The sequence below is a fragment of the Ostrea edulis genome, chromosome 4 (genome assembly GCF_947568905.1).
Source record: "Ostrea edulis chromosome 4, xbOstEdul1.1, whole genome shotgun sequence".
NCBI classification, from domain to species: Eukaryota; Metazoa; Mollusca; class Bivalvia; order Ostreida; family Ostreidae; genus Ostrea; species Ostrea edulis.
The window spans coordinates 33,343,807-33,412,148 of record NC_079167.1 but is presented as its reverse complement, the minus strand read 5'-3'; the positions used below and the strand labels follow the sequence as shown (position 1 = coordinate 33,412,148).

Sequence of the window (68,342 nt, the reverse complement as noted above, 5' to 3'; positions counted from 1 at the left end):
ATAAGATATTTTGTATATTAAACAAGATATCTTATAATATATATGAGCTATCTTATAAACTTTTTTATAAGATATCTTATAAAAGTTATATAAGATATCTTCTAAAATTTATGAGATATATATTATAAAGATTCATTTATGAGATATCTTATCAAATATATAAGATATCTTATAAATTTTATGGGATATCTTATAAAACGTATAAGATATCTTTTATGATTTATAATAAGATATCTTATAAAGAAAAAATATATAATATCTCATATGTTTTATAAGATATCTTATAAAGGATACAAGATATCTCATAAACTTTAGATGATATCTTGTAACTTTTATAAGATATCTTATAAAATTTATGAGATATCTTTAAAGAGGAATAAATGTAAAAACGGCATGTCATACCGGTAGGGAACCGGATACGCTTGGTTTGTTGCGGCGAGATGTCACAATGAGATTGAGTTTCGTTTATAAAATGGAGACAGTTTCAGAAAATGGCGGGTTGTGTTACTTACCTTTGTTTTTATCTCAGTGTGATTGTTGGATTCTCGATGTTTAAATCTACCCAAAAACTCCAAACATTTTTCGATGGTACACGTCTTATTGAGTGTAAAAAGGGGAAAATTAAAAAAAAAATGTAAAATTAGAAGGAAACTCTAGGTCGAATGCCCGAGATTTGAGTCAGAGTGTGAGAAAGCAAAACAGAAGAGTGATGTAGTTATTAGCTCTTGCATTTTAATAGCAGCGAGATATCTGACAGGGGCATTTCTCATCTGAAGCCTCTCGATCGACGAGGAACGAACTGCCATCAATTCTAATGTACGAAATCGACATGCAGGAGTCTGGTTACTACGTGCCATTTCCGTCCAAAGAGGACACCAACATGAACCTCAGATTCAAGAGAACTTCAACTAAGCGTAGAGTCGACAACAACACGCATCCATCATTCTCATTTAATAATATTCATTGAAGATCTCTCTCGTTGTGATATACTTAGAAACGTGGTAATTTCTGATTCATAAGCAGTGCTCGAAATAACTCCCCTGATTATTTTGGGTCTAACTTTTCTTAACATCAATGGTGAGAGAAAATGGAGAAGCGGGGTTTCATTTGGCCTGTTCACCTGCTTAATTAGATATCTACCGTGAGTACAATTTCCGCTGGTGATTAGCCGACATGCTGATTACATCATCGCTACTCCGTCAAAAGGTATCGAAACAGGCACCACATGTAAGGATAGAGGGGTCCATAATGAATTGACCCCACGCGCACTGTACGATCTCGCATGTGTCTATCAGGATATCGTTCTTTATCAAGCGTCAATTAGTGCACAGTTTCCACGACCTACAACATGCAGTGTACTTTTAACAAGTTTTTAAAAAATATTTTCATATACCGAGTGTATTTCTATTTATACAAACTGCAAGATTTCCGCTTGTGATAGGTCCTTATCTGGAAAAGTTATCACTAGCCGAGAGAAACACACAAGATGAAGGGAATCTTTATATTTCAAATTTCTTTTTGCTTCGAGTTAGCAAATACATTGTACTTTTTTATGCAGCCTTGACACAGCATAAATGTTTTCTGCGGTTGATAAACGGTTTTAAATATGAAGACTTTGATGATTTTATGTTTTAAAAATTTCAGCAGCTACTATTCTACAGTGTGTGCTGTCAACTGATAGCAAGGGGAAATTGTATGATAATCGACATTTTGATATACACAAATACCCAAATACTTTGCTAGAGGTCTATGTGACAATGCTGTTGATACTGAATTTATTAACGGATAGTGAGTTTTCATAACAGCAGTATAAAAACTTACTATCCGTTAATAAATTCAATATTAACCGCAGTATGAAAACTCACTATTCGTTGATAAATTCAATATTAACAGTATTATGAAAACTTACTATCCGTTAATAAATTCAATATTAACCGCAGTATGAAAACTTACTATCCGTTGATAAATTCAATATTAACCGCAGTATCAAAACATACTATCCGTTAATAAATTCAATATTAACCGCAGTATGAATTTATTAACAGATAGTAAGTTTTCATACTGCTGTTAATATTGAATTTATTAACGGATAGTAAGATTTCAAAGCTTCCCATGCTTAGAATCTAAAGAAGTTCGAAACTTTTCCAAAGATCCAGGAAACAATGAGACAGTCAGTAAAGTCAGAAAAAATCAAGAAACCACTTTATAGGTTCCATAACCAATGAGAATTAGAAACCACTTTATAGGCTCCATAACCAATGAGAATTAGAAACCACTTTATAGGCTCCATAACAAGTGCGAGTTAGAAACCATTTTATAGGCTCCATAACCAGTGCGAATTAGAAACCACTTTATAGGCTCCATAACCAGTGCGAATTAGAAACCACTATATAGGCTCCATAACGAGTGCGAGTTAGAAACCACTTTATAGGCTCCATAACCAGTGCGAGTTGGAAACCACTTTATAGGCTCCATAACCAGTGCGAATTAGAAACCACTTTATAGGCTCCATAACCAGTGCGAGTTAAAATCCACTTTTCTCAAACTTGAGTTTTTTAATTATTCAAATCTTCAACAACAAAAATAAAAAAATCAGGGAACGAGAGTTTGAGAGAGAGAAACATGTTTCTCCCATTAAACACTTGCAGAACCCATGTGTGTGTGAACTGATGTCAACTCTATTGAAATATACCTTTAATATATTTACAGTAATATGCAAGACACAAGAGTTTTCGATCTCGGATTTGTCAAAATGAAATATACAAGGGAAAAGTTCGAAGATTGAAAAATTAGAAACAACCCATCTGATTCGTCCTAGATATTTCTTAACATGTTAGTGAATACTGCACCACAGTGATGAAACAAAATTGATAATGGAAGAAATTATAATCATCATTCGCACTTAGATTGGTAAAAGATTTGGTCGTCTTGTATGTCAAGTCTCTTTTAATAAATTGTCACTCTCAGATCATAATCTGGCGCTCGGAAAATCGTATAAATGACTGTGATTCTCATTGTCGATAACTACACGGGTTCTTTTTAATGACTGCCACTTCTATCGCGATTTGTTTTAAGGTTTCGGTCAATCATATTTCTGAATTAGACACTCGGATATAGAGTTATGAAATAGTTTGTTTGTCCGTGGAAAGGCCAAAGTTATGGAATAGTTTGTTTGTCAGTGGAAAGGCCAAGGTTATGGAATAGTTTGTTTGTCAGTGGAAAGGCCAAGGTTATGGAATAGTTTGTTTGTCAGTGGAAAGACCAAGGTTCTGGAATAGTTTTTTTGTCAGTGGAAAGGCCAAGGTTATGGAATAGTTTGTTTGTCAGTGGAAAGGCCAGGGTTATGGAATAGTTTGTTTGTCAGTGGAAAGGCCAGGGTTATGAAATAGTTTATTTGTCAGTGGAAAGGTCAAGGTTGTGGAATAGTTTGTTTGTCAGTGGAAAGGCCAGGGTTGTGGAATAGTTTGTTTGTCAGTGGAAAGGCCAGGGTTATGGAATAGTTTATTTGTCAGTGGAAAGGCCAAGGTTGTGGAATGGTTTATTTGTCAGTGGAAAGACCAAGGTTGTGGAATAGTTTATTTGTCAGTGGAAAGGCCAGGGTTGTGGAATAGTTTGTTTGTCAGTGGAAAGGCCAGGGTTGTGGAATAGTTTGTTTGTCAGTGGAAAGATCAAGGTTATGGAATAGTTTGTTTGTCAGTGGAAAGGCCAAGGTTGTGGAATGGTTTACTTGTCAGTGGAAAGACCAAGGTTGTGGAATAGTTTATTTGTCAGTGGAAAGGCCAGGGTTGTGGAATAGTTTGTTTGTCAGTGGAAAGGCCAGGGTTGTGGAATAGTTTGTTTGTCAGTGGAAAGATCAAGGTTGTGGAATAGTTTGTTTGTCAGTGGAAAGGCCAAGGTTGTGGAATAGTTTGTTTGTCAGTGGAAAGGCCAAGGTTATGAAATAGTTTGTTTGTCAGTGGAAAGGTCAAGGTTGTGGAATAGTTTCTTTGTCAGTGGAAAGGCCAAGGTTGTGGAATAGTTTGTTTGTCAGTGGAAAGGCCAAGGTAATGAAATAGTTTGTTTGTCAGTGGAAAGGTCAAGGTTGTGGAATAGTTTGTTTGTCAGTGGAAAGGCCAAGGTTGTGGAATAGTTTGTTTGTCAGTGAAAAGGCCAGGGTTATGAAATAGTTTGTTTGTCAGTGGAAAGGCCAAGGTTGTGGAATAGTTTCGTGGAAAGGCCAAGTGGAATTCTGTCACTTTATAAGTACTGTACATGTGTCATTTCCTTCAAATACTCGAGAAAATGTTCAGGGGATTTGGAAAGTTATTCAAATTTATAGTCTAGTTATATGTCTGTATGCTACATATGTTTGTTTGTGTAGTACGTGTAGTTCTTCTACTACTCAGCTATAAATATTTCAAATATCTTTAATCACGATCAACTAAGGGAGTAAACGCGTTTTAAAACTATTTAAACCCATTAATTTGTATAAATAGTAGCTCAAAACTATTCAGAGATACAAACATCAGCAGTCCAATCTGATCGTTAAGCTTGAAGAAGAATTTTTCGCTAGGGAAATTCATTTCTCGACAATTTATGGTGGCTTTTGATTATAACAGGCAGGATATTGTTCGCTGGTCGTACCGTATAGTTTATGGGTATCAGATACATGTCAAGTCCATACAAAACAATCGTAATGTAGATAAAATGGTTTCCCAATAGTCATTTTCTCATTTTGGAGTTTCTGAGGCATTTTCAGCAGTAAAATAGCTTTCTTTCTTGTTACCTAAATAAGCTCCTCTGATCGTTCTTTGGAGATATCTGTCTCTTTCTTATTATTTCCCCAACATTTATTGTATACTGATCATTGTCAGGGACTATAAAACGACCATCTGATGTAATTTTGCTCTATTGATTTGCTCTTTATCTATCAGATATAAACGGGAAGTTCGCCAATGAACGGCTTCACCTTGCCCGGGGCCACGTTTTCCGATAGGTGGACGTGATAGAAGACCGTCACCCGATCTAGTCAGCTGATCAATTGAATTTCTCTGGAAAACGTTTTGGTCACTATTCAATTAAATCTCTGATATTATATCATGAATCTATATTTCGAAAATTTAAAATGTATATAATGTTAGAAAAACATGGGTAATTACTACATTTCAGTTTTGATTAAGTTGATGTGGAATTCGTGTTCTAGAAGGTGCAGGATAACCACATCAACGAGAGCCAACCACCAGTGAGAAGAAACACAAATAAAGTTCTCCTTATCAATCTGTAGCTGCTCATAATGCAATTACAATTCAGCAGCTTAACGAGATATAAAATAAAACACCCGAGAAAACCAACACAAAGGGGAGATAATATATGTATCTTGAATTTGTTTTATTTCGATTGTCGTAAAATCAGAGTTTGCCTTAAGCCATGTATTTCCTTTTTATTCTCCTTAACATACTTATCTTTGCTTAAACATTGATTTCATGTCCAACCAATGCAATTTGAGCTAAGAAATTATTACACCTAGTGGTAAAATAGGACACCCGTTTCTTTAACAAGATTCCTGGGAAGCAGCGATTTTCGGTAAAGATTAGGGAATTATATGACAAGTTTGAATAATGGAGCTGTTCTGTTTTTGAGTGATCGCTATTGATCTGGATCATATGAGGAGTATAATTCTCTTGTAAATCAGTAGATCGGGTATTAAAAGATAAGCACCATTTCGGTAACGGACTTTTATGAGATTTTTATTAGGTTATTTTGACATCCGTCCTAGACATTCACAATATGAGATAAATGTGACGTCGGCGATTGCTGAATTAAGTCCTTGTTTCCAAAATATATCTTTTATTTTTCATAATATTGGAAAAATGGTAGCTAATTTCCTCCAAGTTACCAGACAAAGAGGACCTCTGATTCTGAAAGGCTAACAAAGAGATTGAATTCCATGTATCCAATGCTTGTTCAGCAGCATCCATGCATATCATGAGGTTTGATATATGTTGAATTAAAAGCTTCGATCTGTCTCCCGTGCTCTCTAATGTCAGCCTTGTGTAGAATACGATCTTCGATATGAATTTCGTATTTTTAATTTTCATAACACCACGGCCATTTTGGCATTGACGTCATTCACTTTAAGTCTACATTGACGTCACGGATGGTCAGTTTACGTTGACGTCATTACTGTAAAAGAAATCCTCTGACGTGCATGTACCTCTCGGTGATCTTTATCTACACAGCTTGCTTACAAGTGCTTCATAGTGAGTGATAGGATAGTGACCCATTGCTCACTCTCAGTTGAAAGGTCTGTCAGCAGGGAAACTGTCGCCTCGTCCCATCTATATTTCTTTGCTGTCGTCTGCAACACCTATAAACTACCTCCGTCACCAAAAGAGTTCCATTAACGTGTACGTTACTCGCAATCGTAGGTGTTACGACTACGACAGAGTTTATGACGTGTATGTTTACGATTTGTTAGTGAAACAGCCGGCGTAGCTTTGTTAGATTCGAGTAGGCACGTGCCTACACATAATTTTAATTGGATATTTTTACGTTAAATACGCACACAATCAATGTTTATATTTTTCTAGTGTTTAAATGATTATGAAAATAGAAAAGAAATGTATTGAAATATTCATTTCGCTGGATATTTCATCTTTCTCTGTATTATTAAAGAGGTCATCCAGATGATCATAGTAAAATAAACTAAAGAGTAACATTCAAACCTTCCATTGATAAGTTTACAAACATAGATGTTTTCAAAGATACATAATCAATCTACATTACCACCGATGTTCATCCCGAAATTTCTCATACTTCCCGAAATATGCAGAAATCAATTCAGATAAATGCACGTTATAATTTACTTGAAATTTACCTGGGCCACAGAAAAGAATGTTTGTGAATTGTAACAGTTGAATTTCTTACAATTTATAAACTGAGTTCCAAGTGACTAAAACTTGTAAATCGTCTTCACTTTCACTTATCACGGCATCTCCACGGGTTCCTTTACTTACCCAAAAAGGATGAAAAGACCCAAAACGATTTAGAGGCGCAGATATTAATTTTGATTAATGATGATTTACTATAAGACATAAATTATACTAATAACAAATATTTATATTAATACACATCTTTTGTTATTTCTATTAACACAGGAGATCGACGTTTTATAATAAAGTCAATTAGGGTAATTAGTGGCACTGGTCAAAATGGCTGTGATAAGTAAACATGCGGACGGTTTTACAATTTTCTGTCAATTGCTTCAGTTTATGAATAGGGGTAAGAAGTTCAATTTAAACATGATATCCAATGTTGCACATTGTATGTAATTGTTTGTTACAATTCACAAGCATTCTGTTTAATGGTACAGTGCCAGGGCCCAAGGTCAAGTAAAAAATAACAAACATTTTTCCTAATTCATTTCTGCATATCTTGGGAAGTATGTGAAATTTCGGGATGAACTTTGGTACATGTGGTAATTAGATTGAGTATGCGTGAATATATTAGAATACAAAGTATAATTTTATATCATATGGTTTATTAAATTTTCATCGGCAAACTTGGGTATCCTATATTCCTTTGCTTTCTAATACAGTTGTAAATTCGAACCTAAGCGATATAATTGCCTGTGGTCTCGATGGCACGGTTTGGAATTCCTTCAAGGTAAGCACATATAAACAATGTATATGAACATTAGAACAGATTTTTTGAAATGTCAAAAAATACGGTTCAAAATAAACAAAGGATAAGAACATGATGAAAGTGACAATCTATCATTTCATCATATTTTTTTTTTTACTGATTCATTGAAATTTCAATATTAAAGAATAACAGTCACTCAGAAATAAATCTGTGGGGGCAGTCCGAGGATACAGACACCAAATGCAATAATTCATTCGGCAACCCTCTGGGTCTCAACCGGTGTCTATGATCTAAAAATGACAATTTTGAATAAAAGAATCAGTCGAGACATGCCAGTTTAATTGAAAATATTAATAAAAGCGGGGGCGCTTGTGGGCGTGGATCCCAAAGTAGAGATGTAAGTTATATTTGCAGGAATTGTGCTACACGATTCCGTAGTTTCGAGTCATCTTGGATAAGCCTTTATGACGAATGGCCATTTAATTTTAGTCCAAATATGCTCCGATTTGTACTACTCAAATACCTCCTCCATCACTAAACAGTTTAAACTTTGAAATATGTCAATATTGCACAATAGATTATGTATACCTATTATAATGAACTTGATCCTCAATTTAACATAAGCCCGTCTTTTTTTTTTTTTTTTTTTAATCTCGACACCCACCCTACCCCATCTCCCAGCTGGAGCCCCGCCCCTTCCATCATGTACACCTTTTCGGTGCTTCGTGCCTCAGTAAAAACTTACTGTTTTATTAAATTACCTACACATCAGAACAATGCTAGCAACGCAAAGAGGAAGTCACCGTGTTGCGTACGTCAATTTAGCTGTGATTCACCATTCTCCCGCAGTCGCATCATTACTCTCGCGATTTTCGCTCCATTTCTCTTATTAAGGCGATGGGTGTTACAAGGTCGGCTTACCCTACATGGACATGAATAAATGTTGTGACTGAGAGCTATGAAAGTCAACAGCATTCTTCTCTCGAAAATATTTATTCAAACGATGATGGTGTCCGACACTGGAAATTAATGATGAGCGACCTTTTTGTGCTTTTTATTATGAAAAATGAAATTAAAGTACTTCTTTTAATTTGCCATTCACTAACATGATATAAGTATGAATATGCATGTCTTTTATTCATTTTGTTTTTTGATGTGATCAGTAGTTGACAGGCTAGAACCTTGTTATATATATTTACTATATGTATATCTAGAGCCCTGCCCCTTTTTTCTGCCCAAATTCAGTTATTTGTTGTTATCTATTGATTTTATTATGTATAAAGTATAACTAGAATAACCCATAAAGGTAACCTAAAAAGTTTCACAACCTTGGAGCTTCCGGGCTTCGCCCCTTGAGCCCCCACCCTGACCCTGGACCCACTGGGGTATTGAGGCGACCCTAGTCTATTGGGTCCCCCTTTTAACAAATCCTGGGTCCTCCACTGACTAGTATATTCTGCTTGGACAATGAAAGACAGTTTATGAAAATGGGTCAGTAAATCATGCGTTGTGTTGCGTTCCAAAATCAAATTACCCAGGAGAGATATCTGGGAGATCTTCAACATGCATCATCAGTTTTACTTGCTAAATTGGGTATTTTAATTGGAGAGGTTACTTGCTCTGTTAAAAGATAATAAATATATCTCAAGATATGTTGGGAAATACCAAATATTTACATTTAATTAAGCTGCTAATGAAGTTATTTCGGTCTGAGTGACGAGTATATACTGGTAGATGGCCTAACATTGACATGTAAATATCAATGGCAATAGCTGACAATAGATTGTACAGATTAATACATATTGCAGGCTCCAAGCTGCATAACGTAAATAGATAAAGGAACTCAAACAAATTAAAAAACATCCCTACTGATTCACAAACTGGGACTAGAGGATATCATGTTCATTAATTTCCATTCAAACATTTTTTTTAAAACTTCATTGTCACTTTTCACTTTAAAAGATAATTTAGTCAACTCAATTTAGCCAATCTTCTGTAAATACAGAATTTAATTATCGCAATACTTTGAATTATCTTTTGTAAATTGTTTGTAGCATAAGCAATACTTGTCTTGTAAGACTCATCAGTTTTATCATCACGTTTTCGCACTGAGGATGGAATGTTGACAAAACCTAACGAGCATACGCTAATTTGTATATCGATTTCCAAATAAAAAGACGAAGAAGTTTTCAGAAGTTCATATTTCTGGTTTTATGGGAAGAAATTAAGTAAACATGTTTGTGCAGCATAAGAGATAATTGTTCCAGCTAACAAATGTTTTAAAATGTGCATTCCGCTTAAGTAATTGACTGTTAGTCACTTGAAAAACTTGCTTATGTAAAAACCAAGATGAAAAGAAAATGGGCAGTGTGCATTATGTTTTCATTTGCGATAAGAGTTTGTGAACGTCGTCGTTACAGATCGCTGTCGTCTTCCCTTGGGATTTGTTCAAGATACAGACTACCTAAATCATCCATTAAAAACTCTCTCTCCGATACCCATCGTGTGAATCAAACATGCACACGATTAACTTTTCCCGGAATACAATTGCTGTTTTAATTAGCAAAAACTTTCAATAATGTTACTTTGATTTTTTTTTTGATTACTTTTGCGTGAACCTTGAACAGTAACTGGATACTGAGCAAACAAATTGACCTTCATGAGAGAAAGAGAGGAGGGGAGAGAGAGGGGGGGGGTGGGGAATGGCAAAAACCAAATGGTTTCTGTCTCGATGAATGTGCAGTAAACTGAAATAATCTTGTCTTGAAAACTATACGGAGAGAGAGAGAGAGAGAGAGAGAGAGAGAGAGAGAGAGGACAATATTATTTCAAAATTATTTCCTATAATATAGCGCATTGTATTTTCTGCGACCGAGGGCATCATTTCAGAGTCTGTCCTCAACATCGAGAGAGAATTCTAAAGTTCAGACCACTGAAATGTTGATATTCAATGTTTCTATCAGTGACAGGGATTTGTTTTCTGCTTGATTTGGGAACCTCGTTATCAATGGTAGATAAGAAAATAAATTATTTATACTAACACCTCGTCTCCATCAATCATGTTGAACATCAATAAGCGATCTTTTAATGTAGCTAAATATATACTCGTGATAGTAGTTTTTGAAATGACCTAGAAATCTTTTATCACCTCTTCTGCAAAATGGCTCTACTCACATTTTTTGTAATTTTTGTAGTGAATATTTAAAGGGTTGGCAATGAAAACAAAATCTTCGTAATGATTTGCAGTATACAAAATCATTTAAAAACTTGATACGTGACTATTTTATAGAGGAATCTGCTATGAATGTGAACACTAATAGAAGTATTCATATTCATCTCTGATCAATATGAAACGTGTGATTTATTGTGACCTTGATGTAGGAAGAGGGCTAAATAGGCTATGTCTACTGTCCGATCCCATTCACTTATTTGTGATCGTCTTTCAATTGAACTCATGCCATCAATGTCATTCCATGTCACTGTTTTGTCCCGTCTATCATATTTCTGAAATCACATTAACCAAAGTTAGGGTGATAAGTTTTAAAATCACTTTGACCAAAGTCACCATGAGAGTTTTAAAATCACACGAACCGAATCCAGGTGATAATTTTAAAATCTCATTATCCAAAGTCAGTGTGATAATTTTGAAAATCACATAAATATGATTATAATAATTTTAAGATCACATTCACCGTTAACCAAAATAAGTATGATAGTTTGAAAATCACATTAGCCAAAGTTAGGGTGATGATTTTAGAATCATATTAATCAAAGTCGGTATAATGATTTTTAAAACGACAGGAACCAAAGTTTTAAAAGTCGGGATGATAGTTCTAAAATCACATTAACCAAAGTCAGGATGGTGAATTTAAAATCACGTTAACAAAGGTCTAAAATCACATTAACTAAAGACAGGGTGATAACATTAAAATTACGTCAACTAAAGTAAGGATGACAACTTTAAAGTCACCTTAACCAAAGTTAGGGTGACTGTTTTAAAATCACATCAACTAAAATTAGGGTGACAACTTTAAAATCACATTAACTAAAGTTAGGATGACAACTTTAATATCACATTAACTAAAGTTAGGATGACAAATTTAAAATCACATTAACTGAAGTTAGGATGGCAGCTTTAAAGTCACGTTAACCAAAGTTAGGGCGACAACTTTAAAATCACTTTAACTAAAGTAAAGGATGACACATTTAAAATCACATTAACTGAAGTTAGGATGACAGCTTTAAAGTCACGTTAACCAAAGTTAGGATGACAACTTTAAAATCACATTAACTAAAGTTAGGATGACAACTTTAATATCACGTTAACTAAAGTTAGGATGACAACTTTAATATCACATTAACTGAAGTTAGGATGACAACTTTAAAATCACATTAACTGAAGTTAGGATGACAGCTTTAAAGTCACGTTAACTAAAGTTAGGATGACAACTTTAAAATCACATTAACTGAAGTTAGGATGACAACTTTAAAATCACATTAACTAAAGTTAGGATGACAACTTTAAAATCACATTAACTAAAGTTAGGATGACAACTTTAAAATCACATTAACTAAAGTTAGGATGACAACTTTAATATCACATTAACTGAAGTTAGGATGACAACTTTAAAATCACATTAATTAAAGTTAGGAAGACAACTTTAAAATCACATAAACTGAAGTTAGGATGACAGCTTTAAAGTCACGTTAACTAAAGTTAGGGTGACAACTTTAAAATAACATCAACTAAAGTTAGGATGACAACTTTAAAATCATCTTAACCAAAGATAGGGTGACTGTTTTAAAATCACATTAACTAAAGTTAGGATGACAACTTTAATTAAATTTAGGGTGACAACTTTAAAATCACATCAACTAAAATTATGGTGACAACTTTAAATTCACATTAACCAATTACAAGGTGATAGTTATAAAAAATTTACAAACCAAAATTAGAATGAGTACGTGAATTTCAAAATAAAAAAAATACTGACATTGTTCACTGACCGAGCAACAACCAGAAGCAAGGGACATGATATACGAGAGAAACATCGCCAGAGCACACCCAATACGCCGGTTTCGAACATTTCTTTCGATAGTATTAAGTATTTCCCACATTTACATATTTAAAGAGAAGCCGCTTTTAATACATTTCATCGTCTTCCTCGTTGGCTGTATATCCACTCTGTCCCACTTAGGCATTCAAAGTTCCACTAAATGCACCTCCTATACAGAAGAGTTCGTATCTCGAAACTGGCGTATTGGAATGGTAGTTTTGAATTAATACTAGTATTCCTTTTCCGTGAACTAAACTGGAAACATGTCTAAAAGTTAGTCAATATTTTACCAATGGATACGTTTTCTGTGCTCTGAAATACCCACGAAAATTGAGTCCCACGCAAAATAACTCCACAGGTTTTGGCCATAGTTATTGCTTGCAATTCACATTCGCCCTTTGCGTTAAATATTCAAATGTTTCCGCCGGGAATCTTTCATGGACAACTTTTACTACCGAATAGAAAACATTGATTGGCCTTATTATCAAATTACTGGATGAAAATAGAAAGCCTCCATTTGTCTTTCGGTGTAGATTTTTTTCTTTCTAATTTGATTCCTGCAATAGTACATAATTCAAAGCCGATAATACTATCCTAACATTACCGTATTCTGTAATACTATCCTAATATTACCGTATTATGTCTGCTACTGCAGATAATACTATCCTAACATTACCGTATCCTGTCAAATAATACTATTCTAACATTATCGTATTCTGTCTGCTACTGCAGATAATGTCAACATGTTTTTGTTTTGTTTTTGTCAAAGAAAGGTGAATATTATAAAATGTAAACAAAACAAAACCGAAATCCGGAAAATACGAACCGAACCGAATGTGTTTTACCGCGGTTAACCGACTTTTCGGTTAACCGTGACAGCCCTAGATACTACTATCCTAACATTACCGTATTCTGCAATCCTATCCTAATACATGTAGTACCGTATTCTGCCCGCTACAGAAAATAATACTATCCTAATATTACCGTATTCTGCCTGATACTATTATCCTAATATTACCGTATTCTGCCCGCTACAGAAAATAATACTATCCTAATATTACCGTATTCTGCCTGATACTACTATCCTAATATTACCGTATTCTGCCCGCTACTGCAGATAATACTATCCTAACATTACCCTATTTCTGTCCGCTACTGCAACTCTTTACCAACTAAGAGACTAACTGTATTCATTTTGAATATAGAATTTACAGAAGGAAATTGGAGAGAGAGGGGGGCAGTAAAACTTGTAAAGTGAGGACAAATTTCAACCAATGGACAGATGTTGTGAGGACAGAATTGCACTATGAGGAGGAAAAAAATGTCCTCACAATTACGTCCTCATAAATGTGACCTACAGCATGTGAAAGATGTAGATACAAAATGTTAGCTTAGTGAGGACAAGTGGTGTGAGGACATGTCCTTACTAATATTCTCTCTCAAAAACCTATTTTCCATATTTCGAAAGATAGTATTAGAGAAACTTTTAGGTATTCCTATAGCTATACCTAACATAGTACTTTTTTGTCTTTAGAATAATATATGTGTGTAATCTCTTCTACACAATATGAGGACGTCCTCACTTAGTAGGTTTGGTCGGCTAGAGAGGGGGGATGATAAAACGTGTATAATGTGGACAATTTTTAATCAATGGACAGAAGTTGTGAGGACAGAAAGTACACTATGAGGACAAAATTCTGTCCTCACAATTACGTCCTCGTATAGGTGATCCACAGCATGTAAAAGATGAAGATACAAAAATATTAGATTAACGCAGTATTAAGTCTTCCCCGGAAGACATGTGTCGCCTGCTAGTTCATTCTATATGTAATATATCACGTATAATGTTGAAAAAGTAAATTATTCAAATGGTTTTTGTCAGTTTAATACTCCTTTTAAAGGTTTTGAGAATTACTAAACATTCTTTAACGATAACTTAATTGAAATTGAAAGATGAGACATTATTATGCAATGGAATTTGTGGGAGAATCTGTTTGAAATTAAGACATTTATTAAATGTAGACTGAATGAAAACATATGTTTGAAAATATGTATCAACCTGTTACTGTGCTCTTCAAGACAATGGTAATAACCATAAGTAATTATCTGTTGGGTTTACTGCTTAGTCTTGTTGTCTTTTTATATATCCAATTTACTGTTTCTCAAGAAAAATCATAATTAGTGCTGTTCTGAAATCACATATACTGTCCTTCAGTATGGGAATTACAAATACTGTCCTTTTGTACATAAAAATACTGTCCTTCAGTTAATCATAAAATAAAATCTTCAGCAAAAAATTTTTTGGCTGTAAAAAATTCTAAGTCCCGGCAAACAGGAAGTTGATAAGCGACATATTCGAAAATGTCTTACACAATACAGTTGGCCACACTGATGCTCTGTGCCAAATATCAGGGAGTTGCCCCATGTGGTTCTTGAGAAAACTGTGACAGAAATTTTTTGTGACGACGACGACGCCAGACGACGACGCAGGACGACGCAAGACGACGGATAGTGATCCCTGTATGTCGCCACTGCGTGTAACGCAGGCGACACAATGAGGACAAGTGGTGTGGGGACATGTCCTCACTAACATTCTCTCTCAAAACCATTATTTCACAATTCGAAAGAGAGTATTAGATAAACTTTTATAAGTGTCCCTATAGCTATACCTAACACAGTACATTTTTGTCTTTACAATAACATATCCATGTTTTCTCTAGACATTGTTAGGACGTCCACATTAGACAGGTTTCATCGGAGAGAGAGAGAGAGAGAGAGAGGAGTGTCATCTATGTTTTGGTCATTGCTTCATCATCGTGTTCTGAGTGACTGTATCCTGGTGAATCATGGAAATAATCTGAGTCATGTTATTACACGTAGAGCTAAACATAATTCCTTTTCTTCGTGTATGTCATAACTAAACGAGATTATATATGAAATTTGACCCGCTTTCTGCAACAGAAGCTCGTCAATGGGGTTGGTCTTTTGGTGCTCCAAAACGCTTACGTGGTCCTAACAGACAGCTGATTTATTAAGAGACCCGGTGAATCTGATAAAATGGCGTGCCATCGCCTCTACGGGAATTACAGGGAATTTCATGAACAAATTCAATGGGAATAGACCAAAGTACATCAGATATTGACGATGTGGGCGTCAACGATAAACAGGAAACTAAATTTTCTAAATTTTGGTATCAAAAAGAATTAAATATCCTATGATTATTAATGTCATCTGAGACAAACAGACAGACACGGTGCAATGTTTGTTCGGAATTAGGAATATCTTGACTCTTAGTTTAAACAATATTTTATTCATGAATAAGTTGATAATAATGTTTATAAACAATGTCTTATAATAGATTGAGAAAGAAGCCAAAAGGCTTGACTCTTTGTTTTATCAATTAAGATTTCGTAAAAATAATAATAATAATAAATAAATAAATAAATAAAAATTCAATTTATAAACACATCTTTAATTTAAGAAACACTGGATCGTTTATCAAAAAAAGAAAATAACCAATAGCACGTGAACAACCAACTCGTTTCCTGCAGGGTAGTCACCATTTCCCAGCAACTCTGGTCAACTAGCAGGATTCAATGGAATAAGTTTAAAATGACTACATTTAAAGAAATAATAATCCAGATAACATTACAGTGTATAACTATGTTTAATTCAATGACGAGGATGGACTGTTTTCTGGGTTATTGATTGTATATCGAAATGTGTCCGCCTAATGTAAGGGGGACCGAGCTTTCGAAGTCTGCTTCCGCTCAACAAAGGCCGGGTCCTGATATTCAGCCATCATTTTTGTATTACACGTTTTTCCGATTCTATATATTTTCTAATTCTAGAGGGGCGTATTCTATCTCATGTTTGCTAGTTTACGTCCATCATTGTGTATAAAAGATGTGACGTCACGATGGAGTTAAGGTACTTCCTGGACTTTTACAGTGCGGACACTAGAATTTCAATGGAATAAAATATCAAAATATGTAAAAGTATTTTGATATCTCTATGTTGTATACGTCAATACCATGTTCGTAAATCATAGCGAGAGCCGATCTAAGTTATGGGGGTTTTATTAGCCAGGTAGTCTGGATTATCACAATTCCAACATACTCAACGTCGGAATGATCAAGACACAGGCAAACGTCGTAATAATCAAGACACAGGCAAACGTCGGAATGATCATGACACAGGCAAACGTCGGAATGATCATGATTAAGAAGCAGGGAGACTCGCACACCATCTAGCCAAATATGTTTGCACTATAGGCCACATCATCTAGCCTTAGGTACATGTAGCAGGGTACTGTTTTGCACTATAGACCCGGTCAACTTTCTTAAAAAATGGAAATACATGTATAAAAATGTGTACAATAATTCTAGGATACAAGTCGAACCGAGTGCTTAATGAAAAAGTTGATATGTAACATGTATGTCATCTTCACAAGTTAAGGGTTATTGATTCGTTACCTCGCACTAACCATTCAAAACATGGGCTCGAGACAAAGCATATGATTGGTTAGCAGCCTGTAGCATGGAACCAATCAAACAACGGCTTTTATAATCGGTCGAAAACGAAACTAAACACACATGGCACGGCATTGGCAACATAGTGTAGAATTTGGTATTGTCGATCGATTTTCGGAAATTTACTTCTTTTTTTGAAAAAAAAAAAATTAGACGAAGTTTTAGAATACGAGCCGCATAAAAACGATGGATTGCCCAAATGTGTTTGTCGATTGTGTTTCAACAAATTCAAAAAATTATTTAAAATTGAAAGAGATTAATGAATAGCTACAATATTTGAGGAACGAAAATATGAATTATTGATTACATATAAAATCAACACGCAATGTTCATGATGTTGAGAAAAGTATCCCATGCACGAAGACCATTGTTTACTTTCTGTCTTTGCTCTTATCAAACTTTAAAAAAGGAATCTCATTGGATGATTTACACTTAGCTTATTGCGTCATCCTCAGTCCCAAACCCATGTTTGAATGGTGACTGATGTCAAGGGTTAGTGCGAGGTATCGAATCAATAACCCTTGACTTGTGAAGATGCATGTAGGTGCCTGACCTGGGGTAATGGTAATGTGTAATGGTAATGCATTGTAATCATTTCATTTTTTTTTAAAGTAATGGGGTGTATGTGTAATGCACCAATTTTTGAATTACAAGTAATTGTAATGTAATGCATTACTTCCTTTAAAATGCCAGTAATGACCATTACTTTTCAATTACATTTGACTTACAAATAAAAAAAATTTCAATGACACTGATTAAAAAATTTTAAAACATGATACATTAAAAATGCATTCTTTAAAATAAAGACGTATTTATTTTTTTCAATGTGTTCATTCAATGGTCATTTATGAATAATTCAAGTGATTCTGTAATGGAAATTCTTATTCTTATTTATAATCTAATTTAAAAGTTAACTTAAATAAGTTGTGTACATAAATTTTTCTTTGCATTTTTTTTTCATTGTAATGTGTAATGTAATTCATTACTTTAGCAAAGTAATTGTAATTTAATTAATTAATTATATGTATGAAAGTAATTGTAATTGTAATTGTAATGGTGAAAATTCCAATGTAATTGTAATTTAATGCATTACATTTCAAAGTAATTGACCCCAGGTCTGGTAGGTGCCATCATTATTCCTAGCATATAGATGGGTGCAAATACGAAATCTTAAGACATGTGGTCAGTTGCTGAAGAAATTTAGGTGAAAACGTGTATGGTTCAGGAAAAGATCTGTAGCCGAGAGAAGGTGGATGGCCCCATCTGAAAGGTAGATTTTTAAGAAGACATTATTCTTTATGGTACAGTTTCTGATCCCCTTGTACGATACTCTGGTGGTGTCGATTTAGACCAAATGAGAGAGAATCAAAGTGAGAACGGGGCGCTTGCTCAGAGCATGTTTTGTGCACCAGTACCAGAAGGTATATATTACATGTAATTTATTGTCATAATCTATTAACAACACCTATATGAAATACATGTACAAGTATTAACATAAAAGAGAAATATTTTTCATTAATCTGTCATATTTTGACTTCAAAAATTATGTATTCCCCCCACCCACATGTTTCAGAACCAAAACAAAACTGTCCCCCGCCACCTAAATACAGATTACAACAATTTTACATAGGTGGCGGAGTGTTATGAATCGTTGTACTGATAATCGTTTGTTTTACTTCGGAGTCTGTTGACTTCATTTAAAGTTGTTTATTAGTACCGCTTGGATTCTTTTCTGAAAACGTTTTGGGTATTTTTAATGACTGTGTATTAATGTGTTTCCAACCTTTCTGTCACCCATATATTTATTATTAATTAATTTAAAGGAAAAAGAAGCAAATGTTAAAACATGTAAATACGCTGATTCCCTTACAAATTGATATGATTCATTCCCAGGGGTCCCTGATCAATAGAAACCGTACAAATGATCACACGTTAAACATGCCATCAAAATTAATGGCTTAGTCTGAGAAAAAGTCATTTGTGTATGGAAAAAAAATTGTGGGATGGCAATTATATAACATTTTATCTTGAATTATGTATCAATTTATCGCCGTTTGTTTGGTGTATCAAGCGATATAAACTAGCCAGACCTGTTTCATCTTTTGTCATTATTTGATAAGTCACACAGAGACCCATCAATACGGTGACAATGTTACATAAAAAGAATCTATACGCAGAATATTCATACTTATTTACAGCAGTGTGGGATGGGAGCATGTTAACTCTCACTCGGACGTTTGTACATCTTAATTAGCTCCGGCGCTTTTGAACATAACCGCACAGGATGATATAACTGTGTAGATAATGGTTCAATACTTATTCTGTTGATGCAAATAAATTATATATTTACTACTTGAACCTATCCAGTTGAAATTTTTTATGTCGATTCCAGTTTTGAAAGGATTTGGGAAGCACTGCTTTTGTGACGGAAGAATTCTCTCATCAAAAAGATCTAAATTTACATGATTGTACATGTTTTGTTTTATCCAACCAGGCTGAAGTTTCAATTTTGTGATTCATGACACGAGTAGTAGAGACTTTGAACTCATTCAAATGTTGTAAATTAATTAATTTTGTTGATATGTTTTTTTGTAAAAAAAAGAACGCCGATTCTTAAAAGCATAAATATTGATTTACACAAAATTTTGTGGTAAAATTCAGCATTTTGGCCAAAACTTTGATCTATAACCCCCACTTTCTTTAGTTCCATCTTAAAATCCGTGATTTATGTGCAATTAAAAAAATTAGCAATACTTCTATTATGTTCTTCCAAACTCTCCAATTCCGCATGATGAATTTTTCTATACACCCCCGAAATCACGTGAGAGCGGGGGGGGGGGGGGGGGTGGGGGGGAGGATGAGCGACATAGAGACCGATAACCAGGAAACAACAGAGCAACGGACAACGACTACGATATTGAACAGCGGCAATGTATACATTTGTGGGAAATTATGCAAGAACCAACAGGGTCTCAAGATCCATCTGGTGAAAATGGGATGCAGAACAAATCAGTGATTGGGAACAGTTTGATATATATGTTGATGCAACTCTGAATATGACCTTGGCAGGCAGTGTTGATAGAAAGATAGAAGCATTGACATCAATTGTGTACAATATGGGTCTTGAACGGTTTGGCGTTGAACAAAGGGAAAAGTCAGGAAAAGAAGGAAAGAAGAACAGAATGAAATAATGAAGCTGAGACAAGACCTATGACAGCTTCGGAAGAGTTACAAGAGGAAAACAGAGGATTAGAAACCAGCACAATCAGAGTTATGAGATAACGTCAGGGAAAGTCTGAAGGTGGCAAGAGGAGCAGAGAGAAACGGGCGTGGGAGGAAAGAGTGGGAGCAAGAGCAAGATTTTCATCAGATCCGCTCCAGTTTACAGAGTACGACCAGATCCGCTCCAGTTTACATCAAGGTTGTTAGGAAGTAAAGGGTCACGAGAGCTGAAAGCTAGTTTGTTTAGACCAATGCTGGAATATGATATACCAATGACAACGGTAGAGGGGATGGAAACAACGACAAGTGGATGCCTGAGGAGATGGCTTGGTGTACCACGAAATTCTAATAGTGTAGGTCCATATAGCTCTGGTTCGAAGCTACAACTACCTCTTGAATTTATCTCAGAGAAATTCAATGTGACAAAAGTATGATAACATCTTATGTCATGGGACAGCAAGGATGATAAAGTTCGGACAGCAAGAGTAGAAATCAAGACAGGGAGGAAGTGGTCAGCAAAGAAAACTATAGATGAGGCAGAGTCTCGCTTGAGGCGGTGACATCGTTGGAATGGTAGCTATCGGGGATTGATGTCACACCAATAGCGAAATGGAGAACTGATTCAAGAGAAACGGAAACTGGTACAGAACTAGGTGCGAACTATGGGGGAAGACAATAGGGGTGAAAGCAGTGGGGATGAAGAAACAGGGCAGCTGGATGAACTGAGAAGGTACACGGCAGGTGAAGTTAGGATAGAACGATATTTGGGAAATGGAACCATATAGACTTCAATTTAAACTAAAATCAGTGTACGATGTTTTACCAAATCAAACTAACCTTGCAACTTTGGGTATGGCAGATGACCCAAAGTGTGTTCTTTTTAGTAAACCAGCCTATTTAGATCATATACTATCTGCATATCCAGAGGTGTTGAAAGATGGAAGGTACACACGTAGACACGATAGAGTACTAGCTGTGTTGGCTGATACAATGGAGAGAAATGTAAAAAAAAACAAAAAAACAAACAAACAAAAAAAACAAAAAAACAAAAAAAACAGAAAAACGAAAAAGAACAGAGAAGGCTTGGAATTTGTTAACTTCGTAAAGGACGATGAGAAAGGACAAAAAACTGGTGAGAGTAGTGGTCTGTTTGGAATAGCTTGAATAAAAATTGGCAGATGCGGGTAGACCAGAAAATTACTGTCATAAGAATTTTAACTAATTAGCAAAAATTTAAGTGAAAATCATTTTTGTGTACGCAGTTTTGATTCTCACAAGAACGGGGACTTGTACATTGTGTGTTTTTCAGAGGAGGCTGATACAGATTCAGAAAACATATCAGTAATCGAGATTTTGGATTACACTGTGAAATTCACAGCATCGACACGCGGAGAAATGGAGAGTAGTATATATTATTATGATGATATGATAACTCTTATTATCTATTTTCATGTAAACCTCATTACAGTATTGTTAAATCTTCAAAAAATCCTTTTTATACCTTTATATCATACCTTTATATTTGGGAGAGGGCCTACATAGGCTCTGCCTGTTGCCCAATCCTGTTGAGTTTCTCAATAAAATATGTTTAAATTATGATGCAGTCGAGATACGACACTTAGACAATACCCAGACTCCCCGCCATCATTACACCTAAAGCTGTTCAAATCTCAATATCATAGAAAATTTCTGGAAGGGAACATAAGCCAACTAATTAACAAACAAACTATTGTTTATTTCGATGAGAAGTAAAAGTGCGTGTGAATGCGCAAAACATATTCCTACCGTGTCACTCGGAGCTCCAGATCGAGGAGTGCCGAATGTTACCGCATAAGATGTCTCGATCAATCATATTATATATTATATTTCGAATTCACTCAAATAAGTCTCCGACTCTGATTTTTAAGTTTTACTTTCTTTTTTCTTTCTTTTTTTTAGTTCTACATAATCTTTATGTTCTACTTTTCTTAACAAAGGCTTTTAAAATGAAATTAAAAGCAGGAAAAGAATCGAGTTTCCCTGTTCATAAAAACCAGTACCTATCTGCTTTTTCTAATCTATAAAATAACGCCAGAATATAATTAATAAAGATGATATATAGACATTCTACATTGAAGACATATTTGTATGATTATGAGAATTTATGTCACCATGGCGGATATGAGTTATGGTGTATCTTTTAGCAATGAGGATGAATTATATTATATATACATCATATATAATTCCATATTCAGGTTTCAATAAGGGAGATTTATATATGTTACAATTAGGGTGATTTGTACACGCTTTATAATGATAATCTATGTGGCATGTGATGATCGTAAATCATCGTTCAATGGATAGCATACCTGTAACACGCTGTAAACAATGACCAGCTAGCAACATATTATTTTGTATATGGCAGTAAATTTAGCTGTTTTTAAATTTCCTGTAGAGTGTCTAGAAACAACGGAAATATAGTAAAAGTCAACGACACGTAGAATCCCCCACCCCACCCCACCCCTCATTTTCTTGGCAAAGATCATTTTTGTTATTTTGCTATGCATATAAAGATATATTAAGTGAATGGCCCCCTATTTTTGCTCACCTGAGCTGAAAGTTCAAGTGAGCTTTTCTGATTCTGATCACCCATCTGTCTGTCTGTAAACTTTTCACATTTTCTATTTCTCCTTCAGAACCACTGGGCCAATTTAAACCAAATTTGGCAAACATCATCCTTGGGTTAGGGGGATTTCGGTTTGTTCAAATGAAGGGCAACGCACTTTTCCAAGGGGAGATAATGGCGAAAATTTTAAAATCTCCAGAACCAGCTGGCCAATTCCAACCAAACTTTGCACAAAAGGTCCTAGGTGAATGGAATTCAAGTTTGTTCAAATGAAGTGTAAAATAATTATGTAATCACATAACATTTTCAAATTAGCATGTAACAAATATCTCAGAGAAATTCATACGAGCCCCTCGTGTTTACATTCTTAATACCAATATGATATATGCTGGCATATTTCTGGCTTTTACCATAGGAGTCGAAAGTTTTATCAATTAGATAAAAAGAAAAACATGTAATTTAATTGATATATTTCAGACTCTTATGTTCTTACATACACGTTATCTTAGACTACAGATATGTCAACATCCAAAGTAGTAATCCCGACATATAACTGAACTTTGTCAGCATGCGACACCATTATGTTCATTTAGATATGAGACGCATGTTGACAAAAGTTATTTGTCGGTCCCCATACAAAAGTTACTTGCATGTTGACATAAACAAGTTGCCTGTTCCCATGAATTAGTCGCAAGTCGACATAAGCTGCATCTTGTATTATGGATGTTACATACGGTGGCATATTTCTGCTCCTGTATGTAAGTTATTTTTCTATAATTCATGTATACATGCAAGATAAATATGTCGATATGCAAGAAAAATGTAATCAGATAAGAATTTTTAAAATATTCCAAAATTATCAAGTTGCATGTCAACATAAATAAGTTGCATCTAGCATATTGGAAGTCAGTTTTGCGATATTTGATAATTTTTTAAAATTTTTATCTGCTTATATTTGTCTTGCATGTTGACATATTTATGTTGCATGTTGACATAATCTATAGAAAATTAACTTGCAAATAGAAGGCAGAAATATGCCACCATATTGTGTTACATGTAAGCGATATTCAATAATTTTTAAGATTTTTGTTGTTTTGAACATATTTTATTTACCTCTGGTGTGTCCAGGGCTCCATGTTTGCCCAACTATCTATTTTGCATTGCTTATAGGAGTTATGAGATTGATCACTGTTCGTTATCTTCGCCTTTCATTGATCAAATCAAAAGGACTGGGAACGAGTTCTAACAATTTACTAGTCTCGCTCCTAAAAGTATTACAATATATCATATGCATGCGAAATAACAACTAACAGGTAAAATGTACAATAATTAAATGAATCTACTCGTTTCATCTATAAATTTGCGAACAGCTGAAAAAAAAATTATATTAGTCTGCAAACGCAAATTAACATCATGTTAATTTTTGTTCATTCTTATCCGATTATCATGGTGGCATATTTCTGCCGAGTACAAAACAAATTATCCTAGGGGGTAAAGGTTTGGTTTCAGGGTGGAGCCATTGTGATTGTTGTGTCTATCATTTGAAGGACTTATTTAAGTTTACTGACACAGTATAAAAACTAAATGCATATTTAGGAAAAGCAGAAAAGGGATGTACAAAAAATGATTAAGATGGGTCCAAATTAAGGACATCGTGTTAACGTTACATATATTATGTAATGCCTTTCATCAGTGTATGCACTTTTGATGGCATTGAAGTTTTAAGAATGCATCTTGTCTTATACTGTTGCTGAAATCATGATTTAGCTCAGATATTCAGAACACGAATTTTTTAAATAGATTTTTTTAGCCCTTTGGACTAGTGATATTTTTAACTAGTACTCAGGTGACCAATAAGGCCTCTTGTTTGGGTTTTTTTTTATGTATGTTTGTTGGTTTTTTGTTGTTGTTGTTTTTTGTTGTTGTTGAGTGGGGGTTTTTTTGGTGGTTTTTTGTTGTTGTTGTTGTTGTTGTTGACATGATTATCTTGCATATTGACATAATCACCATATTTTTGTCTACATTCGCCAAACTTTAAGAAACATCGTATAGAATTTGCAGTTTCGTGTTTTGCTATACCTGATCAAGATATAGGGCTCACGGCGGGTGTGACCGGTCGACAGGGGATGCTTACTCCTCCTAGACACCTGATCCCACCTCTGGTGTGTCCAGGGGTCCGTGTTTGCACAACTCTCTGTTTTGTATTGCTTATAGGAGTTATGAGATTGATCACTGTTCGTTATCTTCGCCTTTCATCCTACAGAATTTGCAGACATATATTTGGCTACATCCTATACTTTGCATCTCGTGTTTGGCTATATCCTATAGAATTTGCAGGCACATGTTTGCCTATTGAATCTAACACCACATGTTTGGCTTACATCCTATAGAATTTTCAGGTTCGTGTTTGCCTACATCTTATAGAATTTGATGAGATGGTACAGGGGAGGGAAAGTCTTTTAAGCGCTAGTATGTGGTCTTTGAAATCATTCATCTTTAGACTACATTTTTGTAAACGGAATTAAAACTATACAGTAAGATTTTTTGTAACATCTGTGTTGTATTAAACATGCCAATATATTCTGGACAACAATGTCCTTGACCTTCATTATCACATTGACAACACCTGCTATATACGAGGTCCAGTCAACCAAATATTGGTCAGTGGCTAGGATGCCACTATCAAAGTAATCACGCCCAAGCCATGGACGTCATCAAACTTTAACTAAAAATTTGATATGATGCAATTCCCTTGAAGAGGTTTGTTAAGTTCCTTACAGAAAATCGACGGGCAGATTTGGTTGTTTATATTAAGACAAGATAGTATGTCAACAAAAGCAAGATGCATTCTATCCCTCATGCTAATGAAAGATTAAATGCATATGATGAAGATTGCACGTCATACCACAAAGACTGTAGATCCTATTTTATGTTAATGTGGATGTGTTGTATGAGTAGTATTTACATTTTCATCTGTTTTCTCTGCGATAACCGTTTAAAGCTCCAAATGTGTCAGTTTCCCCACAGACTACATCAGCATGTAAATTTCTCACTAGCATGCAATTCAGCGCCTTGCCGTGACGTCAATGGGTGGGGGACTATGGAAATTAACATGGAATATAATGTGTATTTCAATTTCTATTAGGGATATGATATTTGATATGTCGATTTTACATTTTCAGTCTTATTTCATATATAAATATCTGTCTAGTTCGTTGGATATGTAAGGTGATTACCTACAATGGAAAACGTGATAATTCATCCACAGTGCGCACGGAACAAAGGTTTTCTACAGGTTTTGGTCGGGCATTATCCCTATATTGTCAAAGGTACGTTGGACATGGCGCACATTCCGTGCTCATTGGGAATGCCTTGCTTCCATGGCCTTGATTTCGTAGTAGAGGAAGAGTTCTGAAAAGAATATTTATAACGCGTTAAGTAGAATATTCACAACGTTATAACGCGTTAAGTAGAATATTCACAACGTTATAACGCGTTAAGTAGAATATTCACAACGTTATAACGCGTTAAGTAGAATATTCACAACGTTATAACGCGTTAAGTAGAATATTCACAACGTTATAATGCGTTAAGTAGAGAAAGATTTATGAACAGGAATATTTATAACGACTTCTGAAACGCGTTCAGTAATTTTTCCACATTTTACAATGTAATGACCTTTCCATGGCTCCAACGCGATGAAAGGTGAAGATAATGAACAGTCATCAATCTCATAACTTCTATAAGGAATACAAAATAGAGAGATGGGAAACACGGACCCCTGGACATACCAGAGGTGGGATCAGGTGCCTAGGAGGAGTAAGCATCCACTGTCGACCGGTCAAACCCGCCGTGATCCCTATTTCTTGACCCAACACGATGCTATACGACCTTACCGTGTGCAGAATGAGATTTTTTCGCCGAATCATAAACTGAGTCGGGGATAATGTGAATTGAAGAAATGACTTAGTGTACCTGCATAATGTTTTAGTTTCAGCAGTTCAGTAGAAATAAACTTATTAACTGGTTCGAGGACAACAGCTATTTTGTTTGATTCGATGACGGATCTGTTGCCCGGGGAAGCATATAGTCGCCGACATACCTGTCCGTCCGTCCGTCCGTCCGAGCTCATATCATCAGAAATCGATATAATTGATCAGAAATGTTCCTTTTGGACCAAGGTCATTTTGGAAAGGTCAAGGTCACTCAATATATGCTTTATATAAGTAAAAATTTCTTTATTTCAACAGTTTTTAAAAAGGTGTTGATCATATATCACACAAATAAGTAAAAGGCATATGGCTTTCTGGCAAAGATCACTCAATGTAATTTTGCAAGAGTCAAGGTCTCGCAGAATATATATATGGGGGAAAAACTTCATTTCAACAGGGTTTTTTTTTTATCATTGTGCGAGTCATTCGTAAATGAAGCAGTTCATTGGGTAGATGCATTACGGGGAGCATCCATCAGTTTTACTGATATCCTTGTTTCCAGATGTACACGGTTTGTTGACTTTGAACTTTTAACAGGACAGTGTGATTGCGTATATTTATCAACGTATCCACTAGTTAAAAGGAAACGTACCCAATATCCTATTTGATAATTATATTTTTGTGTTTCTGCTCTGCGTTTCATCTAATAAATTCTGTATTTCATCATCAAATAAATCGGTGGACCTCGTCATTATGTAAACAAAGCAGCAGATGGAGAATCACGTAATTTACATAGCCAATAGAAATAGGGCAGACTGTTGCCCGGTCAACAGTTCGTAAACTGTTGTCCGGTTAATACACCACGAGTGTGAGTTGGTTTAGCAATTAAAATGTTGGTTCTAAATCGTATTAGTTTCATATAGGAAAAAATTAAAGTGTATAACAAAACTTTTATCATTTTCAAAATATACGCTTCAAAGCTCGTCAAATCGTTTACATGTGAATTTGGAATCGCTGTAATAGCTCATTATTAAGGAGGATAGGCTTAATGGATACATTCTAATACGATATTATGTTACATTAATAATGGTCTAATACCCGTAACATTGCGTGAATTGGAGTACAAAAATGTCCAGGTTTTAGTGTAACATCAAATATGCTATATTTCTCTTTTAAAAAGCTTGATATACATTTTCTGTGGGATAATGTAATTCTAAACCGTTTGGAGCTGTTTTAATATGGAAACCTTGAAAAGTGTTTCCATGTAAACAATTGACACTGGAATAATGTCAGAAATTCAGTCACAAAATTTATTGGATAAGTTTTCTTACTATGAGATGCATGAAATATGACTGATTACACTTCGATATATTTTCTTTAAATCATTGATTGATTACATGATGAATGAGACACAATAAAACCCTATTAGCGAAACAGCTTACTTTTTTTCATTATTATAATTTTAATTATAAAAACCAATCCGATTGAATTCCTGTGTATTGTTTCTTTTACATAATTTGATGCCCTCCTTTCAATCAATACAAGAGTTTTTAATCTCGTCTCTTTGTTTTCGAATTCTATTCATACCCCAGTTGATATTGGAGAAATTAAAAAATTACAATATCGTGCGTGTATTTTGTTTCACACTTCCTCGTGATGGTTTGAATGCTACATCCTGGTTCCTTCCTTCAACAGTGAACGGCAGCACCACCAGACTGAAGCCATCATCTCTATATGTAGTCGGGGGGATTAGACGATTGAAATCCAGTGCAGGGTTGTACACTATATGGGTGTAAGTATCGTGAACAGCTACAAGAGATAGTAACGCCTCTCCTTAAGTAAGTTGTTACTTTTTTGGCACGTCAATCTAAGAAGTCAATGGTTGGCCCGAGGCAGCGAAGTGTGTCACCAAGTTAGGCGTTATATGCATCTTGTATATTAAACAGGGTTGTGTAAAACGTCGCTTTCGTCAGTTGACAGGGAATATATCGATGTGAAAGTGAATGTGTATTCGAGGATTAGATGTTATCAACCAGATCTAGCTCAGGTACTTTTCTTTCCCTCCTCTTCCCCTATCTCTCTCTCTCTCTCTCTCTCTCTCTCTCTCATCGTAAATATTTTTCTTTTGCAATTGAGATCAAAGTAATAGTTACTAGTGCTTCATCAGAGCATCTTGATTCTTGTGACTAGGACAACATAATCGTTTAAAGTAACCTTTGAAATATTTAAACGAAACGTTCAACAACCTTCAAATGTATGTCAAGGATCCCACCTCTGTTAGATGACAAGATTGATGCGTTGTGAGAAATGGTAATTATTTACGCTAACCCAATATAAAAAATACGAATGTGTATCAAAATAATGTTTCGTATTCTCAAGCAAATTGTAATGCAATATATATAATAGACAGGAGTCTTGCTTTGAAACTGCTGTGTTAATCACTTACAATGGGGAAACCCGCTGGACCGATATCGGGATAATCTGATGATACGTCGGGGGCTTACCATCCGCTACCGGATCACTGGTTTTTGTGCTCCCAGAGAAACCAGATTACGATATATCGCAGGAGGTCACGTCATTCTGATCTGATACTGGGCCGGGTCAGTCCCCCAGCTAAATCAGCAGCGGCGTGCCATCAGTCTATATGGTTTTCTTTCAACATATATGATGTATTATTGTTCTCTAAGACCACTTACCTCTGACATTCTAGATAAAAAATATTTTTAATTGATTGTCTTTTCACGTTTTGGGCCACATTTTTTATGGGTGTTGAGATTTAAGCTTATGTCGGTGATTAGTGGCTGTTTACACCTTCCCTTAGTGCAAGCTCATAAACTCTTTGGTATAAGCACTATCACCCGTTTAATGTTAAATACGATATTTTGACAGACGATTTTGAGTTGTTATGGTGAGGAATTGACACCTGGTAACATACAACGCATCACGAAACGTGCACTCGTCCAACAGAGTGGTGTAAATATCAGACCTGGTAGCTTTCTCACCCAGTCATCCATGTTGCATATGATTGTAATTGGGGGTATATGCTGAAATTGGACGCTTCTCGGTAAAGCTCCAGTTTACTGTGCGATTCTTTCACAATTTTTAGGGGTTTTTGCAAAGACATGTGATACAATCCTGCTTTCAACAAAAATATCTACTATCTTTGCCAAGAAAATTCAAAGTCTTGATAAATGGGAGAAATGCACATTCCCGGATTGCAGTTTTCAGACTAATATTTAAAACGTATCTCACCATGAAGTAAACTTTTGCCTTCACTGGGGGAAATTGATGGGTTCTAAGAAGGAAGCGGGTGATCAGTTTCAAGTGCTCCCCAGAATAAGAGGTGTAGGAGTAATTGCTTACGTCACGTATTTAAAGTACGCGTCACTTGACAACACTTAAACAACCTAATTCAGTCAGATGTCTGTGAAGTGTCGTTTAACTCTTCCCTTCTACAAATTCCAGCACTTCATTGCCTGCAGATTACTCGTATAACAGGCAGTGTTTGAAGTACTGTACCTTATATCCTATTCTGTTGTCGACATTGTCATGTTGTTTCCAAAATTTGTTAAGTGTTATATAAATTGAATGAACCAGCACAGAATCGAAATATAGTAAAACACGCTTATAACGAATATGCTCATAACGAATCCATGCTTATTGCGAGATGATATTTAGTCTCTTATAAGATGAAAATAATGAAACTTTGATTGGATTAAACGAAGTTTGGCTATAAGGAATTGTTTTCCGCTCCTTTGGTTGTTTTCCGACCTTTAGAGGTTCGCTGTAACCATGTTTGACTGTAGTGGCATTAAGATATACCGGTATACGAACACATTATTCGAGACTTTAACAGAATAGGTGGTTTGTGTATGTTTATTGGCGGTCGGTGTGTGTTCAGTAGTGGTTGATATATGTTTTGTGGTGGTTAGTGAATGTGGTGGTTGTGTATGTTTATTGGCGGTTGGTGTATGTTTAGTAGTGGTTGATATATGTGTTGTGGTGGTTGATATGTTTTGCAGTGACTAATCGGTTAGGTACCGATGTGGTTACAATGCTTTAACGCAACATTTTAATCCAGTTGCATCAAGCATTTCCATGCATGGCGTTCAGCACAGTTGCATCAAGCATTTCAGTGCATAGCGCTCAGCACAGCGAATAATTCTGGGTGTTAGTTGACTGCTCAGATTGACACGGGGAAAAAAACTTTGTGAAGTGGATTACCCAGTTTCGTTTCTGTGCCCAAATTCAGATTTTATGGTTCATTATCAATTGTGTTAAATAGATAAGATTTGCATTTGTTGATATTGAACAGGCTATTGACAAACAAGTGGGCGTTACAGGGGGTTTAACAGTTTCGTTTAAAGTCAGCATTTCACAAATTCTATGGTCGTTATAACGATCTAGTTTGCCAATACAACCTATCATTGGTTCAAATGCTGTCTGACGTGTTTCATACCGATTGTTAGGTCGTTCTTGGCACACTAATTTTGACTACGGATAACTCCGTTTACCTGATCAAGATATATGACTCACGGCGGGTGTTACCCGTCAACAGGTGATGCTTACTCCTCCTAGACACCTGATCTCACCTCTGGTGTGTCCAGGGGTCCGTGTTTGCCAACTCTCTATTTTGTATTTCTTATAGGAATTATGAGATTGATCACTGTTCGTTATATTCACTTTTCATCCTATCCTGTAACATCACAAGAATGTTGAAGTCAACTGTGGCATCTCTGAACGTTAAAATGGATTAATCGCATTGGCACGCTGTTTTTGGCTATATTTAGCTCTAAAACTTCATAGTTATTTCGGATTTCAAACATTTCGGTTGAGCACCACTGAAAAGACATTATTTGTCGAAATGCGCATCTGGTGCATCAAAATTGGTACCGTATAATAAGTTTTACATGATAAACGTAGAAAACTGGTTTAAGATATAAGCAATATCTGCCTTGTGTTCGGGGCAGATACATATAATGAAGTAGTTGATAATTATAATATTGCATAAATGTCTGCGAATTATCTCGTGATCCAATGCATTCATCACCTCGTAAGCATGTGGTCCTTAGATATCGGTATAAAATACACCCATTGGTTTTATATTTATCACTTAAATACCAAGACACATCAATTCAAATGGCATAATTCTTCAAGGAACAATGACCCGGATTTTGAATCTTTGAATAAAAGGATATGTAAATCAAATTAGATTTTGACCAGATGATCTTGTATATTTACTAAATACACAATTTTCCTCGTTTTTCTGTCGTTTAGACACACTTCGATTTAGAGATGCACGACAGAAGAAGCAGTAACGCCTTCCAGTAATATCCGCAATACTTTCTCTAAATCACGTGGTGCAGTTCACCGGATCTGACGCTCAAAATAACACGGTATACGGTAAATTACAACCTGTAGCCCCGCTATTATCGGAAACATTGCAGATTTACGGTGGATTGACACGCAATGTGGAGGATTACTTCTTCATTCACAAAAGTTCTGTCTCGGAACAACAGCAGGGATATAGATAACATGCTAATATTTTTTTATGATAAATTATTTTGATTTAAGATAAATAAAACACACCCTCAAGTTTAGTTCCGTATCATGCGAGTATATCCTTGAACTTCAGCCCAGTATTATATGTGTAATCCAGTTCAATGTTATAAATTTTATCCAGCTCAATGTTATAAATCTAATCCAGTCCAATGTTATACATGTAATCCAGCCCAATGTTATGAATATAATCCAGTCCAACGTTATGAATATAATCCAGTTCAATATTATAAATGTAATCCAGTCCAATTTTATAAATATAATCCAGCTCAATCTTATAAATGTAATCCAGTCCAATGTTATAAATCTAACCCAGCTCAATATCATACATGTTATTCAGCCCAATGTTATACATGATGTACATGTAATCCAGCTCAATTCTTTAAATCTAATCCAGCTCAATTATATGTATACATGTAATCCAGCCAATGTTATACATGTAATCCAGCTCAATGTTATACATGTAATCTAGCTCAATGTTATTAATCCAATCCCGTCATTTTTATCATGGATCAAACAAAGTATGTCTTGGATTGAATACATTTTTTTTTTCTAATTCATTTATGAGGTACATGCGTCAAGAAGCTAGTCAGGTGCTCATGCATTGGACTCTCTGATCTGATCCTAATGTTTCAAATCATAGACATTTATATTTTCTGGTTTATCATAGTAAATCGGAAACGAAATATTATAATTATTAAATGATACTTAATAGATAAAACATTGAAACCGACAGTCACAGCTTCACGTATGATAGCTGATATGCCATCTTTGTTTACAGCTAGAGAGTCATAACGTTATGCACTGAAACGTATCGGTGCGGATCCCAATACTTCATTAAAACTTGGCGTTCAATAACGACCCTTATACGGAATGCAATATTTCTATTTGGGAACAAAGGATTACTTTAAAAAAATCACGAACTGTACAATGAAAACATAAGATGTGTTAAAGAAATCGCCAGTCGGCAATGCGCGTTCTTTTGTCAGTTTTTTGCCCCCAACACCAAACATTGCCCGGCAGAATACATGATAGTTGTGTTGGAATGACAGTATGTTTAAGTGGCCTTTGTCTTAGAATTTGAGGTAGTTCTCGTGTTAATCCATGTAACCCGTTACGCTAGTGCTTCGTTTGGTGAACCAACCGTTAATGCCCACAGGTGCTTGTGGACAGGACTTCCGGTACTCCCTTCATGTATTTTTAAATGTTTAATTCCTTGGGTATTTCGGACGTATTTTTGATAAAATATGTAACTTCAGAGTTTATATATTTCAATGGAATACACAAATCTCGCATATATAAACTCTGAAGTTACATATTTTATCAAAAATACGTCCGAAATACCCAAGGAATTAAACATTTAAAAATACAAGAAGGTGGGTACCGGAAGTCCTGTCCACAAGCACCTGTGTTAATGCCCAGTGATGATTTTATGAGGCTGCATGCTTGCGTGAATATAGGTATGCGTTACCTCAAAATCGTACTATCACCATCAGTAAATAAATATTGATAAATAATTATAGCACAGTTTATTTGATGTACACATATATCACCACGATTTTATTGATAATTTTAAGTGTAGAATACCTGGTAGAGTTAGATACTCGCACGAGTTCGATGGCCAAAATCCAACTTTCGGTGCAGATACATGAATGACAATGACATTTTAATATTTCATACACTTTTTAGTAACCTCTTTGTGAAGTAATGAGACTCAGTCTGATGTTCGTGAATAGAAAAAATCGTTAAAAATTGGTAATCATCAGCTATTATTAGTTTCCCAACCCTGTGTGTCTTGCTACAAATAATGTGACGCCATCTTAGGCCACGATTAACAAGGACTCTTGGATTAAATTTCAAATGTCAGTGACTTGACTAGTATTTTAATAGATATTTTAGTGGGCGCACGCCCTACACTAGTAAAGTGACTACCAGTGAGTACACGACTTATGATACATTAAATGTCAGCTACCAGTAAACAATCGAGTTCGCTAATTAAAAGATAAACTAATAATTTGATGTTAAATGTGTTCATGATTTAAACAATTAGATTAAGAACTTAATAATCGACAGTGAAAAAACTAAGAACTTGGTCACTTAATTGCCAATGTTTACCTACCTTAATACTTCACTCCACTTTATACATGTACAGTCTGTAAGTTGCACGACATGATTGTGAAGTCATTACTTTGAGAAAGTATTGATAATCTGACTTGGTTATTATTTTGTCCACCCAGTGTCTTTGTATTTTGATGTAATTTTTAAAAAATATCATTGCATTTCATATTCAGAATTGTTACCCAAACTGACAACCAATTCGTAACGAAACAATTAATATGTTGCGCAGCTGTTTTCCGCGTTATTCGTTTGATTGACTTACTCTACTTAATTTTTTATGTTTCAAAACAATGTACGTGCGGAAATTAGAGACAGAATATAGTTTTTAAAAAGAAAGAAAGAAAGAATTTAATGTAAATGGAGATTCTTTTTCTCGTTTTTCTTCTTCCTATATGGTTCATTACATTGTGAGATATATATTTTTTATGAACCTGAGAAATATTTCAGAACTACGTGCGATTTGAATTATACGCTTAAGAGTACATTTTAAGGTTACATTTACAAGTGAATTTAGAAATTTTTATTTGAGCGTTTCATGCTGACCAGTTTTCGACATTTCCGCCGATGAGTCACGACTGCGTAGGAGAGAAGGTTTTGTGTGTTGTTGCTTTGATCTCTGGATATAAGTTACACTGGCAGATCGTCTTCCCATTTTACATTTGACCTGCCTGTCGGAGTTTTTTAATATTGATATTTGAATACACATATGTCGCAGGATGTTGCCTAATTTGTTATTAAATGCACTTAGTTTTAATACCAGGAAATATGTTTGCATACATGTTAATTTAACATACATAGGCAATTTTTTGTGCTGAGACGGTGCTTGAGATAATGGTTTTCAAATACAAGTTTTCTAGGTCTCAGTGACCCCCTGTCTACAATTTTCATACAGTTGGAATATGCATTAACCTCTTAATTACCCTGGCATAGATTTACGAGTAATAATCATCATTTCAACATATTTGGAAGACGATGCTTTAAATTTGTTTGGAATGAATATTTCCATGCGCGATTTATACAACACTTGGTTATAAAAAAAATTTGAGCACGTTTTCATACTCAAACTCGAACTACGTGCTCTAAATCGTACTCATACTCAAAAGTGAAGGTTCTAAAACTTTTATAAAATTGTTCTCAAACTCAAATGGAGTACATGCTCAAGATTTTCGAGTATGCTTTGGAGCTTGCTCAGAGTTGCACTCAAACCAAACATGGCTGAGTTTGAGTATGAGTACTGTAAAAGTTTTATAACCTCCTGGCCAGAGTTCTTTAGAGATATGATATTAATGTCCCATGTCCTAGAACTATTTCAAGTTTATTTCCGTTCAAATAGGTCTACAGAAACAGCCAAGACGTCTGGTTGAACAAGACTACAAGATGGGAGATATATTGACAATTACTGGTCCTCTATGTAAAACTATACACCAATGTCCTTAACGCAGGGCAGAGTTCTAGTGCAAGATAATTAATTGCAAAAATAGATGTGTATGGGGAGGACACTGACTACGCATGCTCCGTCACAATCAGGGAAGCTACATTGTACGCTGTACATGTATTTAAATTTTTGATTCATCACACATACATACAAGTACATTCCGAAGCTGTTAACTGTTTACAAGCTTAGAGGGATACCATGTTAAAGGTGAGAATCCTCACTGCATTCTTCTATGTCGTCTGCTCTCCTCTGGGTGTGTCAATATGACGTCAGGTGATGGGTATTGGGGGATCCTCGATCGGTATTAAATGCATCTCACATGACAAGTTTCAAGTTTTATATCATTAATTGAGAAGAAACTAATTAGAACAGGTATTTTTATATCACTCGTGGCAGCAGTAATGACTGAGGTAGATCACTGTAGATTAACCGTGTATGTCCAGTGGATACCAGTGTCCATTTCTATCAACTTAGAACATCAGAAGGCAAACAAACCGTAAACAAGCGGACTGGGGTGCAATTTTTGTTTGGTGTTCAAACTTGTAGCCTATTGGTTTATATTAATTAAGAGAATACGTGTCATTTTATACAAAAAAGTATGATTTTTGCATTCAGTCTGCAGCACTCAGTATTACAGTCTGAGATATCATAGCACTGTGTTCAAGGTTTAGTTACCAATCGTGTTCCAACAGGTTTCTTATTTTCTTTTTTCCTTGATAACTGATGAGGCAGTCTATAGCCCCTTTCGACTTATGTCATGCAGACCTAATGTCAAATATAGACACTCGCAGTCCCTTTTGACTTATCATGTTATGCAGACCTAATGTCAAATATAGACACTCGCAGTCCCTTTTGACTTATCATGTCATGCAGACCTAATGTCACATTTAGACAATCGCTTCTCTGTAATCAATTTCAAACAATGTGGATTCATTACATTTATTTGTAATCGGAATCATTGTCCATTTCCCAACAGACCATACCAAATTCATTGTTCTAATGTACATGAAGTGTGATTATGCAAGAATATGTTTAGCGTTATTTACATCCGAATTCAGCGATGACTGCGCAGTATACCAAGGTCGGCAGCTGAATCCGCAAACACAAAAATAAATATCGTTAGAGAGCAAATCGTCTATTATCGGTATACTAAATTTAAAAAAAGTTCTATTTCAAAACTATTCCTGTTTGATAATATCCTCCTTGTACCGAACTTATTTAGTTAAGTGGGATTTCATAACGGAAAACATGTAAATGCACCCCATGCACACACTAAAGCGTTCCGATACGAATTGTGGTGGTGTTGACTGCGTTTAATGATTAGGGAATTGTGCATAGAACTAGTCCACTTCACATTGACACTTGGTTGTAAGTTTAATTGGGTGTATTTGTTTTTACTCTCAGTTTTACCGTAACAACACTGACAGATTACCTAATGGAGCTCGAGTCTTTGAAGTCGGGGGAAAAATTAGCCTGCCATTAACACATCTTCATTCGTTATTCTATCTTAAAGAACATCAGCAGTGAAAATTTACACGGATAACATGTCATTATAAATTTTTTGAGCAACATTTGCATAAAATGGGTGGTAACTGACGTCATCAAAAGACAATGTTTTAAAAGTAATTTGCATATCTGAAATCGTGATTTTTCACTATTATTGGGAAATTCTTCAACTGCATTTGTCATAATGGATCAATCGTTCTCAAAGCAGATGATTATCTTCAGTTTTTATCATGAATTATTAAAGAAAAACTTCAACGAGTCCGCCAGAAGACGGAAACCTCAAGGGAACTGTCACATGCAGTGATAGATGTCATCATATAATTTTAACAATTTCTAAATATCTTAGATTGTTATGTATGTCAGGTAGAATGGGTGATGAAGAAGAATCTATAATGACAAAATCAGGCCACGCCGCGTGCCATTACCCAGTGATCAATCCAAGCCGTCTTCTCAAATGACAATTCGATGCACATAAGTCATTCAGAGTTTTTATTTCCTTTCTTTCCATTTTCTTTTATGAACCTAGAATGCTATGACACACAGAAATATTCGGTCAATTTTTATTGTTTCTTTTTATTGTTTCTTTGACAAATGGATGGCTTTAAATCTTACAAAGACCCTTTTGCACCTTTCACCCGAACCAGTGAAACATTTGGATTAACATATCCGCTCAGTTGCAAACGTGATTTCACTGTAGGAAGCACACCTATGACAGAACACTATGTTGTAGACAATACATGTAAACAAATACTATCAGTGACTGTGTGTATCACTGACTGTGCACCAGCGGTCGTTCTGATTGGTGACATCTGGCCCGATAGTATGGTGTCGGTCCCCACGACACGGTAGTATTAGCTGGAGATTGGTCCGGAGGCTGTGATGATACACGATAGCTTCCCTGTGTGAGTAATTATCGAACATTCCGTTCTGTCTCAAAACATGATATGTATTTGCACTATCTGTTCTCCCAGCGCAATAATTTAGTGACTTATACATGTGAATTTTACCTTTCCGGGGCTGCTGGAGACTTGCCTAGTACGTCTTCACCTTCTGATCCCAGAATTCGTTTCTATATCGGGGATTTCTATGTGTAGATTAGTATATCTATGTTATCGAGCAAATTGAAGAGAAAAACATACAGGGGGTTCCCTAAGATAAACTCAGTGAAATATAGCAAGGTCAACTACATGTTATTCAGACTATCAGACCAGCACTGCTCTTCCATTCCAGGTAAGGTGATTGTCTTGTTACCGTTCAATATGTTATTTTTCAAATGATCGATCATATATGATCATTGAATCAGCTTCATTCTTCTAAACCATCAAAACATTTTCTCCTTTTTTTAACATTTGTTGATTACTGTATATGGACACAATTTTTAAACGTGGGCATGACAAAATAAATTATTGCTGATATTTACAATATTTGAGTTTTGATGTCCATAACTTTCTTGTAAACGAAGAAGACATGTCTAATGCATGGTTTATTTCTAGAAACCCACTGTAGTATTACACCTAGTTAGGGCAGCATGCCTTCAATACTCTCGTCAAAATTTATAGTGTATGACATTCCCGCAATCGACGGTGCAAATATTTAGTTCTTCAAAGCTAAAACATTTAGGGGTATATATATATATATATATACATCTGTGTGTCTTTTACATATTATTGAAAACGTAAAACACCTTCTTCAGAGTAATCTTGAAGTTTATAATGTATGATTGTATCTGCAATCCGTCGTCGTCTTGTAAAAGCATTGTGTTCTTGACAACTTAAATTATAGTTTTACAGGGTTTGTAAATTTCAAGTACGAAGCACTCCAAAACACTGTATAAATGTCTTGCAAATTTTGTTGAACTAAAACACCTTTTAAAAAAGGAGATTATCGAATATGATTTATGATCTTCCGGGCAATTTATTGTAATTTTGTGGAGGAATGAGTGTGTTTTCTATTTACATGTTTTGTGTTATCGACAGTTTAAAGTTTTATAAACTTCGTATACATGTCAACAGAAAAGTGTATTTGTAGATAACAATGTAATTATCGCAGGTAACATTTAAAATGTACGAAATAATACTGATTTTTTACTTAATCGGAATTGGTTATCCTGTACGCTTAAATTTTGTTGAATACAATATTGCGGCTAATACGCTGTAAACAAAACATGGAATTCAGATCGGGCCTTGGAACAATGTGTATGCGTTAAGCCGTGATAAGCATGTCAACATGCTCTAAGGATCGGAGCGTTATCTGTTTCTTAGTAACGATTTTGTTGATGGCTGAGTGACTGTCATGGACTTTTATCGGTACTGTTCATTAAATCATCTTTATCGGTTTTTAAACCGTCCAATGACGCCCCGGCTAAACATCTGTTTCAGTTTGATCCTAGCTGAGAAACTCCTCGCAGTTTTAATTTCTGATTAGAATGTACACATGCTTGTGAAAGAAGATAAACCTTTTAGACTTTAAAGTAGTTTGTATGATAAGAAATTCCCTTCCTTTCAGATTATTTTTTTTTTAAAAATAAGTAAATGAATAAACGAGGGCACTCCAAGTTCCCGGTTACATTCACGATTCCTCATTTTGCAGTAATTTGGTTCTGTCAATGGTGACTTTTAGCTGAGATGAATCTAATGAATGTCTACAGTGTCAAGTCAAATCAATGACTGTTTATTGTACAACTGACGAGGACCACAACATTTAGCTGATGTAGAAAAATTTAAGAGCGGATTACGTTGAAATTCGTTCCTCAAGCCAAAGCCGTATAAACATCGTATAAAATGATCTTCTAATGTTTCAAGACACATAACCGGATCAGTGAAGGTTGTTCATTGTGACGGTCAAAAAAGGAAATCAAATGAAATATAATTTTTTTCTGTTAAAACCTATAATATTGTAAGCAAATAGTATTTTAATTTCTGTCAACATAAAAGCATGTGTAACTAAATATGCCAGTAATATCGTATTTGAAATTTAGTTATTTATGTGCAAATCAAACAAAAAGATAGTTGATGGGTCAATTTCAGAATGTATATTCAAGGACAAAGTGACAACGAGTCACAGTTTGCTTTGCTTATTTACAATAACGCCATTGTCACTATGAAAGCTGATTATTTTGATATCAAAAAAGTTTCGACACACGCTCTTAGAATCATGGCGAGACGGCAACACCCAAATCTCTGATGTTTTATCATCATCTCCGACATAGTCTGTTACTAATTATAGATCAGAAGAATAATACGCAGTGTTATATTTACTCCCTTTTGAAGTTATGATGACGTTTTCTGTTCATGATACTTTTGCACATTTTTCAATGGTGCAAGTATTGAGTTTACATCAATCTAACTGGTTTGCGAAGTTCTTACTCGATCGCAATACATCACATGAGACATTATGTACTCACATTTCAGTCGAAAATTAGAATTTATACCGTTGTCACGTCAAAAGCTTTTATTACGTGCACATTAGGATTCTACATTTATCAAAGCTTCCCTGATTTGTTTTGCAGTCTTCTTCATTGAATCACGTGTGCATGTGTCTCTTAATACGTGGGATTAAAATAATAAGCTCCCGATGCAGAAAAATGAAAATAATAATCTCTAGTCTCAATTTCTTACCACGCATCATCAATGAAAAACAAACACATTATGCAATAAGGCTATGAATTTTCCATACAAATTCTACCAAGCAAACGTTATATTGACATATTATGAAATATCAGCCTGATTGAATTCAAGATAATGAGACGCTTGCAGTCTGGTGTTTATCAAAGAATAAAAAAAACATCATCTGCATTGGTGACTACCAAACCAATCTGGGAAGAGTTTCTGAATGACCGTTGTAGGACGACAGTGACGTCATCGTCATAAACTCCCGACAGGCGCGTGTACCTCTACCACGTGCATTTATCCGTGCCTATTTCAGACCAGCATTGAACAACTCGTATTATAAGAAACATTTAGTCCATGTTAAAGTGTCACCTTTTAATATTGTCGTGGACAGAGGCGAGCGGGTTGAATAGTGTACATACAAGTAATTTTTGTATTACAGAGGATCACATCTTCCCTTGTAAAAAGTAGATATCATATATGTATTTAAAGGTGGTAACTTTGGAAACAATTATCAATTGGTGTACAAATTAATGGAAAAGAGAGAGAAAAAATCAATTCCCGGTTCAGAATTAAATAGATGTTCTCACACAAGAGTATCAAAAATATTGATATATCTAATTTGGCCTGAAGAAAAGAGGATTTTAATTTCAATCACATTTCTTTTTCTTATGCTATAGATTTTGTAATCTGCATTTCAATTGTTAATATTCATTTATCTGATTTTGCCAAAGAATGTTTCATCACCCATTATAATGCATGATATGCATTATATGTAAATATTTTGTTGAATATTATTTCTCTTTCGGTATAGTATTGGCAGAATTCTTGTAGTTGATGAATTCTATGAAAGTTTCAGTTTTGTATGTATAGAAAACAATTAACAAAATATCAATTATCATACGTGTCAGATAGACTGACACTGTTCGTTTTTTATAATATCGCATGGCGTTATGTTATAAGGGTACCCGCACATATCACGTGTAGAGACCGAATGAATGATTGTGAATGTCGTTTACCAGTTGGGGAAGTTGTCCGATGAGTTGTCCATGGGTTGAAGATGTTGTCCGATGAACTGTCCTTTGATCAATGTTATCCGTAAATGGTACATGTAGATGTTGTCCCATGCGTTATGCGTGGGTTGTGGATTTTGTCCGTTGAAAATTCCTTCAAGATGTTGTCCGATTAGTTGTCCTTCGATTAATAAGCATTTTCTGTTGTTTGATATGGTTGTCCGTGATTGTGGATATTATCCGATGAGGTCTAATTTGATCAGAGGTGTTGTCTGTTGATTGATGTTGTTGTCTGTTGAGTTGTCCGTGATTGTGATTGTTGTCCGATGTTTTATTTCATACTGATTGGTATAGTGTTGTCCAATGACTAGTCTTTTGATTGTGGGCGTTGTCCCGAGACGAAATAAGTTGACCGGAGCGAGACCGAATGGTCGAGATAAAACTGTCAATACAGAGTCTGTCTTGGGTTTGTCTCTTGTCCAGATTGTCTGTCTGCCATGATGACAGGCAGCTATCTATAGCATGACCGTACCATATCCGACAGTCTTATTTGTTTACAGGTCTGTTCCTGTGAGAGTTAGCTAATAATAATTATAAGCATTTTCCATTAGTTGATTAGTAGTTACAAATATGTAAGAACGTGGCCAGAGGGGAGGGGCACCTTTGATGACTTAGAACAGTCGGGGTTAGGGTTGTAGAATCAACGGACAAGAATCGCTTACCTACACACACAAATTGCAGTTTAGCACGAGACTGTCCCTTTTCATGTAGATTAGAATACAACATATCAAATAAAAGCAGGCAGAGCATACGATGTTTTCCAATATAGCGACGGCTGTAGCCGGGAGTCAAAGCAACGTCCAATAGACGAAAAGAAATTATTACCCGAAACAGAAGCATATTAACATCTCGGATAATGTCTTTCAGGATCCCAGCGGAAAAATAACTCAGGAGTCACAACCTTTTATCGACAAGCCCTAAACTACTTGGTCAACGGGGGACCGATCATGTTTAACTTGTATGAAAACTTCAATAAGGTATGCCTCTAACTTTACATGTATCGGTCTATGTATGGTCACGTGACGTCGTAACGGTTGCGATTCATGCGAACTCGACAGTTCCATTTGGTCGGACCTTAAAGACAATGATTAGGTAAGGTTTTGTCATTCGTGTTTACTTTTACCTGCAGTTGAAGATGGTATTAATATATTGCAATTAACACAGCAATTTCAGTTCATGGTTATGAATATTTAATTTGTAAGTTCATTAATAATTTGAAGCGGATATATTCGAATTTTTTCATAAATATTCATCTGCATTTCTATAATCATAAGTAAAAGACTGGTTTGAATTTTCCGATACTACAATAAATAATTGAAAAGTATTTTTGATGCAAATAAAAGAAAAACCAAAGCGCGTGTTTGGAAGTGAGGTTAATTTCGGAGGCATGTATTCTTTCTTTTAATTAAAACGGTAGGGGATATCTTTAGCAATGGTAGTTACAAGACCAACAATTATTTTTGAAATATTTTATAGCCGTCGTTGTTTTGCTTTGCAGCGAGTGAATTTTTTCTATCTGTTTCAGTTTTCAATATTTACTTATGTGGGTAATTAGTGTTCAATGTCCGGTTCGCTGCCCTTCAACCCGTCAATAAATGTTAGAAGAAAATGTTTACAACCAAAACATTGCATAATATCATTATGTTCGTCATATGATATGATATGAATATAACTGTCATTTTATGGAGAACAAAACCGGTGACTTGGTCATATGTCTTGGCATTAGCATACCCTAAAACGAGATATGGTCTGGAGGTTATAAAACTTTTTGAGCACGTGTTCATACTCAAACTCCGTGCTCTAAATCGTACTCATAGACATACTCAAAAGTGAATGTTATGAAACTTTTATAAAATCATTCTCACACTCAAATGGAGCACATTCTCAAAAATTTTCGAGAATTTTTCGAAGCATGCTCCGAGTTGTACTCAAAACAGACATGGCTGAGTCTGAGTCATCGTCGGAAACCCACGATTGATTACGCTTCGTTCCTCAACCGTGGGTTTCCGATGATGAGTTTGAGTATGGTAAAAGTTTTACAACCCCCAGGCCTGGCCCAACCAACATTTGAAACTTTGGAATGGGTTCAGTTCTAGTCATTTTTTTTTTTTAAATGATAACAAATGAATCTGGTTTTTAAAAAAGAAATTTTGGGTTCATATTGACATGTGTGGTGGTTTTTTTGTTTTGTTTTGTTTTTAAAACGATTTCAACAAAATGACATTGTTCTTGTTTCAAGATCATATACCTGTATATAATTTGATTGATTCTAGACCTGGAACACCGCTTAACACGTGTTTGAGGTTTGTTAAACACATTCTTTTTGTGCAATATTAGACACAATACTGGCAGTTTATTCTGTGAATGGTACATTTGTTTTATTCATTTTTGTCCGTCTTTTTGTTTTTGGAGGGTTATTTGTTGAATTTTTTCACTAATACTGATTGTATTTATCATTATCACTATTATTATTGTTAAGCACTGGTAATGTACAAATTTTACATTATCATAAGAATTGATCGCCATTACAATGTATATGGATTCCTGTTCTACATCACGTTATGGAATGTAACGGTACAAATTTATAGGCCAAGTTAAATTTAAAAGTGCATGACTGAAAGTTATGAGTTAATATTCAACGGCAGAATAACTTGCAATTGAATTATAGAAAATCAATTTACTAAACGTAAGTAGGCGAGTCGTACTACACTCTCTGTAGCTATTAGCGGGTACACCTTCCGTTATACACAGACTACTCTGAAGTTAAGTTTAAAGTTGAAATAACCGATATATAAGTTATTGTCTGTCATAGAATCTCTCTGTTGAAGATTTGTTTAAGTTTGTGTAATATAGTAACTTAATTATACAAAGTCTAAGAGATCCCCAAAGCACCAGCCTCTAATCATAACAAAGGGAGACCACTGGATATAATGGGCAAACATCCTTCTAATACGGGCATTAACATAGCGCAAATAAATTTCAGTTAATCTGCAGGAATACTTGTTTTTAAAACACACACACAAAACTAAAACAATCATAAAAATAGGACCAAGCTCGGTTCTCAACGCGGCTATGCTAGGTATTCGATTACTTCTCTCTCTCTAGCATGACCTGTCGAGGCTTTCATGTGGTTACCTTTTTTCAATCACTAACAATGCCACCTTCATTAATCTGACAGCTCTCTTGTTCTCCGTTTGACATCTCACCTTAAACGATCTAGTCACATTCTTGCATAAGTGAGGTAGCGCATCGATCACACTTAATCATTAATTTCTGGAGGCTTTCTAACTGCGAATTAACGGGAGTACACGTGTGACAAAAAATGATTTCTCTAAAGAAACATGTTTATATAAATCATACATCGGTAATCAAGCCCTACTTTGTATATGGTACGTGGTATACCACAAATTATTAGGCAAGTTAAACGTCAAATAATTCAATCTAGAACTTTCACATGATGGAGTATCATTTCATCGTGCTGTGTTTTAAAGATACGAGCTGTCGGTCTGTTTAGAGACCAACCACCCATCGAACAGCCTAATCAATCAGGCCAGGAGTCATTGAAATTTTTCATTTTCAGTTTTTGTTTCCCGTTGATGACACGATATATCACTGTATTGTTATTTACGGGGAAAATCAGTTTAGGATATCTTAAGGAATCATGCTGCTGTACCAAACAGCACCTGGTGATCTATGATAGACCTGTTAATTCAAAAAGTTTAACCTAACATTAACATTCCAAAGTAAACGGCTGTTGAGTTAACTGACGAGTAATGAAGATGCATTCTGCTCGCCTCTCATTCATCGCCATTTCCTCAACAGCCATCTCATAAACACAACAAGTACATCCTTGTTGAGGCCACTTATTGAGACCACTTATTACTTTGATATAGGGGTAAATTAGCTACTGTTTCGCAAAAATTGATGGGGAAAATAAGCAATTAGAACTTAATAAAATGTAGTGTGCATGGCGTCTCAAATTGCGCAGAGTCTGATAGAAATAGCAGAAAATAGAAAAACGATTGCTTTTTATAGAAAAAACTTGGGATGATTGTCATTGAGTTGGGTTCGGTAATTGGGGGGGTAAGGTTCGTTAGACATCGAGAGAACGCTATTTATCTTGCTGTGATTTATCTGTTTATTTAACGTGGAAATCCCCCTATTTTGTGTGAACTGTATGTTCTTTTAAATCCTGGTGGCATGTATATCTAAAGATAATGTTCACCCAGAGCCGTCCTAGAAAATATTTCGGACATCTCTCCTCTGCTTATTCGGACAGGGTCCATTTACAAACCAAAGACCCTTTTCACGAAAATCTTACTACTTCTTTTTTTGGTCTCCGCAGTATACTCAATTGAGTGCCACTACGCCCTAAGTGAGAATATATATATATACATGTACTTGATATGCTCAATCAGAAATATATAATTGATTGAATATTATTTAATGTCCCTCTCAAGAATCTTTCACTCATATGGAGACGTCAACATTGCTGGTGAAGGGCTGCAAACTTTAGGCCTATGCTCGGCGCTCACCGTCTTTGAGCAGGGAGGGGCCTTTATTGTGACACACCTGCTGTGACACGAGACCTCGGTTTATGCCGTCTCATCCGAAGGACCGATCCATTTAGTCTTACGACAAGCAAAAGGTACTGAGGACCTATTCTAACCCGGATCCCCACAGAAGTTAATCTGAAGATGTTTTATAGGAAGGGCCAGTATTAAGTTTTTAGTGGACGCGATACCCGGTCTGTCACGTGACCTATGATGTATCTCTCGACAGTATCTGGTTTATCTTGACACATGTTGATTTATCTACTCGGAGGTGAAGCACGCCAATTTCTTCAGATATCGTGTATATGTTTACTATATATACAAAACAGTCATAAACAGAGCAGTTTTAGTACACTTATTTCTTCAGATACGTGTACATATTTACTACAAAATAGTCACAACCAGAACAGTTTCATTACTATAAAGCTCAGTTTTTGTAAACCTCAGGAAATTTTCTGTTAAGTTGTTAATTGAAAAATATCTACATTGTAAACAGTGATAATAACACAGATAACGGTTAATTAGTTGTTAAGTTTGGAAATTTCATACCACACCGCTAGTAACCGGACCTTGGTTATCTCAGAGACCATTGGACTACTTACTCAAATGAATTGAATTAAGCCAAATCTTTAAACAAATATTGACCACAATTTTCTCGAGTCATCTAGCATTGTAAAGAAAATCAAACTGGACCTGCTTAGATCAACATTAGTTTAATAAAATCAAAAGACCTTGAATGTTTTCTTTTCTTGGCTCATTTGCTATCAGTCTTTTTGTGGGTCACCAACAGGCACTTGTGATGAGGCGTGACATCCACGGAGAAAAACCTGCCAGTCCGGCTCCAAGTTTGCAATCTGGAACCCAACGACTATTTAAGTAATGACGAAGGTCTTCGGTGCTTCAAAATGACCTTTATACAGTCTAAATGGGAATCGCATTATTGTCTATCCACTCATGTAATTCAATCACATAACTATCCTCCTGAAATACAGCCGTCATATTGCGGAGCGATATTATTCCGATGTGAAGTGATACGGTCAGTCGGGTGTCGTATTCTGAGATTAAAAGCCTCGGCACTTCCGGCGGTGTGAGGAGGCACTGTCCCGCTACAAGCGAGTCCGCCCTGGGTCCATTTAAAGGAAATCTGAGCTTGGTCTTGATCCATTGATTGCAAAACAATATTAGTTATTATGGTAATGGCCGAAAGATATAGAGGTTTAAGAGAAACAATCAAATAATACAACACCTCTCCGCTGTAAAAGCACTTTTTGTTCTATGTGCAAATACGTCACAATAAATCTCGAAAATCCGCAAGATAAATACATATATGAATTTTTTTTTTTAAACTAAGAAAGGGTCACCGGCGGTCATTTTGATTTTTGGACGTTCTACTGTGTTGTGCAAGTGGCATGAACCAAGCCTGTTTGTTTTGGTTTTATTTTAACTCCTGGCGATTTGCATTTACACTTCATAATTATTTCCATGTGTCACTGTAACGGAATTTTTCAAGGTATGTTTAAATAACATTCGGAAGCTGGAATTATCGCAAAACTGTCATTTTGATTCCAAGAGACAGGTGAGGTATATTAATGGCTTTCAAATGCTGGTTAAAATATCAACTCAAGAGTGATGAATTTTGGTGCATTCAAATCAGATAATTGGGATAGGATCCCAATATTGTCCTGAGTCAAAACGTCGGGATTTCATTAGTCAGTAAAAATATTACAAATGGGATAGCTCAAACCCTCGGGGTAAAAACGTCATTTCTGAAGACGAGCAGAATGGTATGTTGATTCAAACGTTAAATCACGGCTAATCAATGGATGATTTGAGAGCATAAGATGTCCGTTGCGTAATAACAAAGAGATTCAATTGGGTAAAAAAAATTCTATAATGAGAAATTTTGGCCCGCGTGAGTAGATTTTTTTAAGAGTTCGAAATCAATACCCAGATATAAGTATAAAGCACTGTAACCCTTGTCGACTTATCTCTCAGGCAAACGCGCTCCTGGTCGGAAGTTGACAATTGTTTACAGTTATTTTATGTAAATGGCTTTTACTTTTATTTTAAATTGACTAGAACTATGCATACACATGAATTTGACTGTAGTTGGATTTCTGTATAGACCAGAGGTGAGTGTTCAATGAATCCTTGATGGTTCAATTAATGCATTGAAATATATTAAGTGAAATTATCGCTGAAAATACTTATTGTTTTTGTTCGCGGCATGAGAAAGTTTTTGATTCTTTGTCAACGCTAGCCTGTAAGTGAAACCTTTCCCACAACAATGCACTTCATTTTTGTAACTTAATGAAGTTTAACAGGACTTAATTGTGTCGGGCCACTGAAAAATGCCCCGCGCGGGGTCTGTAGGGTGTATTTATCAATGGACAAAGCTAATCGTACATCAGCGTTGGCCGTGATTTCCTACACTTCAAGTCCGCTGTATTTAAAATAAGTACACTGTAGTATAAAATTTAGCTAAAAGATGCTTACTATTTTTGTACACTTAGCTGGAAAAGTGTGATGTGATTTCAGTCAAAACACTGTTTTTTATCTTCATTGCATGTATCGTGTTTATATTCTAAACGGAAAACATAAACTAACGGTGAACTGTGGAATTAACTGGTTACCCAGACAGACAAGGTTATCTTTACAGTGGGAATACAAGCAAAATTCTGGTAAGCTATCGACAAATATTATTTCAAATCACAAAAAATTAAGCCGTATCCTGAAAACCCATTTGTGTTCATGAAGTAAATGACATATTGCTAATGTCGACAGCCAATCGCTGTTCGTTCAGTATTTCTTCAATTTAAGAATGTGGCGTCTTAATCATTCGATTATTTTTGTTTTTGTTGCTCTATTGACCCCTCTGTCTCTAGTCAGGCGTTCCTTTTGAAGTTTTAAAATCGTATGAAAGATTCATGATCATGATTAGCAGTCTGTCAATGCTAACGAATGTACAGCGTATGTTATCTGATCCTGTGTGTATACCAATAAACTAAAGACCGACACATTAGATTCTCAGATATTCTTTTTAAAAATCATTAATTTTAGGTCGATGTAGGTATGTGTAGACATAAGATAACAAATCGCCGTGGTGAGGATTAAGAAGTCTTTTTCCGTCAGGGCATCGGACTTTTGCCCGTGTGATACAGAGCCGCCGAATAAATTCACTGTGATGGTATCGTAACACTCGTGGTGGTGTTTGTTTCTATACGATTAAAACGGGAGTAATTTTAAAACAATTACATACTTTATACGTTGAAATGTCTATGGCATTTGCCATAATGGCTTTCTCTATCGCTTTGTTTTTGCATAACAAATTCAAGTATTCTGCGAAATTGACGTAGGACTCTTGAATTTGAAATAAGGATAAATTACTTCATTACAAGGTCCACATTTTTCTCCTCTTTAATCAGAATAATTTCTTGAATCACTTACTATAATCAGTATTTTATTTGCTTTAAGAATCATTTGATGAATTTTCCGACACTATAGAAATATTGAGAATTTAAATAAAATGACACTGCTGCTGATCAAATAGTGATATTTGTACTATTTCTGTGTATTCATTTCAAAATTGATAACGTGTGTGATCTGCTCAGTTCTTCAGCTACTCGCGTTATAATTCTACTCGTATACATAAGACTAGTATATGTCTTTATAGCAAAACTTTTTATCTTGTATGTTTCGTGCGTACTGTATGCATCATAAAAATGATGTATGGAAAATAAATTAACTTTGAAATAATTAATTTGGAAAGATTTCCTACAAATGCGGACATGTTGGTTCATAACAATGAAAGGTCTGTGAATGAAAATGTTTGAGGTTACCCTATCGTGGCCGATTTACGAGCCTTTTATTTTTATATTTAGTTATAACTCATCAGTCTCCTGAAATTAAAATATTGAAATAGTTCAGAGAAATGTGAAGGTTACATTCGGTCGCTGGCCATCCGACCACGTGTTCGGACCGGTACAGGCCCGTAATCAGATGTCATTCTGTAACCCAACACCCCGAGTACAGACCACATCAACGCCAGGTGAAAAGAAAAACCAACCAAAGAATTCCTTTTGACGCGACACTAACATATATGTTTTTGATAGTGAAAGGCCATATGTATATTACCGCGTCAGCATTAAACAGATTCTCTGAGCTTTGATAGGATAATAAAAAAGCTGAATCAAAATTAATTTGGATACGATGGTTGTGTAGGCTCATGCGCTGTGATGTCCATTCCCTGGCGGCCTCTGATTGGTCTGTTTTGCGGTTCATTCGGGCTCTGTCTTCCATCAACTGTCCGATATTTCCATTTCTACTCTACCTACACGTTCTAATGGCCCCGGGCATAACCATATCATTTTATACCTATAATATATTGCAAACAAACATTTTCAATTACATTGATACAAGACATTATAACGAATCTGAGGAAATGTGGCGACTGCACACATTATGATAAATTGTGATTGACATTAATATCGATCATAAGAAATATAAAATCTTAATATAACCCATGTATCTATAACCAAATGTTTATAATAAATCGTAGAATGGAATTGCGCTGAGACTGCGTTAAATGAAGATAAATGCTCCGTATCTCTGACAGAAAATAACATATTTGATCCCTATCACCGATAGATAACCCCTTTTTTACCGTTGCGGAGTGATATCCGGACTAGTGGTATCAGAGAGACCGATACGATCACTGTGACTGAACACTGTATAGGAAACCTTCTTACTGGTATGAAAACTGCTCGATATCAAGATGCCTGGATAAGTCGGGGATTTATAGCTAACTACATGCTGTTCATGTTATGTCATACCGAAGACACCTGGTTAGAGAGATTTGGTGAACATGGAATTTTGTAACAAGTTTAAAATTTGATAATGACGATTCAAGGCGTAGGGCACTAAAAGTGTATCTGGGAAGTGTTTAATCACCAATAAGGATCCAAAGAATAAAGGTTCTTATCATGTGTATAAAGCTAGTTTACTCTCATTCATATTGTAAACAAAAGTTTGACATCTCACTAAGTTTAGTTTCTTTTTAACTTAACCAAGTATTTATTTTGGTGCTTTCTGATCCAGACCGCATCACGAATCAGAATCACTCCGCGTCGCCCGAGGATGTACTCCGTGTAGATTGAAGAAAAATGAGGTTTCTTTCAATCGATAAAGTTAAAAAGAAATGATTATAACTCGGCGGGAATCAAATCCTGAAAATGATTCAATTTAATCGACAAACCAGCGATTGATTTAAGCCCGATAGGAAGACGATTTGACGATAACCGCGATAAGATGACAAACACAGACCCAAACTCCGCTATCTTGATGAAAACAAAATAATAAAGTATTAATCACAAATTGATAAATCCCAATACATTTAATATAATATCAGTCATGTAAAATGATTTGTTTTCTTAGATAAATTACAAAATGAATATCATTTAAATTGATGTAATCTACATTTTGCACGTGACAAATTACAAAAATCATCGGAAAGTAATTTCTCTATAGGACTACAATAACGCTAAGGCGTTGTGTAAATAATATAATCTGAGAGTTCTTATCGTCATCCGGCAAAATGAATACTGATGGAATTGATTCATCCATTGATCCCCACCTCAGACTTTATAATTAGTGCACCATTTCGCTCTTGTCCCAGGGCAAAATTCTCAAGTCGCCCTCCCAGGAATACTGCCTGCATAATTTCTGGAGAATATCGGAAAACTGGTATTATGACGCTGTAGGGCAGGTTGGACACAGTTACTTGTCTTCCAATTTTAAGTTCACACCTTACTTTCTTAATTTGTGCGCCATAACATATGGCCATCTTTAAAGAGGAAATTGATGTTGATACACTGTAGAAAAACACAGTTCGATGTTACGATTTTGCCAACAAATCGTTATATTTGTAATACAGAGATAGTTTTATAAAGGAAACCTAGTGTTTTGTCGTGGTCTGGTCGCAGTGTGTGTCCTCCTGGATAACGTCACTTTATACCAAATATCCATGTTTACCAACAGTCGTGTTCTTCACGTCTAATTCACCGGAATGCTCGAAATGATTACTAGTGATTGAATTAAATTTGATTACGTATATTTTGGAGATGTATATAAAATCTTCAAAACTACGGAAAATTATCGTTTCCTCTCATTTCTTTCCAGGATCTGACACATCATGAGCCCAAGAACTGAGCACAACACTCAGCAATAGAACTTCTACCATGGTAGTCAGCGAAATCAACTTTGCGCTCAACCTGTCGTATGGTGACGCAACGTTTCTCCAAGATAGCGCCGGAAATAACACAGCGTTACAGAATGCGTTCTATATGCAATATGTTGTCAACGGAATCGTGCTTCCGATTTTGGCAGTCTTTGGTGTATTTGGAAACGTTCTAACTATGATAGTACTATGGCGACGAGAAATGCATTCGACAACGATCTTGTTCTTGCGTGCGCTTGTGTTGACGGACACGGGTATTATTGTGGTGGTGGCGATCACAGTGGCGCCGTTTACTTTGTCCTTTTTCCATCCAGAGTTATCCTACTTTAAAGATGTGATATACCCGAATTTATATACCCCAGTGACGTATATTGTGATGGTTATTCAACAATGCAATGTGTGGATTACGGTGTCTGTCAGTGTGGAGCGCTACATTTCAATCTGTCATCCATTCAAAGCAGCCAAAATATGCACAAAGGGGAGGACATGGTTCATTCTCTTTCTTATCTTCGGAATATCAATATTTTACAACATTCCAAGGTGTTTTGCAAGTAGATCGAAATCACACTGTTCTCTAAACGACACTCGGGAATGCTATATGCTTGTGGACACAGATTTTGGTAAAACGACATTTTATACCAAAGTCTACATGGTATGGATGTACGCGGTCCTGATCTATATTATCCCCCTGACTCTTTTAGCTGTGCTTAATTGTTTAATCATCATGGAACTCATGCGCATGCGTGCACGAAGAATAGGCACAAATATTCAAGATGACAATGAAGCTAATCTTAGTCTCATTTTGGTGTTAATTGTGATAGTTTTCATTTGTTGCCAAACTCCAGGACTATTCTCACAATTTGATTTCCTATTCGATCCCATTGTGTTTCTTGAGTGGATAGCCTTTGGAAATACTTTATTTGTGACGAATTCATCGGTAAACTTTCTGATCTACACCGCCGTGGGGAGGCGATTCCGCAAAGTTTTACTCAAAGTTTTCAAGAAGATATTTGGAAAGTCGGTGTTTTCTCGCTCCAGAAACTCGGGATCGAGCTCCGACCATGAGCTGGAAACTCTGCGTTCTCAACTTTACAGAAACTCTGATATGACGCAAATAAATGATATAAGTAAACTGGAGAAAATGAAATTGACATGTTGAAAGAATGTGATATTTCACTTGTATGTGTGTCCTCCTGATTTTTATACTCATCTGTAATTTATATTCATCAATGAATTGCATTGTTATATTTTAATCACACATTGGTTATTAATGTCATCATGTGCTGATGTTAGAAAATACAAACGAAACAATCTCAAGAACACGAGTTTACATCGTTACAATTTTGCTGTAGAAAAAAATGTTAAAGGAAAGAATATTCCTTTCTGATGCATAATATACAGGGGAACTACTCCTCATTAGAATTACAGATTCACTGCATCCTTGTCACATTGGTGTTTGAAATGGCGTTCCTTCATTTGCTAATGATATCCTGTCGTGGTTTGGAGTTGACTGCCAAACTGACATTTATTAGGTATGTTTATTAATATGTCCACCTACATTTACACTGTCGTGCTTAATGTCAGGGCCCAGATCATGCAACTCAATACAAAACACAACAGTTTCATGAAAAATTAATAGGAATGTGAAAGGTTTATTCAATTTCTTCTGTACATTTTCAGTATTTCCGCATTTTCAGTTTTTATGTAGAATTAACATATACTTCTACAATTATGGTTCTTCCTTCCAAAAAGAGTCGCTGATTTCAGGACATGGATTCTTCTGACTGATTTTCCAGCATAACGCGGGCAGTGGACCGCCCTTCAAGGTCAACTGTTCGATCCCGTCAACGTTTTAAACCTTGTCTGGTAGTGTCAATTCTATCATCCCGTATGAAAAGTGAACATGTAAAACAGTGAAAGGCGTGCCAAAAACTAGAAAATTAAAACTGATTTTATCAATTGTTCTAAATTCCAAAGGCAATTCTAGAACATTGACAGGCGTTTTATGTGACTTGACGTGGCGTCCTAGTAGTGCATCACTGGTTCTATAACATGTGTATCTTTTAAATGCTGTTTGTTGGTATTTAAAAGTCAACTTGTAATCTTATGAAATATGGCTAAAATTGTTTTAGAAAATATTCCATGGAAATTGTGAAGACTCGTTTCCTGGGTGAAAAAAAAAATGTTTACCCGAAGTTATAAATTTTCGAATGGCAAGCAAGGATTATGTTAAGAAGTCAAGAAATTGTGTCATCTTTGTAACATAATAAAATTAAATATGTTTTCCTGAAAGACTTTAGTGGATTTTTTCAAAATTATTATACTCGCTTTCCTCTGGAGATCCAAGATGACAAGCATGCAGGAAGTGAATACAGTCTGCAGTGTAAATAGATTGACCTCTTCATCAGAAACAGTTTTATTGTATTTCTGTCAGTAAGTCAATGTATGCTATTGGATATTGTCATAAAATTCTTTACTCCTGAAACATGGATTCGATTTTACGTCTTGGGCTGCTTATTAGCAAGATTAAGCGAAAAAGAAAGGGTTTAGTTGAGCCTCATGACTCTAAGTAATGATATCTTGGAAGAGGTGTTGGGAATTTTAATTTACCGGGTGGCAATAAATGCAACATCAAGAACATGACAACTACTTCCATCAAAGATAGTGGATCCAAATTTTTGGGGAGTGGCAGGTTAGATAAACATCGGTTGGTTGATAAATTGTATATTGTTTACTGCTCAAGAATTTTTCACTCACATGGAGACGTCACCATTAGCGGTGAAGGGCTGCAAAATTTAGGCCTATGCTCGGCGCTTATGTCCTTTAAGCAGGGAGGGATCTTTATTGTGCCACACCAGTTGTGACACGGGACCTCGGTTTTTGCGGTCTCATCCGAAGGACCGCCCCATTTAGTCGCCTCTTACGACAGGCAAAGGATAGTGAGGACCTATTCTAACCCCTAACCCGGATCCCCACGGGATAAAACATCGGAGAAGACTCGCTGTCTACGAATGATCGTGTTTGCTTTATAACGCTTAAAACAATTTTTGCATTGTTTTACATCCCATTCGAGGATGTAGATATAGATCTGTGTATGGCGATTAGGGCCGTAGCAGTAATGGTTCTTTATCGTGCCAACGCCTAGAGTGACACGTGACTTCCGTTTTTAAAGTCACATCCGTAAGACCCGTAACTTTCACTTCACCGGTAACTTTCACTTCTAAGGCAGGGCGCTTGGGGAAGGAGCAATCACCAATCTATGTCAAACGTCTTAGGTGTGACTCACCGTCGGGATCAAGCGGCGAACCCGGCCCTCCTGGTTACAAAGTGAGCGCCCTTACCACTAGACTTCTGCGACCAGTGGTACGCTTTAGCGATGCATATTGAATAAAATGGTGGTCGCATCTAGTATTAATGATTTCAGTAGAACTTTCATCGTCGGATACCCACGGCTGACCTCGTCTTCGTGATGAGTAGAAGACGAGATTGGCCGTGAGGATCCGACGATGGAGAATTTTTATACATTACAGGATTTTATTATCGTGTTCTGTGTATGGGAAACATTGACTAAACGTCCGAGCTGAATCACCCTTCATGATATGCATTTACAGACAATGTACCCCATCAGTTGGAAAAAATAACTGTATTTTTTATATTCAGTTATGAAAATGTAAGCGTGTTCTATACTAGCTGCAGAACTGTAGCTCTCTAAAAAAAAAAAAAAAATATTGTGACGGATTAGAGATTGTTCTGTCATAATATTTTTTCACAGAGCTACAGTTCTACAGCTAGTTCTATACAGTTTTCGAAAATAAATGTGTAACAAACCCACCAGCAGATTCCAAATTTAAATATTATCCACGACAGTGAATTAAGCGCCATATTTTGTCTACCTGAGAGGTTAGACCTGTCCACGAAACGCCGGTGGGTGTTCCGGACCTGCATAGAGTCAGTGTGTTCCTAGCTTGCGGCGTCATGCAGTCTGACTACAGCCAGCCCCTCCTGAATTAGTAGGGGTTGGCTTTAGTCAGACTGCGGCGTCATGCAGTTTATTTCAATTCAAGACATAAATAAACTGCACTCGTCATTCTTTTCTTGATGCTTCTATTCATGTCTTCTATTGTAAGAGTAATGTTGGTGGTCACTCAGGCCCGCTCCTGTTGTGTCAGTCCCCAGCCCCTTTATATATGACAGTACTAAAGAAGGGAATTGTGAAACATTTATTCCTTATCGATGAAATAAACTTGTTTCAATGGATACTTTAATCCAATCAGGTAGTAAGCAAATGAAAGGATTACAGTAAAGGAAGCTAGAAATAGCTTTAGGACACCGCATCGAATAAAGAGGAAACCTCGTTAAATATGCATGTACGTAAAATAAATTAAAAACGGTCACAAGGGCTTGATCTAAAATAAAATAACAAATACGAGCATTTAATCAGCACTGTGTTGATATTACATGCATGTTTAAATTGTTAATCAAAGTGGGCAAAACATCGTTGTAGCTTGTTTAGACTGTTGCAAGAAAACTACAACCGATCAACCGATCCCTATTTATACGACCCCTAACTGGAACAGACAAATTTCAATTTGTGCTTCATCAAAGATAGTACTGATTTATGTTTAGTCATGGGCAAACCTTCCTGTAAACAGCACAGCCGCAAATTGTGTATTGAAATCTTCATTTAGAGGATGAAAATTATAACATAATGATAATGAAATACATTTAATTTTTGAAAATACATGAGGGTATAACCTGCGACGCGTCACGCCGGAATACTTCACGTAGCGCTAACGCGTTTGTTTCCAATTCTTATATTTACATTCTACTTCCATTTCTGTCGGAATTTCCAGTCGTTAAAACAGACATACTATTTTTAATCAAGATTCATACGCACATTGTCTATAACAGCAGTGCATTCATGAGGAAATGACGATCTTTACAATTTGTAAAGATATCAAAGACAAAACACAGGAAATGTAAATTTTGTTACTTCTGGAGAACTCGTAAATTTGGGTACGAGTTCTCCTGGAGAAGTTGTACCCGGTTACGACTTCTCCAGGACAACTCGTACCCGGGTACGAGTTCTCCAAGAGAAGTTGTACCCATCAATATTTAGGTATGAGTTCTCCCGGAGAAAAACTTTGTCAATTTACCAAATAAAAATATGGGTACGAGTTCTCCTAGAGAAAAACTTTGTCAATTTTATTATAAAAATCTGAGTACGAGTTCTCCAGGGGGAAAAACTTTGTCATTTTATCGGATAAATCTGGGTACGAGTTATCCTGGAGAAAAACGTCGTCATTTCTAGCCTAAAAATCTGGGTTCGAGTTCTCCTGGAGAGAAAAAAAATTGTCATTTCTATCATAAAAATCCCTTGGTCAATGTAACCTTGTGAAATCACAATGATAGAAATGTCCATTGACTTTGTAAGAAAGTCTGGCATCAAATAACTTAGTTAATCACGTTCCATAATTTCTACGTTCATAAAATGATTAATATAAAAATACCTGTATTATTCAAAGCAGCATAGAGGTAAGACTTAATACGGTCTATATGTCATATGCACGTTAGTTCACCGCGTGTGTCTACCTAAATTGTGTCTAACGAACATCTACTAGTTATGGATGTCTCGATAGTTCGTCATGTGTGAATGTCTATAATGTCTAATCTTATAGACATCTAGTTATGGATGTCTCGGTAGTTCGTCATGTGTGACTGTCTATAATGTATAATCTTATAGACATCTAGTTGTGACTGTCTCGGTAGTTCGACAAGTGTGAATGTCTATAATGTATAATCTTATAGACATCTAGTTGTGGCTGTCTCGGTAGTTCGTCATGTGTGACTCTCTATAATGTCTAATCTTATAGACATCTAGTTGTATCTGTCTTGATAGTTCGTCATGTGTGACTCTCTATAATGTCTAATCTTATAGACATCTAGTTGTATCTGTCTTGGTAGTTCGTCATGTGTGACTCTCTATAATGTCTAATTTTATAGACATCTAGTTGTGGCTGTCTCGGTAGTTCGTCATGTGTGGTTGTCTATAATGTCTAATTTTATAGACATCTAGTTGTGGATGTCTCGATAGTTCGTCATGTGTGACTGTCTATAATGTCTAATCTTATAGACATCTAGTTGTGACTGTCTATAATGTCTAATCTTATAGACATCTAGTTGTGACTGTCTCGGTAGTCCGTCATGTGTGACTGTCTATAATGTCTAATTTTATAGACATCTAGTTGTGGCTGTCTCGGTAATTCGTTGTGTGTGGCTGTCTATAATGACTAATCTTATAGACATCTAGTTGTGGCTGTCTCGGTATTTCTCATGTGTGACTGTCTATAATGTCTAATTTTATAGACATCTAGTTGTGTCTGTCTCGGTAGTTCGTCATGTGTGACTGTCCATTATGTCTAATTTTATACACATCTAGTTGTGTCTGTCTCGGTAGTTCGTCATGTGTGACTGTCCATTATGTCTAATCTTATAGACATCTAGTTGTGGCTGTCTCGGTAGTTCGTCGTGTGTGGCTGTCTATGACGTTTAACCCTATGGACATCAAGTATGATTGTCTCAGTTCAACATTGGATGGCATGATGTAAATATATTTTAAACCTCCGACTGAAAAATGTAATGTAATACGTGGAACTACTTTATATGTAAATAAAATGTATTGACACAGTAAATTAAGATTATAGGTAAAAGTGAATCGAAGATTTTGCAATACTTCATGCGCAATAATATGTTATGTCAATACATTTTTGTAGTATTCATGCAAAATGCATCGTTCAGTCCGCCTTAGAATATCAACATGTTTCAATAAACGATCAATTATAACAACAACTGGAGGTTGAATAAATCTTCAGAAATGTATATCTCCCGCCTACTTGTTTTATTTCACACCAACTGTCAAATATTATGTCGCCTTATCACTTTGTGAAGAGTTTTGTTGACTTTGGAAGAACTATTGGAAAGCACAAAATAATCTTTGCTGACAGCGATAGAAAAACAAAGTAGCCCTGAAAGGAAAAAAATACACAATATTTCAAAAGTGCTAATGATAATTGCCCTTAAACGTTAGAAGTTCGACGTAAGTTTCAATATGCACTAGACAGCATGAAGTGTATTTTCCTTGATTTATTTTCGAATTAGAGGTGGGATAATCTTAATTATAAGTGAGAGATGCTTGCATGTTCCATATTAGAATTGTGGGTTTTTTCCCCCCTCTTCTTAATCTAGCTAGAGGTGGTGAATTTCATAAGTGCAAGGTTCGTTGTTTTATGATGGAGTGTTTATAACAGCTGAGAACATTTAAAAAAAAATTATTTCAGAAAGAAGTTCAAATTCCCACTCGATTTATTTTCCTTTGTTTTTACTAATATCAGATATAGAACAATAATAAGCTTTGAATGTAAGCTATTGAAAGAAAAGAAAAAAGAAAAACACGTAAATTAAAAAAAAAGATATGCGAGTTTAAAAAATGGGCTCCGCAATAATGACTCATACATGTCAGCAAAAGACCTACAACGTGCACAAAAAGCAACTTCATGTCTCGCTGGTCTGCCTACAATATAGCTGGGGAAATCCCCCGATATATGTTCTTAGTATAATTGTATGCGCATTCTGTAGTGAGAGACTATGCAGCAGTCTGACACAGGATTCGATACGCCTGAGCGATCATGATGTCTCTCCGTGCTTTCTAATTACAGTAGATCCCAACCTCGAAATCAATGCATTTCTTACCTAACAATTTTCTCCTTGATAATCGGGGGTATGGATATTTACACCTGCTTAACAGTCAATCAGAATGTGTCATTTTATTTGCGTAGGAAATAAAGGTATTTGGTGGTTTATATGGTAGTGTGTTGGTTGGTTCAGCCTTGTGTAAAAATTTTGCCACATTTCAAAATTATCTGATAATTGTATATTAAGATCTGAGTTGGGTTGGTATCGGTGTCAATGTCATGTAAAAGGTCAAGGTCACTGTAAGGGGACTGTAAATTCTTCTGTTCCAATGGACACTATGTGACATGTCTACCTCACAAATATCAACTTCCTGTTTGATGGGAACTCGCACATTCGCTGTATCCATGTTCATTATAGGCGCAGATTTTTATATAGAATATAAAGGAATTTGCCGAAGAATCACTATAACCGCAAATTCGCTGTATCCGTGTTCGTTATAGAGACAGATTTTTTTATATATAGAATATGTAAGGAGTCTGCCAAAGAAATCGGTTTCACTTCACTCTAACCATAAATTCGTTATATCCGTGTTCGCTGCATTCGAGTTTTACTATACTTTTTTTATTTTCCCTTTTTAAATAATACTTCTGTTATCAATTCCTGCTTGATATCAGACTTTGATTGCCTTTATTTACGGGCTACGAGGCGTTTTTGAGAAACTAGATTTGATCTTTATTTTAAATATTCTGGTGATGCCATTATCATAGCAATAATTGATGTTTATTCTGCTAATCCACGACACTTTGAGAAGAAACATATCAAAACATACACATCCACTGCTCATACGGGGCGGCGGAGGACTAATAGATGGCTGGGAGATAAAATACCGCGTTGTCTTTAGTCTGGGACACTAAACAGTCTCCATTAGGATGGTATTAAAACATTGACCCCGCCTCCTTAGTTCATTGAACACAAATAACTTGTCTGGAGTAATTAAAGAGATACCTTAAGTAGAAGCCCCTAAAAGTCCGTGAAAATTAATCACCCTTCTTAGGGCTCCATCAATTATACATTGGAGCCGGGTATTGTTTCTCTGTAAATCTTAATTAATTTTTTCACTTGCCTCTTGTATATACTGCTGGGCTTTATTGATTTCTGCCAATACTAATCCGACCTCGCTACCACCCATCTGCACCGTGTCTGTCGCCAGACCACATGATAAGGCAGTCCAGTACAGACATCAGACAAATTGAAAAATCTTTCATAGAAATCAAGCGCTTCAAATGTCTAATTCAATAATGCCACTATTCGTAAAATCAACTATCCCTTGTATTGTGGAAGCTTAGTATCAGAATCTTCCTTGTTAATGACGTCAAAATTTCTTATTAGAAATATCAGTAACGCATTTGCAGACTTCAGACAGGTGGAAACCCACATGGGTCAACGTAAATTCTTCAAATTTATGAAAGATTCAAGAATTTACATCTAAACACTGGTATAATTCTTATAAATACTAGTACTTATTCAAGGTCATATGTGACGTAACATATCAATATTTACATGTGTATAATTTTTCATGACATTTCGGGTATAATTCACTTACATCCCATTTTGTTTCTACAAACAAACAAAACGTCTTAGGACATAAAACCATGACTGTTTTAAAAGCATATATTTTGATAGTTCCATGTTGTGGCAAGTAAAAAAACGTAAAAATCAATTCTTATGACAGAAGGTTGTACGAATTACTCAATCTTTGTGGCAAAGAAGGGGAGGAAACTCTTTGGATCAATCCGAGATTGAACCTGAGACCCTTGCATTACTGATTAGGTAATGTATAACCAGACTGGCATACGAAGTCTTGCAGAATTTAAATCTATTTCGGAAAAATAAAAAATAAAAAGTTTTTAAAAATGGCAAAATCGTCATGTATGACCTTAACATGTGTTCGCCAGATAGCCATGAACATTGATTTCAACTTACCGATTTCCGTGTTTCTTGTTTTTGATTACGTTTACGTGACCTATCGGAAGAAATGGTAGAGAGCATCGATATGTCAGCATACGGAAGCCGTTTGGTGCCAGGTGAGAACATTTTATCTGTCGGCCATCCAATAAGTTTCTGGCTGGTGTCACATGGAATTAGTCAAACGCGGCATCTGTTAAAATATATAAATGTAGGAAATACAAAATAAGAAATGTTTGACTAAAGTGGAAACATAAAAACAATATCTTATTTGCAAACAATAATTCAAATTTACGCTTTCATGACTTTTATCCTTGTTTACATAGCCAATCTATAATGAATGTATACAACTTGTACTCACCCTTGTTTGGAAGCGTTTAACAGAGCACCGAACTTACCTCCATCGCAAAAGAGCAGACATCTAGGAAATTTCATACTGTTTCGCGCCTTGCTGCGTACGAAGGTTCTCTAACGGGAAATAACTTGGATGTATCTCGAAACTTGCGTATTCTATGTGGTGGCAGTTAGAAATTTATTTGGCGGCCGCCAGATAATCAAATAAAAATATCATAATTCTAAAGAAGGAAAAGTGAGAATATATAGTGGTCGCCAGATAATGATATGAAATTTATTTGGCGACCGCCAGATAATTAATAATTCTAAAAGAGGGAAAGTGAGAAAGTGCCAGGGTGAGTATGATATCCACGTGGCAATTTCTTTTTGCTCTCTGGATGTTAATTCGTGCCACGGCATGTCTGTGGGGTTATCAATCTCGAAAACTGATATCTCAAAATCTAATCAGTCTAAGAATTCTAATCAGTCTTAAGAGGCTGAGATTGACGATACAGCGCAGACGTCTCTCCTGCAATACAAACACTCTGTAGACACGGCGAGTCAATTTACCTCCTTTTTTTTACCACCAAAAGTTTCTTATGTGTAAAACTCACAAAAATAACTCTTAATGTTATCATTAACTTTCAGCTATTTCTGTATCAACATGAAATCATTAATTTTCAAATGTATTAAATGAAACAGTTTCATGGATACGCTATCGCGCTTTCCCCCACATGAATGTACTCTTGAATTTACAAGATTAAAGGGATTTTTTAAAAAGATTTAATACCTAAAAGCATCGAAATGATCAGAAATATTAAAAGCCAGAATAAGTGCTAAGACTATTGGCATTATTTATTCTTATGAATCAAATGTCATCCAAGCAAATGAAGTATAGATAAGCAATCAGCTCATCCGTCCCTTCAAGACCGTTTAAATCAATCGCAATCTTCTCCTAAAGAACTCTGTCTGTGTCAGATTTTTCTTGCGGGATTATATTTGGTATTGTAATTTTGTGAAGCGAGATAGGGTACAAGTCTATGGATCGTCCATCTGAAGCCGGAGAAGCACGCACACTTCCGAGTGTCACGGTATCTCTCAGCAAACCACAGAGGGCGCTGTCAATTCTCGTTATCTTCTCGTTTAATCATCCACGGAGAGAACTCAGATTTATGGAAATCAAACAATTACTTCGAGAACATCTTAGTATCTAAAAACTGTTTACAGAGAATACTCTTACTTTTTTATACAATGACACCGTCTACGAATCATTATGGCGGTTTGATTGATGATTCAGGTAGATCGGGTCTAATAGCAGCCAGATATCAAATTATACTAGAATAGGATATATCCCTCTCTTTTTTTCGACTCCTTCTAGACACAATCATCATTAACAGTAATTACACCTGCACCATAAACACTCGATTGGAAATTCAACATTTGCAGTGTACAAATTACAAAAATGGCTAACGAGGGCAAACATTGGCAATACCGATATATGCATGCTACATGTATAATTGGCTTAGTATTACATCAAAGTGGAAATATATTTTACTGCTCGAAATTCTGTGCAGTCATTATTGAGCTAACGACTTTAGTGACAATCGACAGAATTTAAAAAAAAAAACAAATTCTTGTCTTTCATACTTGTTGCATTTTAGCAGCAGTTTTATTTGCTACTTTCACACCAAAACCATGAAAATCTAGTCACAAAACATTTTTATCGAATGAACATAAAGTGTATAAATTCACGTGAATTTGAAGCTTTCTATATTAACAACAAAATGTACAGGATTATAATTTTTTTTAACTCCAAAGACTGCAGATTTTGTACTGGCTTCGATCATCTAATGATCAACATAGAAGCCTTGATACTAGGGAACAGTCAGTAACTTTGTAAAATTGGATCGCTAACAGTACCCAGCCCAGCCTCTCTATACAACGTCATGAACTGCTGTACATCAATCTCTCTCACTCGGTAATTAACTGTATCTATACGGAGAGTCGTATGTTTTCTGGCTTGTGTGTCCTGCCATTTAGCCCTTGGTGAACTGAATGTGATTTTCAGAAAATACTTCTTATTCCAAACAAATGGTAAAACTGAGTAGATATACCCGAACATAGTATACCATCTCACACTTCTTCATCCAATAAATCATTTTCCACGTGTATTCCTACGACGTATCGTTTGTATAGTTTCTTTAATCTCGCGGTAATTCGGTCTATCTCACTACAGCAGAACTGGCAGCCATCACTGACAGGCTGTGGTGACATCTTTTTCCAGAACCTTGCAAAAGCCCCAGGGCAAAATATCCGAAAGGAAATTCTCAACAAAATAAAAAATGACATGGCTCCACATACAGCCCAGAATAAAGTAATGAAGTCGATGGAGCCCTCGTCCGTTTGAACGTGAACCTCTCGCTGGACCTTGTCATTGTCCAGTAAGAACGAGTCTTTATCAACCATGGTCTTGAAAGGGTCGTCCGTTAAGGTCCTCTTCAAATTGAGAGCTTTTTCGTGGTAGACTATCTTGGAAAGTTTCTTGGCGAGGACAACATGGCCCAGCTGTCTCAGGCGTAAAGGAAGGTCATAAAAGGTTTTGCCCCGGCCCTCTGTTCTGTCCCATTTCAACAGCAGAAATAAACACGACTTATTTGTGTTTTCTGCTTTCACTTCCTCTACTTTCAGATAAAATTCTTTATGGTGGAGAGCGGCGATAAGTTTCCTGCAGTCCTCATGCTTCAAATGCTGAGCCACAAGTCGAAGTTCGTGTATATTCAGGTCCTTTGTAGTTTCACAACACCCAAGAAAGCAAAAAATGAATGCTAAAAACAAAATTGCATGGACAACACTTTCAGCTGATTTTCTCTGCCATGACGTCATATTTCAATATTTATGTACGTCGCTGACGTCACAGTTGGGTTAGAGTTACTGTCAAACTATTCGTAGGTGGCGTAATGAGGCCTCGACGGGGAGTTTGGAGTTACTGTAAATTTCGTTATTTTTGCTCGAAATGATTTACAATATCTTATGTTTTTATAACAACTGCACGGGCCTAAATTCTACTGAATTTTTAAAATTTTTAATAAACAATTGCAGAGATAATGTTCAGATTTTTAGTGTTCCATTCTACTATATAAAATGCGCGAATAAACGGAAAACTTGAATGTGGTGTTCTTAGAGCCTTTTTTTTATTTTTTATAAATATCTACGACTACCACTTGAAATGATTTACAATACACATCAAGATTAAAACTGCAGATATTTATTTAGGGAAACGTTTAAACGTAATCACATATTTGACCTTAGAGTATCACATTATCTGATTTTAAAATAAATTTAGCCTGAGAAAGTGTTTTGTTTTCAACGAATACTAAGCGATAAAAAGACTAAAATTTGTCAGTACACACTATATGTAGTTAGATGTAACTGAGAGCTTTGAATGACGCATCTATCTGCATGCTCCCTCTGGCGGGCGTTCACGGTCAAATGTCACGCCAACAATTATCACGCCTATAGATATGGTGCTGAAGGAAAATGAACGTTTTTAACGGGATACCTTTTAAAACGTGCACAAGAGAATTGATAAAAGGACTTGAAAACTTGCATATCTCAGTGGTTCTCACGTCTTTTTCAATTTTGAAAATAACCCCATGATTATTTAGTATGGCGTGTAAAACAGTGGAAAATTAAATCTTTAATTCTCCATTTATATATTCTTTTTATTTGTTTATATATATATATATATATATATATATATATATATATATATATATATATATATATATTTATTTATTACCTATACCATGGACATTTTGTGGAATTTTAATATATATATATATATATATATAAATATATATAAAACAAACTAGTAATTGTCAAATTGGGTGAATATTTAGATAAAACTTTCAGAAAAAGAAGTGATGCTTTAAAACTGCAAAAATCATTATAGTTTCTTATTCATATGTTGTTACAATACTGATACTGTCCATTTACTTATGTATTTACATCTGATTTGCAATTCATATATGTATGTACCCGTTTCCCCCACATGCTACATCAATATGTAGTTTGCAGTTGCTGTAATCTGTAGTTAATGTTGTAAACTTTTTTTAAATTTCCTTCTTTATAAGCTGTCTTGCTGTTATGTCCTCTGGGTCCAAAATTGTAATAAACTTACTTATCTTTATTAATTTCTATGTTTCATACTTGACAGTATTCTATATTTGACCATTTGTAAAGTATCAATTCTCTTTTAATTTGTATACTAGACCATCTGCACCTACAATACTTCATTTGTATCAAATATGAAAAATGATATTTCTAAAATTAATGATGTCTATTTCATCAAAATTGAAGCAGAAATGACTTGATCATAAGACTCAAAAGATGGCCGATATCGGAGAAATCTCTTTTATGACGCCGTCACTGCAGATTGCATGAAAACAAGCAGATAGCTTTCAGATAATTATATCAAAACAAAGGAAAATAGAGCTTTGAAAAAAAAAAAGCAGACAGCAATACCCACTTGACAGATCATCATTATAATAATGTATACAAAGAGAGGTAACTCTAAAAATAGGAGAATGATAATTTTGAAATCATTTTCGGTGAAAATTCATTGAATACGCCACTGATAAGATTTAAATGTGCTTCATATTCTCATACACTAAAATATCATATAATTAGAGGAGAACCTTGACTTACAAATGTGAAATTGAAATAAAAGCAACATATCTCTCATTTTACAAAGATGTTTCTTATACATCATGCATGGATATCTTTATATATACATGTATATATCTATATAGTGAGAAAAAATATCATAAATCCGATAGAGTATACGCGACTAGTTTCTTAAATTCTTCAGGATCAGTATATGTGTATGTTATTCTATGATATTATGTTAATATATTAGTACATATTATGTTAATGATATACTCCTGAAGAATTGAAGAAACTAGTCGGGTATACTCTATCGGCGCTTATATATATATATATATATATATATATATATATATATATATATATATATATATATATAACTTGCCTAGATGGTCGATCGGTCTAGCGTGCTGGTTACATGCTGCTAGGAGATTTGGTTCCGCAGGTCGTGAGTTCAACCCCGGGTAGGGGCGAAAGTGGGTATCCAAATAAAGTGAAATTTTCTGTGCTTTATATATATATATATATATATATATATTAGTGTATGTCAATGATATACTCCAGAAGAACTGAAGAAACTAGTCGGGGTATCTAAAAAAAATTCATTTATCGCAAGAAAGATGAAGAAA

The 68,342-nt window shown here is 35.5% G+C and overlaps 1 protein-coding gene across 9 annotated transcripts; it reads left to right on the top strand.

Annotated features, from left to right (window-relative positions):
* Window positions 1–28,706: 28,706 nt before the first annotated feature.
* Window positions 28,707–55,350, top strand: LOC125668218 (FMRFamide receptor-like). Of its 9 annotated transcripts, XM_056162440.1 has the most exons (3): window positions 38,526–38,819; window positions 43,138–43,247; window positions 53,001–55,350. In XM_056162440.1, exon 3 carries the CDS (start codon window positions 53,060–53,062, stop codon window positions 54,215–54,217), a length of 1,158 nt encoding a protein of 385 aa, XP_056018415.1. In that variant the 5' UTR covers window positions 38,526–38,819; window positions 43,138–43,247; window positions 53,001–53,059; the 3' UTR covers window positions 54,218–55,350. The 9 variants fall into 9 exon arrangements, with proteins under 9 accessions (XP_048758022.1, XP_056018416.1, XP_048758024.1 ...); XM_048902065.2 differs by lacking the exons at window positions 38,526–38,819; window positions 43,138–43,247 and adding an exon at window positions 28,707–29,018; XM_056162441.1 differs by lacking the exons at window positions 38,526–38,819; window positions 43,138–43,247 and adding an exon at window positions 36,236–36,290.
* The last annotated feature ends 12,992 nt before the right edge of the window (window positions 55,351–68,342 follow it).

Coding starts and splice junctions, on each gene's coding strand:
- LOC125668218 (XM_048902065.2), top strand. CDS start 53,060: ATGGTAGTCAGCGAAATCAACTTTGCGCTCAACCTGTCGTATGGTGAC.